The 72,089-nt window shown below is 40.7% G+C and overlaps 1 protein-coding gene across 2 annotated transcripts; it reads left to right on the top strand.

Annotated features, from left to right (window-relative positions):
- The first annotated feature begins 26,804 nt into the window (after positions 1 to 26,804).
- On the top strand, positions 26,805 to 65,206 carry LOC127624280 (synapse differentiation-inducing gene protein 1-like). Of its 2 annotated transcripts, none has more exons than XM_052099025.1 (4): positions 26,805 to 26,879; positions 32,966 to 33,556; positions 51,663 to 51,800; positions 63,490 to 65,206. In XM_052099025.1, exons 2-4 carry the CDS (start codon positions 33,086 to 33,088, stop codon positions 63,646 to 63,648), a joined length of 768 nt encoding a protein of 255 aa, XP_051954985.1. In that variant the 5' UTR covers positions 26,805 to 26,879; positions 32,966 to 33,085; the 3' UTR covers positions 63,649 to 65,206. The 2 variants fall into 2 exon arrangements, with proteins under 2 accessions (XP_051954985.1, XP_051954984.1); XM_052099024.1 differs by lacking the exon at positions 26,805 to 26,879 and adding an exon at positions 26,933 to 27,566.
- The last annotated feature ends 6,883 nt before the right edge of the window (positions 65,207 to 72,089 follow it).

The following is a 72,089-nucleotide window of genomic DNA, read 5'->3' as shown; positions in this document are numbered from 1 at the left end:
AGAAAAGCACGGACAGGGGAAACACACCAGGCTAACAACATTTAAACGATTGACAAAGACAGAACAAAAGAACCAGGGTATAAATACACAAGGACAGGATGATTACAAATGATAAACAGGTGTGAACAATGACACAAAATGGCAGTGATGACGGCAGGTGGATTGTGGGAAATGTAGTTCTAAACAATAGACTGGTGAGACACAGAACACAGGGCAGACAACAGGGGAACGTGACATAGCCCCCCCTCAAAGGAGCGGCTTCCAGACGCTCCTCAGAAAAAAGGCAAAAAAACATCCAAGGAGAGAGGGGGAAGCTTGAGGTGGGCAGACAGACCAAGGGGGCAACGAAGGGCAGACAGGCAGTCCAGGGGGCAACGAGGGGCAGATAGGCAGTCCGGAGGGCAACGAGAGGCAGACAGGGAGTCCAAGGGGGCACAATGGGCAGGTAGGAAGTCCAAGGGGCACGAAGGGCAGGCAGGAAGTCCAAGGGGGCACAGAGGGCAGGCAGGAAGTCCAAGGGGGCACGAAGGGCAGGCAGGGAGTCCAAGGGGGCACGAAGGGCAGGCAGGGAGTCCAAGGGGGCACGAAGGGCAAGGACAGGTTCAGGTGGTCTGGGAGCTGGCCACAGGGCAGGGCCCGGTTCAGGAGGCCTGGGAGCTGGCCACAGGGCAGGGCCCGGTTCAGGAGGCCTGGGAGCTGGCCACAGGGCAAGGACAGGTTCAGGTGGTCTGGGAGCTGGCCACAGGGCAAGGACAGGTTCAGGTGGTCTGGGAGCTGGCCACAGGGCAAGGATAGGTTCAGGAGGTCTGGGAGCTGGCCACAGGACAAGAATAGGTTTGGGGGACCTGGGAGGAGGCCACTGGACAGGGACTGGAGGGGCGGAGCCGTAGAAGGCTCGGGAGACTTGAGAGGTGGAGTCCTGGAAGGCTCGAGAGGCCGAGCTCTAGGAAGCCTGGGAGGCGGAGCTCTAGGAAGCTCGGGAGGCGGAGCTCTGGAAAGCTCGGGAGGCGGAGCTCTGGAAAGCTCGGGAGGCTCGGAAGGCGGAGCTCTGGAAAGCTCGGAAGGCGGAGCTCTGGGAAGCTCGGAAGGCGGAGCTCTGGGAAGCTTGAGAGGCAGAGCCCCGGGAGGCTCGAGAGGCTTGAGAGGCGGAGCCCCGGGAGGCTCGAGAGGCCGAGCTCTAGGAAGCCTGGGAGGCGGAGCTCTAGGAAGCTCTGGAGGCGGAGCTCTGGAAAGCTCGGGAGGCGGAGCTCTGGAAAGCTCGGGAGGCGGAGCTCTGGAAAGCTCGGGAGGCTCGGAAGGCGGAGCTCTGGGAAGCTCGGAAGGCGGAGCTCTGGGAAGCTCGGAAAGGCGGAGCTCTGGGAAGCTCGGAAAGGCGGAGCTCTGGGAAGCTCGGAAAGGCGGAGCTCTGGAAAGCTCGGGAGGCGGAGCTCTGGAAAGCTCGGGAGGCGGAGCTTTGGAAAGCTCGGGAGGCGGAGCTCTGGAAAGCTCAGGTACTGGCACTGGCTCTTGGACGGACATGGCTACTGGCACTGGCTTTTGGACGGTCACGGCTACTGGCACTGGCTCTTGGACGGTCACGGCTACTGGCACTGGCTCTTGGACGGTCATGGCTACTGGCACTGGGACGGACAAGACCACAGGCGCTGGCTCAGGGGCGGTCGAGGCTACAGGCGCTGGCTCAGGGGCGGTCGAGGCTACAGGCGCTGGCTCAGGGGCGGTCGAGGCGACAGGCGCTGGCTCAGGGGCGGTCGAGGCGACAGGCTCGCTCACGTGACATGCGTGGGCACTGGCTCGCTCACAGTGATATGCGTGGGCTCTGGCTCGCTCACAGTGATATGCGTAGACTCTGGCTCACTCACCGTGACAGGCGTGAGCCGGGAGGCGAAAGCCTGTCTTCTCCTCCCCCTCCGGCTCCGGGCAGACGAAGTGGGCCGTACTGGCTCGCTGGCCGTGGCAGGCATGAAGGGACGAACCACGGGCAAATGGAGTACCAACACTGTGGGAGGAGTGGCAGGGCTCTCCTCGATGACATCCACAGTGTATGGTGAAGCGCAGACCAGCAGAGTCTCCTCAACGAAGTCCTGGAGCTTCCAACCATACGTCGTCGGTGGCAACCGTTCCCGGAGCGTACAACTCAGGTTGGCCCGGAAAAACGCCACCAGGTCGGAGTCAGGGAAGTCAGTGGCACCCGCAATCAAGAGGAAATCGCGGGTGTAGTCCTCCACCGAACGGTTTCCCTGCTTGAGGCTTAGCAGCTTGCAGCTTGCACGTAAAGCCGCTGGATCCATGTGGCGGTCAATCGTTCTGTTACAAAATGGAGGCAGCGAAGGCAGACGAGGAGAGCGGATCCAAATGCAGGCTTACTTTATTGATAAGCTAAACAAACAAACACAAAGGAAAAAACCCTCAATAGGGAAACAAACATAAAACTAGAAAAGCACGGGCAGGGGAAACACACCAGGCTAACAACATTTAAACGATTGACAAAGACAGAACAAAGAACCAGGGTATAAATACACAGGGACAGGATGATTACAAATGATAAACAGGTGTGAACAATGACACAAAATGGCAGTGATGACGGCAGGTGGATTGTGGGAAATGTAGTTCTAAACAATAGACTGGTGAGACACAGAACACAGGGCAGACAACAGGGGAACGTGACAACATTATACAAGTAAAAGTTTCCTTTTGCTTCTTTCCGTGTATTTTGTATCCAAAGACGAGTCCCAGGCACACCATTTTCATTTCATGTCTCTTTTAATAACCTTTCTGTTATTTCCAGTCAGATGATAATGAAAAAGATAAAAAGAAACATTATTTCTAATCATGCATTTCACGGATGAGGGGAAAAACCAACGTGCAACTTCTCTCTTGTTAGTGCGCACACTCAACCGTATCGCTTGTCTTGAAGAGACAATTTAGTGTGATGTAGACTCAAGGTAAATCACACAAGTGCATTTAAAAACATTCAACAAAATGTAGTAAGTGTAATAAATGTGTAAATACATGAATAGTTAAAGGTACAATAATGGTAAACTAAAGGTAAACTACACTCTCTATTCCCACGTCTGTCTGTCAGTGGATTACCAGCTTTCTGACGGACAGGCAGCAGCTTGTGAGACAGAGGAAATTCACTTCCAGCATCTGTACAATAAGCGCTGGTGCCCCCCAGGGATGTGTGCTTTCTCCACTACTCTTCTCCCTCTACACCAATGACTGCATGGCCAAGAACCCCTCTGTCAAGCTCCTGAAGTTTGCAGACGACACCACTGTCATCTGCCTCATCTGATATGACGATGAGTCTGCTTACAGAAGGGAAGTTGAACAGCTGGCTCACTGGTGCAGTCAAAACAACCTGGCGCTGAACACGCTGAAAATGGTGGAGATGAGTGTGGACATTAGGAGGAACACCACAACAATGACCCCCCTCACCATTCTAAACAGCACTGTGGCAGCAGTGGAGTCACTCAGGTTCCTGGGCACTACCATCTCATAGGACCTGAAGTGGGAGACCCACATTGACTCCATTGTGAAAAAGGCCAAACAGAGGTTGTACTTCCTTTGCCAGTTGAGGAATTTCGACCTGCCACAGGTGCTGCTAATACAGTTCTGCTCATCAGTCATTGAGTCTGTCCTCTGCACTTCATTAACTGTCTGGTTTGGTTCAGCTACAAAATCATCTATCAGAAGACTACAAAGGACAGTACTTTTTTTTGTTGCCCCCTGCCCTCCCTTCAAGAAATATACACTTCCAGAGTGAGGAAAAGGGCTGGAAAAATCACTCTGGAGCCCACTCACCCAGCCAATTACCTTTTTGAACTGTTGCCTTCTGGCCAACGCTACAGAGCTCTGAGCACCAGAACCGTCAGGCACTCCATCTCATGAACAGTTAAAACTGCCCCATTGAGCAATAATTATGTGCAATACACAGTTTATTCTTTTTATATTTATCCAACACATCCAACCTCTTCTGCCATTACATTCCCTTGCATCTGTATATAACAGATTTGTAGTAGATTTGCATTACATATGTGTATGTGTGTATGTGTACCTGTGTATGTGTGTATAAATGTATATATATATATATATATATATATATATATATATATATATATATATATATATATATATATATGTGTGTGTGTGTGTGTGTGTGTGTGTGTGTGTGTGTATGTATGTATGTATTATCGTATTGAGTATTCTTGTCACGATTCCCTTGTTGTCTGCCCTGTGCTTCACTAGTCTTTGTAAAAAAACTCCACTTCCCACAATTCCCGGCCCTCATCACTGCCAGCACTCTGTCATTGTTCGCAACCTGAATGTCGTTTGTGATCATCCTGTGTCTGTGTATTTAAACCCTGCTGTTTCTCCATTCCCCTGTCGATCGTTGTTTGTGCATGTCATGGTAGTCTGTGTATTTAAATCCTGCCCGTACTCTCCGTTGATGGTTTTTCATGTTTATGTTGTGTTTTCCCCTCGTGGTTGTTTTGTTTGTTCCTGGTGTTGTTTTATTTTAATTATCCTGTTCACCTTTTTGCTCATTTCATTAAAGAACTGCACGTAGATCCTCACTCCTCATCTGCCTCCATGGATCTAGCGGTTCTCCGAGCAAACTGCCGATTGCTGGATTTGAGGGAAGGAAGCCGTCCGGTGGAGGATCATGTCCGAGATTTCCTGGAACTAGCGAGTGCCACAGACTTCCCAGACTCCTCCCTGGTGGTTTTCTTCCGGGATAACCTGACCAGTTCGCTCAAGGAGTGGTTGCCACCGGGGACGCTCCGCGATTTCGTGGAGGAGACGCTGCTGGCATGCGGCTCGCCGTTCACTGTGGGTGTTGTTGAGGAGGATCCTGCCTGTCCTCCCACAGTGGTGACCCTCCAGTCGTCCATGGCTGTTCCTGTTTCGCCTGCCCCACCTGCCAGCAAGCCAACTCCCACGCCTGCCGTGATCAACGAGCCAGCGCTGCCAACTTCGTCCGCCCGGAGGAGGAGGAGAAGAAAGGCTTCCGCTCCCCAGCTCACGCCTGCCACGGTCAGCGAGCCAGCGCCTACGCCTGCCACGGTCAGCGAGCCTACGCCTGCAGCCCCTACTGTCAGCGAGCCAGCACCTGTAGCCTCGTACGTCAGTGAGCCAGTGCCTGTAGCCTCGTACGTCAGTGAGCCAGCATCTGTAGCCTCGAACGTCAGTGAGCCAGTGCCTGTAGCCTCGTACATCAGTGAGCCAGCGTCTGTAGCCTCGAACGTCAGTGAGCCAGCGCCTGCAGCCTCGACAGTCCCAGAGCCAGCGCCTGTAGCCTCGACCGTCCGAGAGCCAGCGCCTGTAGCCTCGACCGTCTCAGAGCCAGCGCCAGTAGCCTCGACCGTCCCAGAGCCAGCGCATCCCGAGCCTCCCAGGGCTCTGCCTCTTGGGCCTTCCGAGCCTCCCGGAAGGCCCAAGAGGCACTAGACAGTGGGATCATTTCAAAACAGTAAACGATTACCCCAAGTTGACATGCAAGTTCTGCAGGCAAATGTTCACCTCAAATCATTCATCGACCTCAAACTGGCTTATCATTTGAAACATGTAATTATTCTAACGTTAGCCACTTAGCCAGACCATTCGCTCTAACGTTAGATAACCTAGATAAATATGTGCTATTAGGCTTGTCCAAGTGTTCATTGTGAGTTGGGAAGCTAAATTAGTACCTCGCTTACTGCATGTTTAACTTAATGTGCATTTATCTCTATAAATTAACAAAACGTTCAGAAAGTCTCTTTCACATTCAGAAGTGATGATGCCCCTTCTCAATTTTCTTAATACCTTTTTTAGATTTCAGTTGCATTACACTTACAAGTTGTCAAAAATCTGGCTAGTAAAAACTATTTACTAGCCAATGGCAATTCATTCTCCAAAGTGTTCGTAGAGGGTTGAGTATATTCGCTTAAAATTCCCTTATTTGGGCATTAAAATGTGATTGGAATTTGAATGCCCAATAATCACGGTAGCCTCAAATAATCGCTGTTAGATCAAATAACCACGATCAGATGATTATTTAATAAGGCCTAGACTAGAGTAAGCTTCTCCCATCCCTCAAACAATTAGGGTTTGCATTTGGGTAGGAGAAACTGGAGAAACAAAGATTGGAGTCGGGAATCGGAGTCGACAAAAAAACTCAAAATCGAACACCCCTAGTGTTAATGACTAGACAGTAGGCCTACAGAGCCCCCTAGAGAAAAAAAAAATATTTTACAAGCTGAAACTGATAAAAAGCAAAAACCAGCCACCAGAGTAACCTGTGACTCTTTGAAATTCACCGGCCAAACAGAAAAATAACCTGCATTTGGCACTTAAAAGGTGGTAATTTTGGACCCTGCAAATGTGTCTTGAATACTAATAGTGGGGACAAAAAGTGGTTATATTAAATTAAGTGGTATTACGGCAATATATTTAACAAAGTGGCTTGAGTTGTTCATGCAGTCACATTTAGAAAAATGTTGCCTTGCAAATGATGAATCTTACCATGTTTAATCCAAATGTACTGCGCTTCACTGGCCCTGGTGATAAATTCCCTAATAAAAAAACTTTTCACCCATTAGCATAGAATACAAGCTGACTTAGTTTATGAACTGAGCATCCTAATTCTTTCATTTGCATTATTTGCTGAGGGTATAATAACAAATAAACAAGTGCTCCATTGATTTAATAATCTTAGCAGGTGATTGTTGTTTTTCCAGAATCTTTCTGTTTGTATTTCTTCTAAAGTATAATAAACTTGCGGCATCTGAGAACAGTATTAATTATTAAGGATTAAGTCAGACAAATGAGAATGAATACACTCATTTATTTCTTGCCTTATGGAAATAAATGCAATATACATCCTTCAACACTCTGTAGCTGTGTGATGTGGTCATAGCCTTAATCTCCCTGTGTTTGCTTTTTCTTATAGCAGATTAAAGGAATGGATCAATACAAAGATGTTAACAGACTGAGAGGAGAAGAGAAAAACAGCATTAACAGCATAGCAGGAAATATGCAGGATCACTACGACCACCATGACAACAGGGACGTTTGAGAGAAAGAAAAAAACAATTTAAACATCTTACTGAGTCTATTTGCACCTGGCATTAAACGTGTTTTTGATGATACGATCACATGCGGTCAGCGCTAAGTGCAGGTCTAAACAGGGTCTTCCCTTACTTTCTGAGACCTGCACATTTCAAACAGTCCTCTAATATTTGCTATTCCTCTCTACTCTGATTATGGTATGCAAGGGCATAGGTTTGGCTTGAATAAAGGGGGGGTTGCAGTGTGAAGCATTTATATGTTTCCATTGATTATATTGATCATAATATAAATTGGGGGGCTTGTTTTGATTACTGGGGTGTTACCTTCCCCCATCTCCCCTGGAATCTCCCTTGATGATCTGAAAATTTAAGACTCAAGTATATGCATCAAGGGAAGCTATTTATACGGTCTCCAAATGTCACATATTGAAAAGCTTGCTGATCGTCAAAATGAAAAGATGAGAGAGAGAAGGATTTCTCCTTTTATTACTTTCTGACCAATAGCTTTTGGATAAATGTTTATTTCATGATAAGTATACTCATAGGCGGAAATCGCGGGGGGGGGGGCGGGGGGGCAGGACCCCTATCTGAGGGTTGTCCCCCCTAAAATATCATTAAAATATGTGTATTGTAAATAATATAATTATATATTCTTAAAATAATTGTTTAAGAAATAAAATAATACAAATGCAAACGGGGCAACAACAAAAAACCCCTTGGTGTTCCCTTCAAAAATTGCTCTTGAGAATTGTTATGTTTATTACCCCCGTAATTGCACTTATTTTACGCTTTCTTTAAATGCACACAAAGAAACTGATCACTATAAATGAAGTGGTAAAGTAATCTAGCTTTTACAAATGCAGTTAGGGGAAGTATACAATTTCAAAAAAAGTTTTATTTTAGTTTTATAAAGAAATAAATTAATATGGTGGCACAATTATATTTTTGTCTACAAAACTAATTTCAAACATTTAAGCATACACCTTTTTAAGATCAGGAGAAACAGTTCAGTCAAGTGTTTCAAAACTTCTGGCCAGTAGTGTATTTGTACATTATTTTGAGTACGTTTTTAATTGCACAATGTACATTCCTTAAAACATGTAACGTTTCTGGGAGGTAATGACACAGGAGCAGACGATGATGTGATGATGAACCCAGGTGCAGTTTATTTACATAAGTGAAATCTGACAACCATAAATCCAAACAGGAAATCAAAAAAAACAAATGACTTTACTTTGATATGAACAAACCATGACACAATGGCAAACATGAGGGCTTAAATACATGGACATGGGGAAACATAAGCCAATGATCAAACAGAACTCTAAACAAGATAAATTACATGAAAGAACCAATAATAAGACTAAGAACCAATGAAAACAAGACACATAAACATGGAGGGAAAACAGGACATCACATGACTAGAAACGGGAACAAAACTTTTCAAAATAAAAGACCAGAAAACAAAACATGACTAAGAACACATCTAGACATGACAAAACGCAAGAGTGATACAAAATTGACATGGGTGTAAACCGTCACTGCACCAGAACATGTTTTGAAGTGGGGGGGTCCTCAAACAGGCTGGTTGTTACATCACACCATCAATTAGTCAGTATGCAGAGTGTGTTTTACACCCAGTTTATACCAGACCAGCTTCCAAAATGGTCAAAACCATGCTGGTTAATTATTTATCTACATAACTATTAATAAAAAATTGTCCCCTTACACAGTTTGAATGTTGACGCAATCAAACTAAAAAGATTTAAATCTGTTTCCGTGGAGAGAGACTATCTATGTGCTTGTCATTATTTTCAGTTCATACAAACCTCTGCTCAAACATTTTTTTTTGTTTTTCAACAAAATTAAATGCTGTCTGTTAAGCCATTGATGATGATACTACTGGAACACTGAATTAGTTCAACTGCATGTTCTTGTGTATGGTTCCTCCTCTTTATGTATCTATTAAAGTCTCAATCAGACAGTACAGTCAAAAGTACAGTATGCCGTGTGTTTTATAAATTTTTTAAAGCAGTATATTGCATTCAATATTGTGTAACTTGAAGAGGTAAGGGTTAAAGTAATTTCCTCATCCCCAATAATAGGGTACAAAGAAATATTTGTTCATTAACCTACTTTGTCTAATGCTGCTTATCTGCTCAGTCTTGTCTTACTTTGAATTAAGACAAATTTCTCTCTTGAAAGAAGAATAAACACAAAACCAACAGAGCATGTAAAACTGTTAATTTGCTTGTTAACATTGTGCTATCAGCATAAGTTCATTCTACAACTATCACGCAAGACTTATCATGTAAATTATAACTATCTACATAAACATCTGGACTTATAATATATTAGTGTATAATGGAGCATCACATTATTGTTCCACACACGTCTACAAACAACAGAATTGCAGTGACAACTAGCTAGCCTGCATGCCCTCATCTGCTTTTATTAATTTCTGGCACGTTAGCCACTGTTGACCAGGGGCCTATGTAGATCAGTGAATAGATGGACCAATCAGACATCTGCATTTTTTCACTTTTATTTCTGCAAAGGGCAAAAGGTTACGTTTACCTATTTTAATAATATGTTATGTGTTAGGATTATAGTCCTTTCCATGAATAAACTGTAACGTCTGTCGAGGTTTCTGCTTGGGGACTTGCTATTGGCTGTTGTATTTGCATAATAAATGAGGTAGGTCTGTGTATGTTTTGGATTCTGTTTGGGGGTTTTATTAACTAACATTTAAAAGTAATTGGGGTTAGTTATGTTTTTTTAGTTCAGCTTAATGTTAAATATGTCATTTTATGTTATAAAAAGGGGTTATTCTTTAGTTACCCTTGATGATATTAGTGTTGCTTTGAGATAGGTGTGATTCTGTGTATTTGAAGTAAAAGTATGAGCACAATTCTTCAATAATTTCATTAATGATTAACAGATGTTAAAAAACTTCATATATTTGGTCCACTACTTTTCTTTCTAGTCATATCAACATTGCAATACTTTTACTGCAAGCACCAGAAGTACATTCACTGATCAGACACAACATTAAAACCACTTGCTTAATATTGTGTAGATCTTAGTATTGTGCTGCGAAAAAAGCTCCAACCCATCGGAATAGTATTCTGAGATGCTAATTGTATTGCCACAATTGAACAGTGCGGTCATCTGAGTTACTGTAGACTTTGTCAGTTCGAACAAGTCTGGCCATTCTCTGCTGACCTCTCTCAACAACAAGGTACTTCCGTCCACAGAACTGCCGATCTCTTGATATTTTTTTTTATAAAAATTTTTTATACACCATTCAGAGCAAATTCTAGAGACTGTTGTTCGTGAAAATCCCAGGAGATCAGCAGTTACAGAAATACTCAAAACTACCCATCTGGCACCGACAATCATGCCAAGGTCCAAATCACTGAGATCCCACTTTTTCCCCATTCTGATGGTTGATGTGAATTAACTGAAGCTCTTGACCATATCTGCATGATTTTATTCACTGCTGCCACACGATTGGCTGATTAGATAATCACATGGATGATTATTAGTGCCAGATGGGCTGGTTTGAGTATTTCTGTAACTGCTGCTCTCCTGGGATTTTCACACACAACAATCTCTTGAATTTAACAAACCTACCTACCTTTTTTTCATTAGTGGGCAGTAGCTCAATCTCAGCACTGATCTGAGACTCCTTCAGACCAGCCATTCGCTTGATTGTCCAAACAATGTCTTATGTGCTCGTACTCCCCGTCGGTAGGGATGAAGCTAATACTGCGCTCAGGTAATTTTGGTAAATTCGAATGGTGCCAAAAACAAAAAAAATCCAGTGAGTGGCAGTTCTGTTGACGGAAATGCCTTGTTGAAGAGAGAGTTCAACAGAGAATGGCCAGACTGGTTCGAAGGTAAGGTGACAAAGTCTAAGGTAACTCAGATAACTGCACTGTACAATTGTATTGAGAATAATATCATCTCAGAATTGCATTGGCGGTTGGCACTGTTTTGGCATCGCAAGAGGGACCTATACAATATTAAAAAAGTTTGTTTTAATGTTGTGGCTGATCGGTGTCCAAAATTCAGTTGTGGTGTGGGCCAGCAGTATATTATCAGTGTAACATTAGTGTATGTCCAGCACTCTTACAGTGTAATGGAGTTGTAATTGTAATGTCATATATCTATATATCTATATATCTATATAGTAAATTCTGTGTATTTCAAAAATTAAATATAAGGGTAGATGTTTAAAGTGTACATAAGTATACTTGAAATAGTTCCATTTTAGCACAACCAAGTATACTTAACACATCTTTTGTTGCACCACAGCGCAGCTTTCGGCAAACTAAAGTGCATTAAGTACAAAATTAGTTGTTCCAATTTAGCAGACTTTAAGTATACCAATTTATATACTGAAGCACCCACAAATAAAGTGTGCTTAAGTACATAATTTTTTCACTAGGGGAGGCATCCAGGATAAGCGTACACAAAACTTTTTCTTGCACACACCTAGCATTTCGCTTCACAAGACATTTTTTTATCCACTTGAGTTGTATGGATTATTTTTGTGATGGCTGTGTGCTTTTTGGAGCTTCAAGATTTTGGCACCCATTCACTTGCATTGTATGGACCTACATAGCTTAAATATTCTTCTAAAAATCTTAATTTGTGTTCTGCAGAAGAAAGAAAGTCATGCACATCTGGAATGGCATGAGGATGAGTAAATACATTTTCATTTTGGGTGAACTAATACTTAAAAATTCCTAGAAGAGAGATGGAAAAAGATCAAAGGAGTCAAAGATCTTGTGAGGCTAGGTCCATTAAGAACAACATTGCCAATGGTGTTGTTTCTGGAGAAGATTTAGGTTGTATCGTTTTCTAGTAAAACAGCAGTTCCTTCCGTTCACATTGCCTTAACATTCTGGCAGAATTGTTTGTTCAGGGAAATCTCACGATGCTTGAGAGCAGGTGTGTCTGAAAATACACTACAGCATCCCATCAGGGATAGCTTCTGAAATTAGCTGGGTTCAGGGCTGGACTGGGAAGAGAATTCAGCCTGGTATTTTACATAGCAACTGGCCCAAAATTTGTTGAGCAGGGGGGTGGTGGTTGTTGGGTTCGCTGGCCTTTTCTGCATTTCGCGGTGCCATTTTGTTGTCCATTCTGCATTACACAGCAGCTCTTTCTATCTTATTGCGGCCCATTTGGCACATTTCATGGCCGACCCACCGGCCCACTAGGTTCTCCCGAATATTCAGTCCGCCCATGATCACGCCCAAAGTGCAACGGCCTACTGGGAAAATGCCCGGTATGCCAGATTACCAGTCCAGCTCTGGCTGGGTTATAATAAGGCTCTGGGAAACAGATTACGAGTGTGTTTTATATATATATATGTTTTGAACCAGTGCTAAGAAAGCTATGTACAAACTTTACTCTTTGACAGCAGTACTGAGCCAACAATCAAACTCATCAATGCTGAATGAATTCATGGGGCAGAAATCTATAACTCCAAGCTACTGAGAGTTATTTGAATCCCAGAGAGAAGAATGTGTAATATGAAGGAAATGACTATCGATTTTGCTCTGCTAGTGTGCATACCACCCCCTTCTGAAACAGAATAATTTAGTGTGATGTTTCATAAGTATAATATAGGACATTGTCCCCTGTTGTATTTTCTTTTTTAAAAACATAGTGAGACCTCAGGCTTTTCTATCAATGTCAGGCCCATTAAATTCTTCTTGAATCGATTGAAAAAACCTCAATTATATGATCCCATAATTCCAGAGTAATGTAAATCATTGGCCTGTGGGCTAGCAGTCATCCATAAAGTTTGAGTTGCCTGCTTCAAATTACATTATATATTCTGAAAAAGAAAAAAGATGGACTCCAAGCTCTTTTGACAGGAGAGACATGCTCATTGCAAGGCACATTGCGGGAGCAACCGTCTGAAGGTAAATAAATAACCCTATATGTTGCATTCATCTCTCTTAAGTCCACAATATACAGTATATGTTCCTTGCTATGCATGGACCAACATCAAGACTTTGAATTTTATAAAGAATTCCTTCACAGCCAGAGGCATAGTGCATGAGGTAAATTAAGATATTTTAGTCCTACGTCTGAATTTCGATAGCACAGCTATGCTCAAATCAGCTAGTAAGAGTTTGCTGCCCTTGTGTGTGTTATTTAGAGAAACCTTGATGATACCTAATTTATAATGCTTCCTTCTCAAACAAGTTTCCAACTAGAAAATTATGTTTTAATGCATATTAGTAAGTAGTGGGCGATATGGCCAAAATCTTAAATCATTATATGAGTCATTTTATATCACAATAATGATATATATATCATGATATAATTCATTTGTTTCTGAAAAAGAAATAAAAATAGGCCAATATATTAAATAATCAAGAATAATCCAGTCAGTGATTTAAATACTTTATAAATGAAAACTACTTAAGGCTCTTAATCATTTAAGTCATCTCTGTAGAGATTATTTACAGAAATACACTCACCTAAAGGATTATTAGGAACACCTGTTCAATTTCTCATTAATGCAATTATCTAATCAACCAATCACATGGCAGTTGCTTCAATGCATTTAGGGGTGTGGTCCTGGTCAAGACAATCTCCTGAACTCCAAACTGGATGTCAGAATGGGAAAGAAAGGTGATTTAAGCAATTTTGAGCGTGGGAATGGTTGTTGGTGCCAGACAGGCCGGTCTGAGTATTTCACAATCTGCTCAGTTACTGGGATTTTCAGGCACAACCATTTATAGGGTTTACAAATAATGGTGTGAAAAGGGAAAAACATCCAGTATGCGGCAGTCCTGTGGGCGAAAATGCCTTGTTGATGCTAGAGGTCAGAGGAGAATGGGCCGACTGATTCAAGCTGATAGAAGAGCAACTTTGCCTGAAATAACCGCTCGTTACAACCGAGGTATGCAGCAAAGCATTTGTGAAGCCACAACACGCACAACCTTGAGGCGGATGGGCTACAACAGCAGAAGACCCTACTGGGTACCACTCATCTCCACTACAAATAGGAAAAAGAGGCTACAATTTGCAAGAGCTCACCAAAATTGGACAGTTGAAGACTGGAAAAATTTTGCCTGGTCTGATGAGTCTCGATTTCTGTTGAGACATTCAGATGGTAGAGTCAGAATTTGGCATAAACAGAATGAGAACATGGATCCATCATGCCTTGTTACCACTGTGCAGGCTGGTGATGGTGGTGTAATGGTGTGGGAGATGTTTTCTTGGCACACTTTAGGCCCCTTAGTGCCAATTGGGCCTCGTTTAAATGCCACGGCCTACCTGAGCATTGTTTCTGACCATGTCCATCCCTTTATGGCCACCATGTACCCATCCTCTGATGGCTACTTCCAGCAGGATAATGCACCATGTCACAAAGCTCGAATCATTTCAAATTGGTTTCTTGAACATGACAATGAGTTCACTGTACTAAAATGGCCCCCACAGTCACCAGATCTCAACCCAATAGAGCATCTTTGGGATGTGGTGGAACGGGAGCTTCGTGCCCTGGATGTGCATCCCACAAATCTCCATCAACTGCAAGATGCTATCCTATCAATATGGGCCAACATTTCTAAAGAATGCTTTCAGCACCTTGTTGAATCAATGCCACGTAGAATAAAGGCAGTTCTGAAGGCGAAAGGGGGTCAAACACAGTATTAGTGTGGTGTTCCTAATAATCCTTTAGGTGAGTGTATATAAACGGTACACTGTAGATAAATATTTTCCTCATCAGTGGTGGCTAGAATGTTGGGTTGTCTAGTCATTTGAGATGTTTGACTTCCTCCATAGCACTTTAAGGTAAAGAACTCAGTAGAATTTAAATGAGTGACGTTAATTTTGTGGTTTGTGCGTAATATCAAGAGTCGGTTTTAAGTGAAACTCTTGATGTCCAGGTGTATGAAAGAAGATTGTATTGATTTGATGGACTTGGATAATTAAAAAATAAATTAAAATCCTTTCATGTTCCGCATAAGAAAGAAAGTCATATCAGTTTGGAATGACATGAGGATGAGTAAATGATGACAGATTTAGCATTTTTGGATCAACAATCCTTTAAATTCAATACAATCAGAATACAGGTATTACTGAACACTTCACAAAACAGGAGAAGAGAGAACAAAATGCCTTGTATCTTACAAGAACAAACATATCTTAACAGGAAAACCTGCTCACATTGTGCTTTAATCATGATAGATGTCATTTTCTTGCTATTTCATAGATATCATGAAATAGCAAGTCAAATGGAACTGTTTTGCAAAATAATTTCAAAGTTCACAGTGCCTCAAAAAAAGTGTATAATCAAAAAATTCAGTCAAATGAAACTCAACAGCTAGCATACTTTTTTTGTATTATTATTTAAAGGAATAGTTCACCTAAAAATGGAAACTCTTTTTCTCGCCCTCATGTCTTCCCAGAAATTTTCAGAAGAATAGCTCAGCTCTGTTGACCCACACAATGCAAATGAATGGTGACCCAAATTTTTAAGCTCCAAAAAACACAAAGGCAGCTTAAAAGTAAGCCATAACATTCCAATGGTTTAATACGTGTTCCCCATCTGTCACTCATGAAGCGACACTATGGGACTTTCTTGAAGGCCTCGGTTTCCTCTGAACTTGAGAAAAGGCCAATGAGAATTTGGCAGACAGAATTTGCTTGTCCCTCCCCTGGACATACGTGTATAAAGGTTCAGATTTCTTCTTCGGAGCAGAGCGGTTGTGCAATCAGCGAGCTGAGATCACTACTGTTCCACTCACTTCTGTAGAGCGTTTGCTGTTGGATCTACAGCGCATATCAGTGGCTTTGTCCTACTCTGCACGGCAGTGCAGCTTTGCCCCTGGGAGCTTCGACAGCACGTCTAAAAGATAATATATTTTTAAAAGAGTTTACTTTCTCTAAAAGAGCAATACACAGCTGGCGTTGAACGTCCTTTTTAGGAAACGTCTTTGAAATGATGTCGCTGTGTAGTTCCTGGATGCGGTCGATTTCTCTCCACTCCTGCCACCTTTGTGTTGGCACGCCCAGTCTGAGGCTGATGCCCAGATGGCCGACATGCTTGCCTGGGCCATCATCAGCGTGGGGTTCCGTCCTACCCGCAGCCCTCACGGCTAGACGATTGGTTCCACGGGTTCGGGTGCCGCTCACAGCCACGCCCCCCCGGTCCCTTTCTTCCCGGAGGTGCATGATGAGCTGACGAGTACGGGTACTCGAAGGTCCCCCAGGTGGACAGAGTGGTTGCGAATGCCGCCACCAAGGCCTGTAGGATGAGGTCGTCACTGACCGACAAAGCCTACAGCACCACCGGACAGGCCGCCTCGACCCTGCATGCCATGGCCCTGCAGCAGGTTCACCAGGCCAAGGCACTCAAAAATCTGCATTTGGGTTGTCCAGACCCCGATGTGTTTTAGGAACTGCGCTCAGCAGCAGGTAGGATCGACCACCGCGCCATTTCCACATGTGGCCTGAAAACCCATGTGACGTATTTTCGCCACTCTTTACCTCCCCAAAGCCTGGGCAGGTGGTGGTCTCCACCGGGTCTTTGACGCCTGAAAGAATAGGAGTTGGAAAAGAACACCTTCCCCGATGCATGTAATAGCGTTAAGAGGGCCCCAGCCGCTTTTACTCTATGTGAGAAACATAGAGAGAGAAAAGGCGCGGCTGGCGCGGCCTGCTCCCATGCTTGGCACGTCACTTTGCCCCCACCCCCACCCCCTGGGATGCCGGGAATCGAAAAAGTTTATGATGATTTTTTATGGGGCATTGGGGAAGGGTACATGCAGTCTGATGCAGCCTGTTGCTTTGGCACACAACTGCCTGCCCACACCTGCATAAGCAGCGCACATTCACAGTTCAGCACATGGCGTGATTGAACACAACGTCGAAGTGAGCGACAGACGGGGAACGTTCTGTCTTATTTACTTCACCCTAAACTGTTTTTTTTATTTTGACACTATGCAATCGTGTTTATTTCACCTTCACCAAGAGCTTTTATTATGAAATGGAGAGGGTAATGTTTGTTTGACAGTTTTTGCATCTTGTGAACCGCTGTGGTTTCATTCTGTTTTGCTATCTGTTTAAGTTTTGTAGTTAGCAGAACAGAATATGAAGCATGCCTGAACTAACCTCACTTTGTAAATCAGAGGAACATTGGAGAAGTCTTCAGGATGACCTTCACTTTAGTTGTGGCCCAAGCCTGGTGTCCTGACAGCCACCTTAGGTTTGTAAACTCCCAGGTCTGTGCTTCTGGCCTTGCTTTCTTGTTTCTCTGTAAAAAAAATATTATAATAATAGCAATAATTCAGACAGACCATCATTAAGCATTATCAGAACATGCTTCAGAGCTCAGTTCAGCTTTAACTGTGAGAATATGATTACAGTCAGACAAATACATAAATAGACAAAGCCTCAACTTTTGTCTGGCTTGCATTTTAGAAAAAATATGCTGTGAAGTATGGAGAGAGGCAACGTAATTTGCATGATACATAACACTGGTTCCCCTTCTGTCACTCACGTGACGTTGTGTCGAATGTAGTGACACAAGGGGTCTTTCTTTAGAGCCTCGCGTCCCTCTGAACTTGAGAAAAGGCCAATGAGAAATTGGCAGACAGAATTTGCATGTCCCGCCCCCTGACATACGGGTATAAAGGGAAGCAGGAGTGCATCTATCAGTCAGATTTTTTCTTCTGAGCCGAGCGGCTGTGCAGCAGCAAGCTGAGTCTCACTACTGCTCCACTTACCTCTGTTGGCGAAGCACTGCTGTTGGATCTATGGCACATCACCAGCGGCTTTCTCCTTCTCTGCAGGCTGTGCAGTCCACACCCCTGGGCGCTTCGATAGCGCTTCTCTCTAAAAGAGTGTTTTCCTCCTAAAAGAGTTTGTTTTCTCTAAAAGAGTATACACAAAAGAGCAATACACAGCAGGCGTTGAACGTCCTTTTCAGGACACGTCTTTTTAAAGATGTCTTTCCGCCTCTGTGTAGTTCCTGGATGCGGCTGCTTTCTCTCCGCTCCTGACGGTCATAAGTGCTGCCTCGCGTGACTGGGCTGCGATCACACGGAGGCAGCATTTATGAATGGTTTATGTTCTCATTGCGAGAAAATAGACTTGGCAATGTTGCGATCGCAGCTTTCTCCCTTCCAAGGGATAGCCACTTCAGCCGGCCCTCGCACTGCGCCTTCTTCCTACAGGATTAAGGCCGGTGTGGCCAGCGATGAAGGCAATTTGGGTAGAATAACGGGTTCGGTTTTGCCGGGTAGAACCACCCCCCCCCCACGACGGTCACGGCCAGTCCGTTGTCTCATTCGGACCCCGCGAGCTGGATGATGATTGCGCTGCTGCATCTGAGAGTGTCACAGTGGCGTCTGGTGCTAATGACTCGTTTGGGCTGCCACCTTGGGTCTGCTCGCCCAGTCTGAGGCTGATACGCGGAATCCTTATTACAATATAGTTTGTGATGCATTTTTGAGTCGTGACCCACCAGTTGAGAACCACTGCACAACAGAAATATCCATGACTGCTGTAATTACAAAAATACTCACAGAGAAATAGAGAGGTGAACAAGATTGCAGGCCTGAGCATGTACAAGTTGTAAAACCCAATGACATGTACATTACTGTGTTCAGTGCTGTCAAAGCTGAAATATTGATTGAGACCTTTGTTTGTATTTTCACTGAGCTTCTCTCCATTCATAAGGGGCAGAATTATTGCTTCCGTCAATTTTAGAAAGGCAGACAAATTCTTTATTAGTAATCTTGCTGTGATTCAGAGCCTGAGGGCTCAAATAAAAAAAAAAAAAAAGAAGAATGACGCAGAAATGGTAATGGCTGCAATTTCGATATCTTGTTAAAGCTCACCTTTACATAAGTTGATAATACCAAAGAGACTTAATTTGTGTTTAGACTTGATAAACTTCAGTGGGTGTAAACTGGCATTTAAGTCCAACTCCTTTCATGAGTGCTTAGCTGCAATTTCGATATCTTGGAAAAGCTCACCTTTACATAGGTTGATAAAACCAAAGAGACTTAATTTGTGTTTAGACTTGATAAACTTCAGTGGGTGTAAACTGGCATTTAAGTCCAACTCCTTTCATGAGTGCTTAGAGTTAATACTACCACCAAAGCATTCAATTTAAAACCCCATAATTATAATGAAACAGTTTGTTCTACACATATGCTCTTTGAATTACACTTTTTTAACATCAAAAACTTTAAGCACACAGACATGGAAGGCTGGGTGATTTAGCTCTGCCCAACTTTTTTATTATTCTATAATATTACCAATATTCAGAAGTTCCACAACTACTTTGTTCTCCAAACAATTATTGGTGTGAAAGTGGCCTGTACATCCTGCTCTTCCCCCTTACATAACTTGTTTAGTTTTTTTGTCTTACCAAAGATAGGGCTAAGATTGAGTTTATTTGAATTAAAGAAGCAATAGTCCACTTTCATAGTTAAAATTATATTTAGTCAAGAAATATTGGCATTCTTTCATTATCTTGCTTCCAAGTTAATACTGCTCAAGTCTACCCTTTTTTGATTAAAGCAAAAACTGCAATGGAAAGATTCCAACGACCATTTCTTTATTTGGGAAAGTCAATTGATCCCTTTTTGGCTGGGTGGCCAACTTTTTAAAAACAATAATTGAATATTAGCAAGGGAAAAAATGCTGAAAGCAATATCTTGGGCCTTGTCTTGTTACATATATGGACATTCATGTCAAATGAAGTGAATTGAAATCTTTAAAATCAACATCGTTGTCTGTTTTTTGTGACTAAAATCTCTGTCAGGTCTTGTTCTGAAAAATTGTGAGATCAGTCAAACAAACATTCATCATGGTGCAGTGGAGTATGGTAATTTCACATCTGCAGTGCAACGTCTCTTTTTTTTTAATAGGTTTTTTTTTACTGCAGTGATTGGCAAATAAAATATTTTAGAATAAAATTTGCATTTGAATTCTACTCTTTATGGCCTTAAAAACATAACTTTAAGCCAGGACAGTTACTAATGTTGTGTTCCATTCATTGTCGGATGTGGGAAATTCTGACTTGATATCTCTGATCTTATAGAAAATAAAGGAATTCTGTTGATGTTTGGAAGATGACAAATTTGTAAACAAAACTGCTATGCTCCCATTATCTTAACCAGTGTTCGATTGTCACTAGAGACATCTCCTAGCAACCAAATTGATAAACGATGCTGCAATATAGCATTTGTTGTACATGTGTACAATTATAAAAAAACGAGTACAATTTACTTGTTTTGAACACCTGTCTCTGCAAACATTTGCTAAATGGGTTTATATATATATATATATATATATTCAAACAACCTACTAGTAAACGTGCAATGGAACGACTTGAATTCCAACTGGAAAAATCGTGTGGAAATTTTAAACTCCAATTTCACTGAGATGCAGGTGCATGACATCACACAAACATGTTGGCACTCAGGGAGATATACAAAGTATATCCGTGGAAGGCTCAGGAGACGGGGCCGTGGAAGTCGGAGCCGTGGAGGGCTTAGGGGGCGGAGCCGTGGAAGCCTTTCTTCCTCTCCTCCTCCTCCGGATGGTGAACTTCGCAATGCAGGCTCTGGGACAGACGAGGCTGGCAACGCAGGCTCTGGGACGGACGAGGCTGGCAACGCAGGCTCTGGGACGGACGAGGCTGGCAACGCAGGCTCTGGGACGGACGAGGCTGGCAACGCAGGCTCTGGGACAGACGAGGCTGGCAACGCCGGCTCTGGGACGGACGAGGCTGGCAACGCCGGCTCTGGGACGGACGAGACTTCCAGCTCGTTGGCCGTGGCAGGCGTGGGCGTTGGCTCATTATGAGTACTCTCAGAAGCAATCATCTCTAAAATTAAAGCATAACATAACATTAGGAACAAACAAGGAAACGAGGAACACCTAGGGAAACAATCAGGGAATGAGAAATAATCAGGGAGAACCAATCAAGAAATAGAACTACAAAGGACTACAAAACTAACAGGAACTAAACAAGAATTTCAACATAAAAGTACAAAAACAAAAGACAACAGGGAATATGACAATAAGCATTCACTTTTATTAAGTAATATCAATAAATGAGTCAAAGTTCCTACATTACATGATATTGTAGCTTGTTTAACAAATGCCTGCAGAAACAGGTAAACATGGTATATTATACTCTCTTTTCATTATCATACACCTGTAGCATCTCTGGTTACAGTCAAACACATGGTAAGCTAACAGGAGCACTGCAGTTTTGTTTCCTTACACGTCATATTCTGAGCATCTGGCAATGGCATGCCTTTATGGTTGATCGGAGTTATCAAGTATGAATATCCCACATGCGAGTTGAGTGGAATGCAGCTTTAGTACATCCCCCTACCTGCTTGCCAAGGACGTCAAACCTCAGCATCCTAAGCGAAATTGTAGTTGAAAATTTCCACACTCGTTTCCAATTTGGATATCCAACTTCAAGAGACATTCCATGGCATTTTTCAAGTTGGAAATTAAGACTTTCAGAGATTAATGGAATGCAGCATAACCATCTATTGCTTTGGTAAGCTGCCAAACAGGCATGCCAAGATGAGAATCAGCACACAAAAGCAGTGAAAATAGTATAAAAAAAATATATTTTGAGTCAAATTTGGTAAGAATTGGACAAAATTTGTAGGAATGCGAGTGAAGAATAATTTAATTATGGTATTCAGAATAGGGAAATGGCAAATGGCAGGACTCTGGTCACCTTGTACACTGCAAGCCCAAGCGGATCTATGGGAAAATAATTTTAAAGCTGATGTAAATTTCTGTGTTAAAATACTTTCTCCCTTCCCAGCTTAATATGCAGAAACAACACTTAGTAAGACATTCAAAAGTTAACTTTCTCAAAAAGCACTGTAAGCAATGTCTTTCAGTGATGCTTTGAAAATGTTTCTGTTTTGAGAGCGGGACTATCTTTTAGTTTTTCCAGAAGCAGATAGAGAGCTGTTTTGAAAACAAAGTTTATTTTGCTATTCTGTTTGGCTGCACTAGTGGTGCAGAAATGACATACTTCATCTTTTAAGGGTTTGTTCACCAAAAATGAAAATTCTCTTATTCACCCTCATGCCAGCCCAGTTGTGTTTGACCTTTTTCTGCTGAACACAGTCTAAGATTTTTTTAATAATTTCTCAGCACTTTAGGTCCATACAGTGAAAGAGAATGGGTGCCAAGTTTTGAAGCTCCAAAATGTACATAAAGGCAAAATAAAAGTACTCCAGACAACTCTGGTGGTTCAATCCATATATTCTGAAGCCATTTGATAGGTATGGGTGAGAAACTGATCAATATTTAAGTACATTTTTATGATAAATTCTCCTCCCTGCTCAGTCAATTTCCATTTTACTTTACTTTTTTTCATTCTTCTTCTGTTTTTGGTGATTCACATCCTTTGTGCATATCGCCCCCTAATGGGCAGGGAGGAGACCTTATGACAAAAAATTACTTAAACAAAGATCTGTTTCTCATCCACGCCTGTCATATCATATCATATCTGAACACGTGGATTTAACCTCTGGAGTCATATGGATTACATTTATGCTCCCTTTATGTGTAGTTTCAAAATGTTGCCACCCATTCACTTGCATTGTGAGGGCCTACAGAGCTGAAATATTCTTCTAAATATCTTAAGTTGTGTTCTGCTGAATAAAGAAAGTCACATACACATCTGGGATGGCATGAGGGTGAGTAAATCATGAGAGAATTATCACATTTTGGGTGAATATCCCTTTAAGTTTGTGTTTAGTAATTACCAGATTATAAGCATATATGCAATCTCCATCTAGTGGGTGGAGATTGAAATCAAATGACTTGCAGAACTCTTTATGTGGTGAGAAAATAATCTTATTTGTAGACAAAATAATTCATAAGTAAAAGAAAAGTCAAATTTGAGCAGTTGGTAGTGCGAGAGGGTTTTGAGTGAGAGCCCAAAGTTGTTCAGGATTATTCAGAGCCATCCAAATGTGTGTGCCAAATGTTATAACGTAAATGTTTTATATGTATTTTACTATACAGTTCTAGGGTTGCCATGGTCTTGCAGCCAGAGAAGGAAGAAAATCTGTCAAAACAAAAACAAAAGGGGTACTCATATCTAATAGCAAGCCTAATGTCATATACACTGGGCAATTGGATGTACCTAGTGAATCAGTATCCTGCAAATGATTGGATGGTCTCTTATAAGAGTAGGCTAATTTGCACATACATGCATAAGATTAAAAAAAATAAGCCCATCATCATTGAGATTCAGGTGATGTGATGTCAACTTAAGATGTGAAATTGATCGCATCATAAATTTTGCCAAAGTGTTAGTGCTACCTTGAACTATGGTTTTCAGTCTGGATTAGCCACTGAATTATAGTACAATACAATACCTCAACTGGGGCAATTTAATTTTGGGCATGAAGATGAGAATGAACCTGTAACAAATCTGTTTCTTTTGCATGTGTCGGCACTCAGATGTATTCAGCAGCAACTTGCCTTTGCACCTGCACAATTCATTGACTCATCCAAAAAACAGCCTCTAATCAGCCTCTCCGAAACATCAGTGTAAATGAACTCCTGCTATGCTTGTGATTTGCCACCACTGTGGTTTTACCTGTTGGGTGATCCATGTCGACTTCCACCCCAAACCACATCTTCTGCTGGGAGCCTCCACTAAGAAGGGGGTGGAGAGATGTTATGTGTATATGTCATACATATGCAAGGGCGTGGATTCATGCTTGTTTTGCAATAATCAAAGCAGGCAAGTACAACCCCTCCCCCAAAAATCTATGGAAATATGTAAATGCTTCACGCTGCAACCCTAGTTGTCGATAACACTATGCTCCCAGGAATCTGACACAGACTCCCTAAGAGGTTAAGTTTAGGCCCTTTTTAGATGTAAAATTATTCTCGCTAGATGTTAAATTTGTTCTGCTAATCTAGTTCTACATAAATTAAGCCTTGCAAGTCCATGTAAGTTGAGAGAGTAAGTAGACATGAAGACTTTTTCACCCAAATTATTGCCAGGATCAAAACCTTAACAGCGATATGAGGACAGCAGCTTGCAAGGACTTTAAATAATTGTACATCAAAGATAATGTTTCTGGCTAAATAAAGCCTTAAGATCATTATTGGATTGGCTTTTTGGTCTTAACTGTCATATGGAAACCATTCAAACAACAATGACTGACTCTTCTGGTCATCAAATGGCAAATGTGCAAGTTTTTTACATCACAAGTCTACCAGTGCATGAACCAGAAAACGTTTGGCCACAGCTGGGAGCATGGGAATTTGAGATAAACAGGAAAACACTTTCTGGTGTGACAGCCTCAAACTACTCTATGAGGTCTTTTTATCCTTTAGTGTATGTATGCACTTGCCAGCTTCAAATAAGTGTTCTGGAATTGAATTCTAAGGTGGTTGTTGAATTTCATGTTTCTTTTGATGAAATTCTTTGTGGTTTATCTTTAAAATGTTTAATTGGTGGAATAAAAAAATCTCTGGGGGGAATGTGGGAGAATGTTGTGAATCCTCTATGTAGTTAACTGTAAAATACAGATTGTAATACAAATGTGTGTTTGTTACAAAGTTGTGTTGTGACAGGGCGGAGGGATGGGATTCTGCACACCCAGTCCCTTATCAGGCTAATTAAGCCTCCGAGAGGGATAAAGGCCGATTGTGGATGGTGGTGGAGAGAGAGGACGTTTACAGTCAGCTGACCTTCGTGTGTGTTTGTGTCTTTTGTTTAAGTTTTTCATTAAAATATTATTTATATTGACAAGCCGGTTCTTGCCTCCTCCTTTCCATTAATCCCTTTACACTGGTGCTGAAGACCCGGAAAGGAGGAGGGATATGCCGTAGTAGAGTTCTTGCCACTACCATCCACCCCAACGGAGCAGCCGCCGACCGTGAGGGGAGAAGGGGCTCCTAACCGAACGCCTGTAGCAGTCAGGGCCGCTTCCAGGAGCGGAGGAGTCCCCTACCAGCCACTGAAACGCGGCGGGGTCTGAGACCGCCGACCGCGACAGGGGAGGGGCTCGCTGCCGGCCGCCTGGAGCAGCCCTGTCACATGTGTGTCTAGTCATATTAAAAATCTTAAAATATTTAGAGCTAACCATTTCATCCTGTCACTGGCTATAATATAAATTTCAATTAGAGACTTGTTTAACCCCTTGCTCCAGAGTTTGTCAAGTGTTTTAAAAGTTTGCCCAGCTGTAATAGATAATAACTTGTACATCGCTGACTATCTTTGTATCCTCTTCCAGGAGTGTGCTCTGTAGTGTTTATTATTAAAAGGTGCACGTAATGAGGTACACCTGACCATAGTCTCACATTTATTTATTTTATTCTGTCTGATGCCGGTTTCCAGATGGACCCTAAAGAAGTTTACCTCAAGGATATTAATTTACTGCTCTAATGTTCTGTGGCAAAAGGATTGAAGTCATTTCAGCTGAAATAAATTGAATCTCAAGCTCATCGTAAGCTCAAGTTAAGCCCGCAATATAACCGCCTTCCTCGTTTCTAAGCAGAATGCATGGCCACAGGGACGAAGTCTTAAATCTCAAATAAGTGACACAACGTAAACAGAGGCAGAAGGGAAAAGTGAAAAGAGGCTACCTCGTTCAGTGCAAGCTGGTGTACTGTGGGATATATTCTGATTGATGGGGTTTAAAGCAAGTTAGAGCAGCTGTTTCCCCTGAGCCTGTGTGTGGAGGGAAGAGCAAAGCTTGGATACATGCCACCACAAAAGGCGGCAGTCTATTAAATGCAATACTATTCACCAAGGGCTGGTAAACTGGGTTCTCACCACTGAATCAGAACAGTTTGATTTTTATGCACTCTGTCAAAGACACATCCCCTTTGCACTTTAAATTACAATCCTTATATTTACACACATTACAGATCCCCATCTTCTTATTATTCACTGACTTGATCCACAGAGCTATGACATCCACTAGCTGCTCTGCTGGCTGTCTCTATGTCAGTTGTTAGCCACTTTTCTTTTTCTCCCCCTTTCTTCTTGAATTTAAATTGTGATCCGTCAAAGCACATGAAAGGGGATTTTAAGGCACATCAATTCTGCACTTCATACACATTGGAGCATTTCCCTTCTGCGCTATACCCATCTGACTCTTACTTTTTAAAGAAACACATCTTGTAGTTTTCCATTACATTACGTACATTGTAGGCTATAGACAGCTGGAAGCCTGTAGAAGCTCTTTATTTGAAATTCTATAGCTTATAAAATGAAGTTGAACAGTTTTTCTAAATTGACCCTTTTCAGTGATTGTCATCCTTAAGGGGCACTGGCCTATATATCTTCAACCTAATATTACATTTAGTATCTCTCTTTTCTTAGCCTGTCCCTTTATGTCACTCTACACTCTTTTTCATGGACACTTCAACAACTGAAAATGATAGAATTAATACTTTGCCGTAATATTGATCGTGATCTCAGGAGCATCCGTCAGATGTGAAATCGATGGAGCTTCAGATTTTAGAACCGTTAAGGGTCGTTCACACCAAACACGTTATTGTGTCCTTCTGCGCTCTTTTTTCTATGTAAACATGCGCAAGACGTCTGACCGTTGCGCAGCTTTACCTGTTTTTTTTAGTTGTTGTTGTTGTTTGTTTTTCCCCTCTGCGTTTCGCGTAGGAGTGCCACGCCGTGTCATCTGCGTTCTGTTATAGATATGCTTTGTGCCGAGTCTAGCTTTTTCAGGGCAAGGACGCGTTCGATTTGAACGGCTCCAGAGATCGTCTTCCCACGCAAACCATTCGTACGCTTTAAGGAGTGAGTAAAAGGTAACACGACATCAGCGCTTACTGTTCAAGACACATGTCCTGTTGGGAGGGAGACTTACTTCGCCACTGAGATTGTATCTCTATTTCATTTAGAGCGAAACAACACATTTCTGCGTGACTAGTAGGCTACTCTGTGGAACGGGAATTTCCACAAAGTGCTTCGTTCAGCTTAATCTGAGGCGGGTTGATAATTTAACCAGTAAAAAAAAGAAGACACAATTGAGAAGCAATTCCTTGCCAAAAAATGGTTTGTGCGGAGATGCGAAAAAAAAGTTATCCAACATCCTCATGAACGCGGTCCTGTACAGTTTATGATTCTAAGGAAAGTGAAGGAGAAACTGCTCGACAACTCCAAGGATTCGGACTATGTATTTTGAAGCTTTTGTGTGTTACTGACAGAAATTTCACCTGCTCGTGTTATCAGGTGTTTGCTATATTTAGTCAAGTCAGAAATCTGTTGCTCAAGAACTGCTTGAAAAAGCAAGGACTCACGTTTTTTTAGGTTGCTAATTGTTTCGATGAACGTGACCATTCGAGAAATAAGAGGCATTGTTTACCGACGGCTCACGGGCTCTCGCAAAGCGAGAACGGAATCAAATCGTTTAATATTTATGTGGCAAGCCAGTCGGTTGACAAATTATATCGAATGAGGACATTGTTGAAACCAGATACCTGCCGAGTCACAAGGTAAGACATACGAGCATATCCGAGTATGTGATTGATGATATTTTCTCAGAAGCGTGTGCTCATCTGAATTCAAACTGCTTGAATGCACATATTTTGGGGGCAAATGATCGATGTGAGCTACGGCGAAATTACTGTATCTGAGTATGTTACTGGACAGCATCTGGATTTATTTTCACAATGAGTTAGGATGTAGTCTATAAATCTACATTTATTTTACAAAACCCATTCTTTGGCACGAGCGTGATACTGTAAATACCCCAAAACAGTGCAGTATGTATGCACCTTAAAAGTTTTTCATTGAACTGCTATTGATAGATATACAATAAGCATTTATTGATTTTATGTTGCAATAATTAATTATTCTTACTTTATAATGTACTAACTATATGTACTATACTTTACTTTATAATGTACTATATGTACTATACTTTACATTATATTACTTACATGTTTTACGCACAACAGTTCAAGTTCTGAGAATGCATCAAGGGAGTTTAATTTACAGTACTGTGCGTAGTCCACTACACTGTCCAGTACAGTTCACACGGAACATCCAGATGTAAAATGCAAGCAAAGAAAGAAACTACACGTAGACAAGATCATACAGTATGTGGACTTGATTTACTTAGTATTTTACTTAGCTTATTAGTGGAGCATGCCTGTTTGTGATTCTGATTATTGATCTATTGCCTTCCCTCTCTGTTAACGGGTGTTGGACGAATGCTAGTGTGCTATAATGGACACCCTATAATTATTCATTGTTGAGAAAGGGCAATAGCACTATGTAAATGCAATTGTTTTCTCATCTTCTCACTCTGATTTTACCCTTCACCCACAGAGCACATGAGTGGAGCCATTAAAGCCAGGTTGTGTGAGCTGAACAACAGCCATAAACAATAAGGAATATGCAAATCAAATGAATATAGATGTGTACCCCAGAGCACAGGTCTCTCAAACAACTTCTGCATATTTTAAGAACCACATTACTTCATTCTTCTCTGATATATAGCGCACCTCTTTTGTACAAGCTTTGTGCGCGAGTTGATTAAAGTGCAGGTACATGTGGAACAAAAGCTTCCATTAGCCTTTTCAGACAATACATTAACACTCTTAAAGTGTTTTCAGCATCTAACCTATTAGAATTCTGAAGGGCAGCGCCTCATAAGGCTTAATTGACTAAGACACTTGCAGGGGAATTTGATTGCACCTTCGCACAAGGAGCAAGGTACTATAATCAATGAGGAATGAAAGCATGTTGTGGCTCTTTCATTTTAAAGTGTCTCACTGTTCTTGAGATGGAGGAGCACTGCTATTAATAAATTGTTCTGGACGAGAATTCTGATTGACCATTTACTCATTTAAAGCTCCTCTTTGAAAATGTTGCTGCAATAGACAGGCTGCATGATAAGGCAGGATGGTTAAACAATTATAGATCTCTATAACACAATCAGACACATGTCTGCATCCATAAAGTGGCTGTATAATATACTGTGCATTACTTTCTCAGCGCTGTTATATTTACAATGCCTAAAGGTGCATGATTCATTACTTCATGACTTTTCTGATCATGTTTAATCATATTAGAGGTGAAATGGAAAGAACTTATAAAACTGTGATTTCTTATATATTCTTTTTATTTTATTTATTATTACCAGTTTGTTTTTCTGTAGGTCATATGACATATGTTGATTGCCATCATATTGATGCAGTGAATCTGTGTGGACTGACTGGATAATAGGGTTATTTAACCACAGTCTTTTCTGCTTGTAAAGAAAAACAGCATTTTGCACTCTTGGTCATATGAGTTCTGTATATCTCAACCTATACAGATTCTAGTCAAACTCATTCTCATCTGACCTTGACCAGGGTAGTAGCACTCCTAACAGGTGTTTCTAGATATGTAAATGCACAAATGCACTCACACCACAGGCAAAAATTAATAACTAAATAGTCACTGCCATGATCACCATTTATAAAATAGGTTCTGCGTTTGAATTTCACTGGGAAGGCTTTAATATTTAATCTTTTCAACTTCCTGTGATAAGGTTCAAGACAAAACACATTCACAGAGTTCATGAAACAAGATTAAAGCAGAAAAACAAATGTACAGGTATAAAAGCTTTAGTTAATTGTAAATGTGTAAAAGGGGCTTTAAATGAATCAGGACTCTCTGATGTGTATAATTTTGGCTAAAACTGTGTGTAATATTTTTGCTCATAAGCTGAATTGCTTTCGCCTAAATTATGAAATGAATAATTGGCAATCCTACTTTTAAAAAGTATCAACAGAGGCAATTCTGACAAATTACAGCTGCCTACATACTGTAGCTCTCTCAATTTAAACTAGACATATCTGTGCCTTCATACTGTCATATGCAATTATGTAAATATGCACATAACGATAATGCTAGCAGCCTTTCTACAGTACAGTTAAAAAACAGAATTTGTGATTCAATTTTATCCATGCTCTCCAAAGTGTAATGCAGTTCATTGCCGTGTAAGCTAAATGTTCTAATTTAATATGACAAGATCATGGTACACACATATGTTGGTTGCATTACACAGAGTTAATTTATTTCAGTGTAAAATGTGAGAACACATGTAATTTCTATTAATTTAAGCAGGGATGGGGAACCTTTTTTCCATTAAAGGGTTAGTTTACCCAAAAATGAATATGATCCCATCATTTACTCACCCTCAAGCCATTCTAGTTGTATATGACTTTCTTCTTTCAGCCAAACACGATCAGAATTATATTAAAAAATATCCTGGCTCTTCCAAGCTTTATAATCGGAGTGAATGGTACCGTAGATTTTGAAGCCCAAAAAAAGCACATCCATCCATCAAAAATGTAATCCATATGTATCCAGGGTTTTAATAAAGGCCTTCTGAAGTTTATAAACTATAATCACTGGCTTCCGGTAACGTGTGTTCACGAGAGAGTTGAGTTCTAGTGTATGACATAGGCGTAGTGTATGCACTGGTGAGAAGTGACGAAAGCACAGAGGATAGAGGAAGCAAGTGAACGCCCGGACGGCCGTTACCAGAAGCCAGTTATTATAGTTTATAAAGTTGTAATATGGATATTTTTCTTACAAAAACACATCACTTTGCTTCAGAAGGCCTTTATTAACCCCCTGGAGCCATATGGATTACTTTTTTGATGGATGGATGGATGCGCTTTTTTGGGCTTCAAAATCTAAGGTATCATTCATTCTGATTATAAAGCTTGGAAGAGCCAGGATATTTTTAATATAACTCAGATTGTGTTTGGCTGAAAGAAGAAAGTCATATACAACTAGGATGGCTTGAGGGTGAGTAAATTATGGGATAATTTTCATTTTTGGGTGAACTAACCCTTTAAGGGCCATTTGAGTATTTACAAAATTATTTGCGGGCTATACAATTGCTTGCGATTTCTGATTGTGGGTTGAATTTAACGCATACTTTCCATTACGTGCTCACACACCAAAAACACTAAAAGGTCTGTCTATTACACAATATTTTGTGTTGTTATCATTTAAAATGTTTTTTTTTTTTACATTATTTGAAAGGAATTTTATTTTTCAGGTTAATTGAATCAAGAACATTTTTTGCTTTTCAAATAAATTCTCAAATGGCCTTGTGGGACGGATAAAATGGTCTCGCAGGCCTTATTAAAGTAAACACATCTTTTTTAATTCAGCAGTGTAAATTGTAGTGCATGATTGGAAAAACGGTACAACCCACTCTAAAATCATAGCTGTCAAGCCTGTATACAGTATATACATCACTGTATACATCTGACCTTTTGGCTTTTGACACACAACAACATATGATTGCACGTTTTACACGCATACACCCAGACTATGGGCGAGTCTAGCATGGCCTCATTTTAATTATGAAACACAGAAACACAAAATTTTATCAGATGGTTAACATGGAAAAAAAAAGCAAATTATATTTAAATATAATTAGAAAGCAAAGACTCCTTAAATGAAGCCTAATTAGTGCATTTAATAAAAAAATGTCTGTCTCAGTTATGTCTTTTTGCCTTATACAACTTAATATCTTTAGTTAGGACCATCCTTGCACAACAAGGTACAAATTTAGAGTCCATGCACACACTCTTTAATTCCTATCACTAGTCTCTTACACCACAAAAATACCTTTGTTTTATTTATTGGAGGGTCGAGAAATGATGACTAACTTGGGAGAGGAAGTCAATGGGCGTGAGGGATTGATCTGCAAAGGACACTTTGTTGAAGATGCTGGTCTAAACTGTAAAGGCATCAGTGCAGAGAGAAAAATATTCTAACAGGACAACTTAAAATTATGAGAATTTTGTAATCAATTTTCAAAATGTCCAAATTCTACTGATCTAACTGTGCAATCTATTCTTTAGTTAGCCCTTATAGCGTAGTATTATTGCATTGTAAAAATGTGCTCCGTAGATGCTTACTGTCGAAATGTGTATAGAGAAATGGGGGAGCTCAAACATTCTGTGAATCAACAAGTCATCATTCCTTGAGGTACGAACCTAAATTTGACAATACATGGAGTTTGATGTGGATACACAATCACAAGTCATCATTCCTTGAGGTACAAACCTAAATTTGACAATACATGGAGTTTGATGTGGATACACAATCACATCAAATTCTCTGAAATAATCTGCTTGCCATCTGATTGTGTTGCTATTTTAATCACAGATTAATGATGAGGAGGTAAGAGGAGTGGTTGTGGACAATGTATGTGCTCATTTACAGTCTTGTGAATAAACCTGCAAGACAGCTATTATTTAACCTTGTGGCAATCACATATTACAAGATCATCTTAATTTCACCTCTCAATTCAATTCTGGGTGGCCAGTTTTGAATAGGTCATTGGATATGTTCAGGATTTCCTTTTCATAAAGATGCCTACTTTACCTTCATGCAGTATACTGTAAATTCCCAGGCATGCCTATTTGGCAAGGTTATCGGTGAGTTTAATGGGATGCCAGATTGAAGTTAATTGAAATCTACTGGATAACCACAATTTATCAGCTGGGAGGAGAGGAATGGGATATGGTGATTTTCTTTGTGTGTGAATCAGTGGAATCTTTCTCCTTCTTATGCCCTCTCACCCCTTTCGGGGTATGGGGGTAATCGGTGGAATACCAGAGAGAAAACGTCTCTCTCAAACTGACATGTAAAATCACTCACAACTCGGCAGCAAAGCTCTTCAATCTGCATTATTTATGGTATAGTTCCCAATAAACGTTTACAGTTTTAGGAGTATGGCTGCCTTCCCATTGCCCAGTTCCTGTCTATTCTGACAGTTGAGTCTTATTAAACTTTTCTCTGCATGTGTTCTGTAGTCCATGTCTTCACTATGTGCTCCCTCACTTCTCTCTCTCTCCTCTCACTCCTCCTACAGCTTACGGCCTATTGAGCACATCAGCACTTGTCACATCAGTCCAGGCAAGGTCATCGCTTCTTCCTGTCTTTCTCCATCCGACTGTTAAACACTGAGTCCCGGCGCTCTTCACATTCTTCAATGGAGAGCCTAAGTGAGCTTCAGAACCCTCTACTGGATAAGAATAGCAAGCATCTGGTCAAGGCTGACTATGGCTATGGGGGAGACTTCCACAGCAACCAATATCAGGAGAACATTATAAATTACTTTGTGACTGGTGGAGGAGGTGGGGGAGTCGGTGGAGGTGGGGTTGGGGTCACAGGAGGAAATGGCAAGGCGAAAGCCCAGCTACTGGACGCCACCTCACTACACCTAGCAGTGGAGGCATTTTACAAGCCTAACTTCATCCTTTACAAGGATGATGGGAGCAGCAAGGGAAAGGATTACAAAAATGAGTGCTGCGAGACAACATTCATGGAGAAGAAAGAGAAGGTAGTAGTGGTGGAGACGGCCACAACAGAGGACCTGAAAGCAAAACTCCTGGACGAAAACAATGTGAAAATTCAGACGGTCTCTTATGAGGTAGAAGAAGAGGAATACGTCGAATATGAGGTAGGATGGCAAGTTTCTTTGAAGCCACTGAGCCAAACACATGCTGTTTTGTACTGATGGATTCATATATCGAGTCCTTGACAGGTGAATTATTTCAGGGAGAACCAGCTTCTAGTTATAGCCTACACCACAATATGAGACCCTGTCCTTTAAGCCTGCACATTTCTCCCAAGGTATAATTTTCGATTTGGGTTTAAAAATAGCTGTAAGACATGACTTTATGTTCCACCGACTTCTGTTGGCTCTGTTGATTGTGTGAATACTACCACTTACATTTCTCTTATATTCTGTTGAAACGGTATCAAAAATTGCTCTTTAACTGCAACACTGGTTCAACTAATGGCATAAGTGTGAGTCAGGACCATCTGTTTGTCCAACAAATAGAAGGCAGCTTACTTTGGCACTATGATAAGATTCAGTGTACCAGACTATATCTCTTCATAAACTTGAATATTCATTGTATTAATTGTGTATTTGTATTCATTACCTAAACTAATGATCTCAATATAGAGCCATGGAATGAGCAATGTGCAGTGCTGCTGAATAATTCTAATAATGCTGAATTGTGGTTCATCTTCCTTTAAACTAAGTGAGAGAAATGTATATTTATGCAAGTCATGTCCAGGATTCTGGGCCTTTCAGCATTTCACAGTGAACGTTACTCCATACAGAGCACCACTGGAGCTCACAGCAGTTGTCTCATGATATTAAAGCTGTTCTCCACATGTGGGGCTCTGGACCTCTGCAGACCATACTGTGTGGTCTGCCTTCATGATATGTAGTTTGTTGTTACAATACGTTCTATTACTTTCAAATGTACTACTGCACTTCTCTATATAAAAATTAGGTTAAGTGAGTTTTGAAATGAGTAAATTTGAAATCAGAATGACTTATCTGATCTTCTGGTTTACACTGTTTAAATCTGATTGTGTTAAAAAATTGTATTTTATTTTTTTTAACATTATTGTCATTGTCACATGTACAATGAAAAGATTTTAAAGTGCTAACCAGCCAGTGCATCATTCCTAATATAATTTTTAAAAAACAGTAAATAAATAGTATCTAAAAGAAGAATAAAACAGCCTGAACAGGCATTCATATACACATACACAGTCATACATATTGTACCAATCCTGCAATCAGTTCAGTTCACTTTAGCAGCGTTAATTACAGTTATTGCAGATGGGTAAAAACTGTTTTTGAGTCTATTAGTTTTTGCCCTGATGGATCTGTACCGTCTGCCTGACGGTAACAGTTTGAACAGGTGGTGGCCTGGGTGAGAGGTGTCATTTAAAATGTTCTGTATTTTTTTTAAAGCAGCGGGAACTGTATAGTTCTACCAGTGTGAGGAGAGGGCTGCCAGTGATTTTCTGTGCGGTGTTGATGACCCTCTGGAGCGCTTTCCTGTGAGAGACTGTGCAGCTGGTGTACAACACGCACATGCAGTATGTCAGCAAGCTCTCTATGGAGGCTTGATAGAAGGACACCAGCAACCTCTGTGTGATGTTGTTCCTCCTGAGTACTCTCAGGAAATAAAGTCTCTGCTGGGCCTTTTTTATTAGCTCAGAGGTATTCTTGCTCCAGGTTAAACCCTCCTCAATGTGGACTCCCAGGAAGCTGAAGTCTGCCACCCGCTCCACACAATCCCCGTTGATAATAAGTGGTTGAATGATTGTTTTCTTTTTCCTGTAATCTATAATGAGCTCCTTGGTCTTTGCTGTGTTCAGAAGCAGATTGTTATCGCTGCACCACACTGTCAGCCGCTCCACCTCATCCCTGTAGGCAGACTCGTTCCCCCCAGAAATGAGCCCCACCACTGTGGTGTCATCAGCAAATTTCACCATGGTGTTGCCGTGGTGGGTTGGGGTACAGTCATATGTATATAGGGAATAGAGCAAGGGGCTCAGCACACAGCCCTGGGGGGAGCCGGTGCTGAGGCTTAAGGCCATAGATGTGTGATTACCTCTGTCTACGCCCAGAGAGGAAGCTGTTGATCCATGTGCAGGTGGTGTGTGGCAGCCCCAGGTCCCTCAATTTGGCCACTAGTTTGTGTGGGAGGATGGTATTAAATGCTGAGCTATACTCCACAAAGAGCATCCGCACATAGCTCCCCTGCTGCTCCAGATGGGACAGTGCAGTATGGAGGGCTGTGGTTACGGCGTCCTCTGTGGATCTGTTCGCTCTGTAGGCAAACTGGTTGGGGTCAAGGCCTCAGGGCAAGAGTGCTGTGATGTGCCTCCGGACCAGTTTTTCGAAGCACTTCATCACCACAGGTGTGAGTGCAACTGGCCGATAGTCGTTTGGACTGGAAATATGGGGTTTCTTGGGTAGGGGGACTATGGTGGAGGACTTCAAACAGGGTGGGACAGTGGATTGGGCCAGGGACTGGTTGAAATTCCTGGTAAAGACTCCAGCCAGCTGGTCAGCACAGTCCCTCAGCACTCGTCCCGGAACGCCATCAGGCCCTGTAGCCTTCCTTGGGTTGATGGCCCGCAGTGTGCGCCTCACCTCGTGCTCCTCCACTGTGCAACTTAAGCTGCTGTGAGGTGTGGTGTGGCTGTCTCTGGTGGTGTCACCTCAAAACGGGCAAAAAAGAGGTTCAACTCCTCTGCCAACGAGATGTCACCTTCAGCAGCTCCGAGTTTGGCCCTGTAGTTGGTCAGGTGCTGGACTCCCTGCCACACCTGCCTGCTGTTGTTACTGCCCAGGTGTTCCTCAATCCTCCACCTGTAGTTCGATTTTGCCTCTCTGATGCCTCTCTTTAGGTTAGATCGTGCCGTGCTGTACAGAGCCCTGTCTCTGGATTTGAAGGCGATGTTTCTCTCCTTTACCCACTGCTGGACTTCCCGGGTCATCCATGGCTTCTGGTTGGGGTAGACCCGGGTCCGTTTGTCCACTGTGACAGTATCCATGCAATTCCTAATGTAGCATAATACACTGTCCGTGAACACCTCCAGGTCCTGATGTTCAAAGATGTCCCAGTTGGTTGTATCAAAGCAGTCCTGCAGCTGCTGAGAGGCACCCTCAGGCCATGTTACAACAGTCTTATTGATAATGGGGTCTGCTTTCCTACGTGGGGCATATGTAGGGATCAAAAGTAGGGACAAATGGTCTGACTGACCCAGATGTGGTAATGGTCTAGCCCTGTAGCTTAATTTAATGTTGGAATAGACCTTGTCCAGTGTATTTGCTCCTCTAGTGTCACACTTAACATGCTGATAAAATTTAGGGAGTACTGCCTTTAAGTCCGTATGATTAAAATCCCCTGCTATGATCTGCACAGCGTCAGGATATATGCTCTGTTGACCGCTAATTTTCTCATGCAGAAGTCCTATAGCTGATTTAGCGTTAGCATTCGGTGGGATGTAAACAGCAATTATCATGACCACAGTAAACTCTCTTGGGAGGTAAAAGGGCCTGCATTTAACAGTCACATACTCCAAGTCTGGGGAGCAGTGGCTGTCTACAATTACTGTGTTTGTACACCAGCTGTTTTTCACGTATACACATAGTCCCCCACCTCTGCTCTTACCGGAGTCTGCTGTTCTGTCATGACGCTGAGTTGAGTAGCCTGCTATCTCAATAGCAGAATCCGGGATAGATGAGCGAAGCCAGGTCTCCGTAATCAGCAGAATGCAACTGTTTTTCATAGTGTTGTTCACTGCAATCTGTAGGCGTAATTCATCCATTTTATTTGCAAGGGATCTGGCATTCGTGAGAAACAGGCAGGGGAGCGGTGTTTTGAATGGCTGCCTCCGTATCCTAGCTAGCGCGCCGGCCCTACAGCCTCGTTTTTGCCTCCTCTCTCTGCGCCGCCTTCGCCTCCTCCCCGCCGGGATGATAATCCATGGAGAGCCGGCGCTCCTCGCTACTTCAGCCGGAACTTTGTGTATATGCAGAAACTCGGTTGTAACGCTGCATCTGTAGCCTAGACCAATTTTCAGGAGCTCATGCCGGCTGTAGATGTTATTTGCCCGACATAATGTACATAAAACAAAAAACAACACATACGTAACCAGCCATACAAGGCACCCACTGGGAAAGCACTTAGCCGCTGCGCCTGCGCGCGCCGCCATAATCACTGAAACACCATACTTGATGAGTATGGTCTAAGAGATACATTTGTGTAGGGCAGTAGTAACATCACTTTGATATTGAAGGTTGTGTATCTCATTTGTATTCTATTGTACAGATTTAAGACCCCTCCTCCTTGGCAATGATAAAGTGAACTCTCGAGTTTGCCTCTAGAGACACCTCTGTTGTTCCCATTTTTATTCTCAGTGTTGTGAAATATATCTTGTGTGTTAAAGTAACTGAGAACTGAGCCTTAGCTTTCCCCAATCTTAGAGAAAGAACATGACTGTCAGAGCTTCTTGTTTGAGGGGACTGACAGCAGATCTTGTTTGGCCGATCCTTTTTTAGTGGGAAAGAATGCACTAATGGTCCTAGTGTTTTCTTTTGAAAGTCAAAGAATGTTATAAAAGAAGCATTTTTATCTCCCTAAACCCCAATTTAATGCCTTTAAAGCCAGTTTAACTTTCAAGCTAACTTTTCTTTCAGAAAGAATGCACTGAGGGTGAATTATCCAGACAGGATAAAAAGGAATTTGTTGCACTCTGAAAATGTCATCAGTAAATAATAACTTCAGAATCCTCAATGAGCCTCCTTTGAATTTATTGAACAAAATAATGGTGATAATAAATATGTTGATTATCATGCTCATCATCCCTGTCCATGTATGTTGCACACTAATAAATGTCGTTGTTGTTCTTGGAATATGTTTAACTTAAATGGTAGTGTATAGAAATCTTTTTTAAAATGTGTTTGTGTTTGTGTATTCATATTTAAGCAATAAGGTGCATGCTATATTGTGAATATAGTCATGGCATAAGAGCTTTGTTAGAATGACACAGCCTTGAGTGCCTTAATGTTTTTAAACAATGGTTACTACATAATAAAACATATAATTCCTGAACAGAACGTTGATTTGCAACTGCTGTGTGTGCTGCACTAGCTGTTACGATATTGTGTATTTTAGTAGAGGTATCTTCACTGGCCTCATGATTCAAATTGATTTTGATTCAAAGGGTAACGATTAGATTATAAAACGATTCTTGATGCATCACAATGCATCTTGTCCTTCAATATCATTCTTTTTGCAGTTTCTTCAAAATGTTGTTTTTACTCTCTATATTTTCCCTTTCAGCTTTTTATTTAACAGCCGTTTTAAAATTCTGAATACTTCAACTGATTATATTTGTATTTTTTTTATTTTCTATTATTTTATTTTATTGTTTAAGCATTGTAAATCATTTAATAGTATTTAATTATTATTTAAAATTAATCTATGCCATGCTGTACATTTTCATTTGTAAGCACAAATGGAAGTTGCTGGTCCAGGATGAGAGATATATCTGCTTCTATGAGAGTGCAGCTGTCAGCTTCTCCTGTCCTCACCTGCACAAGTGATAGTAAAGCGGTTTAAATAGCGCTTTGTTTATCAAGAGTCCCGTATGCACTGTTATGTCTGTTTGCTCTGCGAGTGGGGACATCACCAACATCTTCCGAACTGCAGCCTCGTCATTATTTTGTTCTGTGTTTTCCCCCGTTGTGTGCAAATCATTGCAATTATGGGTGTGAGCTCGTCTTTCTTGTTGTTTGTTGGCATGTTTTCACGAATAAACTCTCCTGTTGCCATCTGTCTGCTGGTTTGTGAAAGAATTTCAGGATCGTAGTTTCATTCGGGCACATGGTCATGTGTTTGATACAGCTGGTCTGCAAACAGTTGTGTTTGTGCACTTGACTTTAGTGTATGCACTTAACTCGCGTCTTTGTTTCCACATCTGACTTTGTTGCGCACCACTGCTCTGCCGTGATTTAAACTGAACTCAGAATCGATTCTGATTCTTTTGAGAATCGATTCAGAATCGTTTGAGTATGAAACACGATGCATCGCTGAATTAGTTTTTTTCCAACAGCTGTATATTTTAGCATGGCTGGAACACTGTATTGATCAATCAGCATTCAGGACCGGAATCTGTTTTCAATCCACTTATTTTTAGGTGGTAATTTTATCTTATATTGTAGAGTTGGATAGTCTAGTTCAGACTTGAGACCAATTTTAATGGACGGACTTGTCACAGACTCGGATGCATTTTTACTCTGACTTGACTCGGACTCGAGCCTTTAGGGCTCAGATTGAGTCCATGGCATTTGTGTTGTAATGACATACAAACAAGCAAACAAATAACGTAATAGGGTGACCATACATCCTCTTTTCCCCAGACATGTCCTCTTTATTAGACCTAAAAAAAAGTGTCCGGCCAGGATTTCAAAATTGCCTCTAAATGGATTTGGTTTTGTCTTCACATTGATGTGCTCTACAGTTAGTATTATCATATATTCTGTGTATTTGATACTGCACATTGGTTGTCATTTGTATATGTCCTTGTGTACGTGTGATTATTCTTTCTGAGAGCAGCAGTGCACACTCTTTCAAAGTAAGTTTTTTTAGCTATATGTGTGCACGCAAAAGAGATCGCCACATGTGGTCTGCCATTCTCATACAGAAATATAAAATTGAAAATTAAGTAGAAAAAACTAATAATCATAAAAATCGAAATAATAATAACTCTGGTTGTAATGACTAATGCAGCTTTCAATTTCTTTGGTGTATGTTTGAGTGGAGGGAAAAAATAAACAAATAATTGAAAAAATCAACAGAACACAATAAGATGTGTGTTGAAGGACAGTTTTGTCTTCATACGCCTAAAGCATATGCTTTCATTCTGAAACCACTTTGAAATTTGATCAGCAGGATATTAATAAAAAAATGTGAATATGAAATGCAACAGAGGTGTTTTTGCTGCAGTTATATTGACAAATAGTTTTTCTTAGTTGTGAAGGTTAACATAAGCTGAAAATATTGAGTTTATGGTTATAATTTTAATTCAGATTCATGAACAGATTCATTCAGACTCGACTCAGACTCGGCCTGTTATGGACTTGGTCTTGAGTTAGACTCGACCCATTTTGGGGGGTCTTGGACTAGACTCGGACTCGATTGTTTAAAGACTCAGACTTGACAATGGTGGACTTGAACCCAACACTACTATATAGAGCAAACAAATACTTTTCATATAATTACCTTGATCGATAAAACCATGCGCTGTCAAACTGAAATGCTTTGACGAGCAATATAACTCATTATAAGCTGAGGAATTACTTTACCTATTGTTTTAACCATTAAGAGTTCTGTGTACCTGTGGATTTATTTCCATTTAGTAATGCTTTGTATTCAAATTAAGCACGGTATATGGTTTCATATGCCCTGAGCTGGTTTGCCAATGATCTAACAGCTGGAGTGCTCTTGACGATTGCTAATATATAATGTTGAATTGTACAGCACAAAAATGCCATCATTTTGTTTTGACACCCATTTGATAACATCCACCATCACACAAACCATTTGTGTTTCTATGCTGTCAAATGAATGGTTGGGAGGTGGTAAAGAAGATGATGATGAATGTGTTTCAGCTGTATGGTGCAGGCATTATTTGTAGGAATGGTTTTCAGAGATTGTGCATAAAATCTCTTGAATTGTTTGCCCAAACTTTGTTTTAGAGGAATTATGTAAAAGTGAAATGTCTGATTTTTGCACAGTCAAATGGAATAATAAAAATAATTACTATTTTTAAACAGGTTTTCTGAACAATTTCCTGTCTTCTATTGGTTAGTGTGGCAGCAGGGGCGTGGTCAAGCGCCCGTCGGGGAGAGGAAGCGGTAAGAATGACGAGGGAGGGGGCAAGGTTATCGCCTCTCCTCTCAGGGAATTCCCAGAGGGGGACTTCCCTTTGGAGCAGTCACGGGACGAAACCCTCAAGCACGCCTTTGACCAAGTGGAGTAATCGATGGTCAACAACTCCGGCCGGGCATCGCCATTTCTTACCCTTATTTTTCCATTATAAATGACCGGTTAAATATAGAGTGACGCTGGACACTCAAACAAAAGAGAACGTGTCACAATTGTTGATTCCACGGAGCCACCGGGAAATGGTTTTCCAGGCGGCTCATTATAATCCCATGGCAGGTCACCTAGGGGAAAGAAAGACACTGCTCCGACTAATAGCCCGTTTCTATTGGCCGGGCATTGGCGGCGACGTCTGCAGGTGGTGTGCGGCGTGCCGCGAATGTCAGCTGGTAAATCCGCCGGCCACCCCAAAAGCGCCATTGCGCCCCCTCCCAATGATCGAGGTCCCCTTCGAGAGAATTGGGATGGCCCTCGTCGGGCCATTAGAACGGACAGCACGCGGACATCGCTTTGTATTAGTCCTGGTGGATTATGCAACGCGATATCCGGAAGCAGTGACTCTGAGCAACATGTCAGCACGTAGTGTTTCGGCACCAATGTGGCGACTCTCACTTTGAGAGAGGGAAAACACACGACAACAGGGTTGTGATAACTCCCCAGGCAACGGGGTTTTTAATCTTTGTGACACACTTGACATACAACACTTTTCAATCTCTCTTGGGAACACTGGGTTCCCTTGTCACTCTCTCTCTCCCCTCTGGAGGTTCTGTGGCTGCTTTTATGCCGCTCTCCCCATGCTCACTGGATGAAAAATGAAAAGCTCTGGCACCAGGCAATTAATTAGTCTTTAAATTATTAAGAACCACAGAACTCTGTAAACACTAACCCATTCTTAATCTCATTACAGCTGCATTGTGGGCAAGAGTGTACGCTCAGTTCCCAGGTGATCAAAGGCTATTTACACAAACTGGAGATAAATGAGCTCACTGTGTATTCTGTAGAAAATTAATTTAGCAAAACTGTTGATGGATGTGTTAGCAAGAGTAAACATTGCAAAAGGAATAAATTGTTAGGAGGATTCATATATCAATTACAAGAGTTTTTCCAAGGCCAAGAAGACTGTTTTGTGTTTTGTTGAATCAAATAGATGCCGAGTACCCATAAATTACTGCTATTGCCTTGAGGCATTTAGAATAATATATATTATTTTGCCCTCTAGCTACAGGGCAGATGATACACGTTTTTAAATATTCAGATAAACCAACAATTCCTGGAAAGAGAAGTACTAAATTTGGAAATATGGCTTTGAAAAAAATCTTGAATAGAATCCTTTCACTTTCGCTGTTTTTATGCCAGCTTGTCATGATTATTTGCTCTGTGATTTAGAATCCAACCATGGTCCTTGAACACAGGTCATATCACGCGTGGTCCCGCAGTCTATATATCAGCAAGGTTTATTAACAGCTAAGTAAGTCTGTATTTTTTATTTGTCGGGCATGCACTAGACGTTAATCAAACTCCTTGATAAATTATATCCCCATGACCTGCTGCTGAAATGCTGGCAGCACCTGGCATGACACAACTTAAGTACTCTCTGCCATGAGCCAAGCGTCTTTAAACTGTCCCATTAAAAATGTACGTGGCCGTTTTCTACGTTGCTATCACACCTGCCAGGACAATGACCTCCCAACAACATCACTGATGCAGTTAATTGCCCCTTTGTAAGAATATATTTGCCTCAGAGAGCTTTTCACCTGACAGCTTTTTTATTGACCTCCCCATCACCACACACACACACACGCATGCAAACCCACACACACCTTTCTGTCAGTCTCATGTGGCTGCTGTTTAGACCGCCTCATTCGCTTTCCATCCTGAGCATCCATTTTCATTTGTACGGCTCTGCCTACAGACTGCTAGAAGTCAGCAGATGTGGAGGAAGACTGCAGCAACCAAATAACTCTATGTTTACCATGTTTGTGAAAAAGTAGGGCAGGGCAATTTGGCCAAAATATTTATCTCTCATTATTTTTTAGCCTCCTCAATATTTATGTAGTTGCTCTGAAATGACTCAAAAGATTTATTATGTGTCAACAGGGGGAATCATAAGTTTAACAAAACAATCTTTGTAATCAATAAGATTGGACATTTTTAATGTGAGAACTAAAACTGTAAAAATCTAATTAATAAATAAATGAACAAAAGGAATCCCATACAGAAAACTGATATATGGCCATATATGAACATATAAAATAATTGTTAATATTTTTGAGCATATGTACATCAAATTCCACTAAGATCTGGGGAAATATATGTTATTTACATATAACCGATTATTATATAACATATTGCTGACTGGATGTTTTTAGATTTAGATTAGTTTATATATATATATATATATATATATATATATATATATATATATATATATATATATATAATACACTCACCTAAAGGATTATTAGGAACACCTGTTCAATTTCTCATTAATGCAATTATCTAATCAACCAATCACATGGCAGTTGCTTCAATGCATTTAGGGGTGTGGTCCTGGTCAAGACAATCTCCTGAACTCCAAAGTGATTTAAGCCATTTTGAGCGTGGCATGGTTGTTGGTGCCAGATGGGCCAGTCTGAGTATTTCACAATCTGCTCAGTTACTGGGATTTTCACTGAAATAACCACTCGTTACAACTGAGGTATGCAGCAAAGCATTTGTGAAGCCACAACATGCACAACCTTGAGGCGGATGGGCTACAACAGCAGAAGACCCCACCGGGTACCACTCATCTCCACTACAAATAGGAAAAAGAGGCTACACCAAAGAGCTCACCAAAATTGGACAGTTGAAGACTGGAAAAATGTTGCCTGGTCTGATGAGTCTCGATTTCTTTCTGTTGAGATATTCAGATGGTAGAGTCAGAATTTGGCGTAAACAGAATGAGAACATGGATCCATCATGCCTTGTTACCACTGTGCAGGCTGGTGGTGGTGGTGTAATGGTGTGGGGGATGTTTTCTTGGCACACTTTAGGCCCCTTAGTGCCAATTGGGCATCGTTTAAATGCCACGGCCTACCTGAGCATTGTTTCTGACCATGTCCATCCCTTTATGGCCACCATGTACCCATCCTCTGATGGCTACTTCCAGCAGGATAATGCACCATGTCACAAAGCTTGAATCATTTCAAATTGGTTTCTTGAACATGACAATGAGTTCACTGTACTAAAATGGCCCCCACAGTCACCAGATCTCAACCCAATAGAGCATCTTTGGGATGTGGTGGAACGGGAGCTTCGTGCCCTGGATGTGCATCCCACAAATCTCCATCAACTGCAAGATGCTATCCTATCAATATGGGCCAACATTTCTAAAGAATGCTTTCAGCACCTTGTTGAATCAATGCCACGTAGAATTAAGGCAGTTCTGAAGGCGAAAGGGGGTCAAACACAGCATTAGTATGGCTTCATTTGTGAAGCCACAACATGCACAACCTTGAGGCGGATGGGCTACAACAGCAGAAGACCCCACCGGGTACCACTCATCTCCACTACAAATAGGAAAAAGAGGCTACACCAAAGAGCTCACCAAAATTGGACAGTTGAAGACTGGAAAAATGTTGCCTGGTCTGATGAGTCTCGATTTCTTTCTGTTGAGATATTCAGATGGTAGAGTCAGAATTTGGCGTAAACAGAATGAGAACATGGATCCATCATGCCTTGTTACCACTGTGCATGCTGGTGGTGGTGGTGTAATGGTGTGGGGGATGTTTTCTTGGCACACTTTAGGCCCCTTAGTGCCAATTGGGCATCGTTTAAATGCCACGGCCTACCTGAGCATTGTTTCTGACCATGTCCATCCCTTTATGGCCACCATGTACCCATCCTCTGATGGCTACTTCCAGCAGGATAATGCACCATGTCACAAAGCTTGAATCATTTCAAATTGGTTTCTTGAACATGACAATGAGTTCACTGTACTAAAATGGCCCCCACAGTCACCAGATCTCAACCCAATAGAGCATCTTTGGGATGTGGTGGAACGGGAGCTTCGTGCCCTGGATGTGCATCCCACAAATCTCCATCAACTGCAAGATGCTATCCTATCAATATGGGCCAACATTTCTAAAGAATGCTTTCAGCACCTTGTTGAATCAATGCCACGTAGAATTAAGGCAGTTCTGAAGGCTGAAAGGGGTCAAACACAGTATTAGTATGGTGTTCCTAATAATCCTTTAGGTGAGTGTATATATATATATATATATATATATATATATATATATATATATATATATATATATATATATATATATATATATATATATATACTAAAAAGCATTATTTACCATCATACATTTTTACTAAAAAAGATTTGTTTTGAATGAAAAGGGTGTGTTAAAGAACTTATATATAACTTGGATCACCTGCCCTAATACTGTATACAGTAATAAACAGCAACTTTCACCAACAAACTTAAACTTTTTAATAAATCATAAATGGAACACAGAGACTTTCTTGAGCATTTTTGTGTAATGACCAAATTAATCAGAGTTTTGAATTGGTTCATTTTAAAGGATAGTTTTAACTGATATGAATCAATTAAACCAACTCTAAACTTATTAACTATTACCCTTTTGCCACTGAAGCTTAAAAAAGATAAATTGATTTAACATCTCTACAGTAAATGCTTTCAAGGAAGAATCTTAAAACTACTGTAATGAAATGGCAAAAATGTTCGCAAAATCCTTGGAAATGTGTCGTGAATTTTCAATATTTCACCCAGCCTTTGCATATGGATATGCACTTCGCATCAAACTGCACTAGATACATTTTGCTGGATGAAAGGGCATTCCAAGACCAAACCTGGATTAATTTAAATTTGCAATGAAACAATTTTACTGATTATCTCCCATTGCATTGCCATGAAAACAGTCAGTCAGAGTAATTGTATTTGATTAAGCAGCTAATTACAATTGTATATGGATTCAATTTTCTCAGCAAAGGGCTACTCAGCCAGAGCCTTCATACATGACACATACATAATACGTTTGTAAGTGTAAACATCGATCACCTTGAAAATGAGGTAAAGTTCTATTAGCTAAGAGATGGATCAGAAAAGCAGAGAAAAATAAAGGGCAGGCTCGTCTTTCTCATGAAGGGGAGACATTTTGGTAACATAATTTACATGCTTCCTTTCCTATGCCTCCTGCCACCCTTAAAGTATAAAACGACAAAATCTGCTGTCAACACCCAATACCCCCTCTGGGGCTTAACCATTTGGCACTGTTGGCAGATCACACACACATACACAGCTTATATCAGTAATAATATAATGTTGAATTTTTAGCTGAATGTGGAGATGATTTTTTTTGGCTTGTATGTTTTTATTAAAAAAAAATAATTAGTGGATAGCAAAAATGCATTACTGTATATACTAAAACCATGAAGGATTTTGTTTGTACATTCCGTATGTATGAGATGTTTTTACTAATTGGTCCTCTGGTGGTAAAGAATAACATAAAATACTTTTTTTTCTTCTCTTTCTCAAGAGATAAGCAGCTATAATTGTAAATCACTGTTATCAAAATATTGCTAGGCTGTGCTACCTTTCCGTTGGTGAAATATAGAATGTCACACAGTATTTCAGTCTAAAGCACCTAAACCTCTAGTCAATCACACAGCAGACTTGCTATTACATTCTCACTGAAATAGTTATATATTCTTATGTAACATCAGGTATTTTAATATAAGTAAAGATAAGGGTTTAGAAGTTTGACAACTTGTTACAGGGACTGAAATTTTCCAGCATTTCTTTAGCATTTATTACAGGTACCGATAAGTAAATGTCAGTTTCCTAAACTGACACCCAAAAATATTAGACAATACTGAATAATATTTTGGCTTCAGCCTAGAGATGTAATGGAGCACACAACATGCACAGATGTGTGCAAAAGCCACTTCACCCCTCCTTAAAGAGAAATCCAATCTAGCATCCCATGGTATTTTATAGAGAAGTAGGACTATTGTTTTTACAGATAAAACCCTGACGACAAAACTTTCCTTCACCAGCTATGATTGCAATTTATTGCTGTGAATCAGTCCAGAAATATTCTCATAACAGCTCTTCTCTCTGTACACTCTCCACCAGACTGCGTTATTTTTAGTTTCTCAAGTGTACATGCTCTACTCACATTTGACATCCAAAAAGTGGCCAAATGTTTCTTGATACATCTCAGTTTTTAATAATATGTCTTATTTTATCATTTGAACCCTTACAATCCTTTATATGTATTTTTTTATTTTCTAAATATGTGATTGGAATGCATTTCTTTAAAACAAATGCCACTTGGTTTGACATTTTGTTATTTAATGCAAATACATTCATACATTAAGTGTCCAAATACTTATTGGGACACTGGATGTTACTATTATTTTGAATTCCAATTAAGAAGATACACATAATATTATCTATATATTGTTCATAAGGGCTGGGTAAAAAAAAAAATCTAGATTTTCCAATGCATCGGCATCTCCATTTGAGCGATGACAATATAAATTCTGAAATCCCAAGACTGGTCTATATATATGGACTGGTCTATATATATGGACAACCCTATATAATGCCCTATAATAAAGTAAATCAATTGCATATGTGTCCAAATTTTGCACTATGCAACTAAAAATGTCTGTGATTAACCTTTTGCTGGTAAATGTTCAGTTTTCACCAGTGTTTGAGTAGTATATTGGTGAAAATGTTTAGCACAGAGTGTCTTTCACAATGTGTTGAGAGAAAAGTTTAGTTTGACTCGTTCCATGTAACGAGATCCACGTAATCCATTTTCATTGAATAATGACTCTTTTAATATCCTTTCTGTCCCTTACAATCAGTTGTTGATCAGAAACACCAACAAAATAAAAATTTAATTGTAACCAAATATAGCACGAATGCAGTTTCAAAAAATGCCTTTCAACTCCACTCTCGTTATTATATGCCCAACGAAATAAAAAAATGATGTATGCCAATGATAAACATACATATATCCAATATAATTAGGGGTGGGTAAAAAATCTAGATTTTCCAATGCATCACGATCTTCATTTGAAAATCTCAATATCGATTCTTAAATCCCAAGATCGATCTTTTACTCTATGTGCAAAAGGGCTGAAACGATCAGTCAACGATAACGACAATGCTGACAATAAAATATTCAAGTAGTCTTTTGATCTTATTTGATGCAACTTGAGACCATTTGAAATGCTAATGATGGAACGCAAGAGCAGCACTTCAGCTCACGCCTGATTGAGGAGAGGTTAAAAACACAGCTCACAGTCCAGACGCACTCCAAACTTTCCAAACAGCTAATAGTGATATAGATTGCAAAATATGAGGGAAATAAAATACAAAATAAGATAGATTATAACATGATGGCATAGTGAATCGTAATATATGTCACGGTGTGTATCTTATCATGAAGAAAATCAGCGGTTCGTTTTCGAATCGAAATAATACATCAAAATCAAATTAACAAAAAGGTGAGAGGGTGTAGTCTAAGCCCATTATGCAATGCAAAAAACAACAACAAAAAAAACATTTGATTTGTCTTTTTGGTTTGATCTAAAACTCCTTACGTACATTTACTTTAGGAGCTATACTGCTAAATATATATTTTGAATAGAATATTTAATATTTAAATATTTAAAAATATCTAAAAATCCTTCAAACAAGATACATCTACATGAGAAGCAACATATAAGATATTTAGACTTATATTCAAGATATATTCTCTGAAAACAAGTATATTTTTTGCAGTGAATTTCTTTACTGATTTAAACAATAAAAATCCAAGTATTTTTCCCCCTTGTAATTCAGTGAATGTAATTTAGAGGTATTATTAAAAGATGATTTTGTCCTCTTGTTAGTAAGCACGTTTAATTCAATCATTTAAGTCGAGGCACAAGCTGAATAATCGGTTAAGAGCTAATGATTAATCGTTTCAATAATCGACCGAATAGTCAAATAATCATTCTATTTGTAACGAGGCAGACGAGGAGTGGGATCTAAATGCAGCTTTAATGAAAAACCTAAAGATGAACAGGGTAACTCGGGGTATAACAAAAACACAGGGAACAAATAAAACATCCACGATGGGGAAACCAAAATATAAACAAGAGACAACATCCACGAAGGGCACGGGCAGAAACACATTCCAGAACAAACATTAAACAACTGACAACGAATGATAAAATAATATTGTTTAAATACACAAAGGACAATGATTAAATGACACACAGGTGAGAACAATGAAGTACTGCTGGCAGTGATGAGGGCAGGGAATTATGGGAAGTGTAGTCCGGGACAGATGACAAAGGAGAAACACTGGGCAGACAGCAGTGAATCTTGACACTATTACTCGTTAGATTAGTCGATTATCCAAATAATCGTTAGTTGCAGCCCTAATCAGCAACCCTCCACTACAGTGAGAGGAAATCACTGGCATTTGAAACCAAATTTTACACTTTGCAACTAAAATGTATATATATGCCTCCTGGCTGGTAAAGATTTCATTTACCAGTTGTGTAGTATAGTGGTGGAGTACCAAGATCCATTCAATGCATGTTGAGAGTAAAAGTTGTTTTGTGTAATGTGTGCCCAAAGACTAGATCCACGCAACCTTTTTGACGAATTCTGAATCAAATCGAATTGAGAGCTTGTGAATCAGAATCAAATCAGGAAATGTATCAGTACGTAGCCCTAAATACTGTATAATGTATGCAATTTCAAGACTACTTATTTATTCATGGTATGCATGGATTTCTAAATTTTTAAAAAGATAAAATGTGACCAAAATGATGAAAAACTAATGATAAAATTATTAAATAAATATTAGAGTAATGTACCTAGTTAGAAAGTCCACTGTACAATTAACATCTTCTATATGACAGCATAATGAGATTTAAAAATGAAATAATGAATCAGAATCATATTGGGTCTGTTCCAAAACCTAGTGAACGTTACCAGAGGCAGCATTTTAAGGCATCATAGGCATGCTCCCAACTCCTCCCAAAGGCTGTTCTAAAAGCTACTGAAAAAAAACAATTATGTTGTTTATTAAATAAATGTTAAAAAAAAATTAAACTGGCAGCTGTTGTTGTCAGAATAGTTATGTAAATAATACAGTAAAATGTAAACAACTTTACAGAACAACCTGTACATTGTACAGTTTAAAACTTGTGGTGCAGTACCATCGTTTAAATATTAAATGATAAACGTAATATATTAACCTTCTGAAACTGTAAAAATCTGCTTTTCACTTTATTATATATTGTTTATCAGCGTTGTAATTACAGAATGGCACATGATGACGTTCATCAATTGTGGCTCTTCCAGGAGGAATGACCAATAAACATGTAGATACAGTGCTCAGTGTCACTCACACAAACAGTAAACACCATCAGGGTAACACATGTGAAATTAAAGCTATGCAATAAACATTAACTAATCTACATAAAATATAACACAGAACACCACAAAGTACGTAACTAACTGATATAAAAAATAAGAATAAACATACCTATTTCCATCAAATATGATGAAATGTAACGGGTCATGCAGGGAATTCTTAATTATGTTGCCTCTTCAGATATATAATTTGGGCCAAATTCTAAGGTAACATCGGAGGTATCCTTCCACAGGTAGGCAATCCCAGAATGCACTGTGATGAGCTCGCGGAAAAATAAATCCAAGATGGCAGAAGTGAGAGAAATTTAGATTATAAATACATTTATAATCCATTCAGTACTGAAAAGCATAGATAAATAACAGTTTAATATGAATCAAAACGGACTATTTTACCCAAAATGTGTGTGTGATGTGTGTATTTATGCTCATTAGAGGATCGGATTATTTCTCTCGTATCACCTGTATTGAAATCAGTTGCAATTTGAGTGTCCTGTGTACTGCGCGTGAGGAGCACTATTTTAATGATGTGCAGAGCTGCCACCTGTGTAGAGTGTTCCAAATCGCTCTCCTATGAGGCATCATTTCAGTAAGGATGCTGTAATAGAAGACAGCTGCCTATGTAGGCAGTAGACACCGAGGCAGCTCAAACTTTGGAACAGACCCATTGTATTGGAATAAAATCTAATTGAGAGCTTGTGAATCGGAATCAAATCGAAAAGGGAAATCTGTATCAATACATGGTTGTACTATAATCCAAAAAAACAGTACATCCATCACCTAGGAACAGGTGACTGGTAAAAATTAAAAGTGGTTTTAATTAATGTTCTCTCTCCCTATAGACAGATTGCTCCAGCGACAGTGAAAGTGAGGACAACTTCATTGTTATCCCTCCTCGTGATCACCTGGGCCTTGCTATCTTCTCCATGCTCTGCTGCTTCTGGCCTCTGGGCATTGCTGCTTTCTACTTTTCTCAGGGGGTAAGTGCAGCGCTCACTGACCCAAACCATAGTCTAATGATGATTAAGTCTGCAAAACATTTCATTCCCTATGACATGTGAGACACATCTATAAATAGCCAGCCATGATTAATTCGTCAACACGTTTTCATCTCTGCCCTGCAAGAAGCCTTCGGTCTCCTGAGAGAGGAGAGTTTATGATCTTTATCAGCCTAGAACAGGTGCCTCATTATATTACCCATAATTCAAGCAAACAGCTTTGCTTGTGTAACTGCACAATTATCATGCAATACTCAAAAATAAATTGTGTAAACATGTTTAAATTAATGTACTGATCAGATGGGCATGACGAGCGTGATGCCGCTGGTGCTGCATGTTTTGAGCTTCAGTTACACATGCAGTAGGATTGTCACAATACCGATACCAAAATTAGTTGGTACCAGTACCAGTGAAATTATGCAATCCTTGATACCTATTTCAGTCCCACAGCAAAAATGAATATACTATTGAACACAAAGCTTTATTTAAAATGTTAAATACTAATAAAAATAGGGCAGTTCCCTCTGGCTAAAGATGAATATAATACCAATAATAGTTATTTATTGGAAAACTATGTAGATATTGTTTTGTATGAACTGTAAGATTAATGATTCTTTTGAAGTCCATACTGAATTAACTGTGAAATTGCACATTGATGCAATGTCCTTTGTTATTTGCCTGATCAAGTCTTTAGTTGACATTAATTTACTGTCTATGCATTACATTTTAAGAGAGTGTAGTCCATCCTATGACCAAAATGGTGCTGGCGGAAGTGAGTGAATTGATTATGAATTGTGAAATGCTGAATTGAATTGATTTATAGAGTTATAGATTTAGTATGGTTTTGATTATTAATGTATGGATTGATGACATTTATTTTGATATCACCCCTGATTATGAAAAGGAGGTGGGTAGGGGAAAGACAGGTATGTGAAGGAGGAGAGCGTTCATCTTTTCGACTACATTTCATTAAGTGCTTGTTGTAATTTGTTTATTGTTTTGGAAGATAAATTACTTGATTTTATCATCAACGATCTTTATTTGGAGATCATTATTGGATTTATGTGTGTTATGTGCACCGGGAGAGTGGCTTTGGACCAAGAAAGCCCCTACAGTAATGATACATTTATTCATTTATTTGTGTATTCATACCTTGTCCAACATTTCAGTAATGAAGAAATCAGTCATCTAAATAAGTTTACAATCTGAGATGGCATTTCTCAGTGTGGTCAGAAAAGGTTATATGATGTGTAAGAGTGAAGATTCACTCTTTCTCTCATGGACTCCTATGCTTTTGGGACAGTTTCAGTCATGATCCAATTATGATATTGTGATGTATCACAATTTCTGTTGAATCATGACATATGCATCGCAATATGTATCCTATCTTGAGGTGGTTGGCAATACCCAGCAATACCACTAACACACGCAACCACATCCTCAGAGCATGTGCGCAAATTCTTTGAACCCTTCGACTTGGTACCAATGTCAAAATTATTTTGACCTCTTAACTTGCAGCACAGAATGCTTTTCAACTGTTTGTTTTTCCACCTCAGAATGTGTCTTTTTTATTTTTACTATTGTTTCGTCTGTGGCAGACACAGACAGAGTGAATTATCTTGTCAGGAGCCAAGTTAATTCTCCCAGAGTAATTATGATGATGGTGGTTTTGTTCAGGGAAGGTGGATGCCTTCACCGTTGTCTAGAATGCAACTGCAGTGTGTGTGAGTTGGATGTAAATGAGATAGTCTGATGAAAATGCGAATGTTTTGCCCTGTCTCTGGCTGGCTATATTCCTCCGAGAACATCCTGAACAGATTCTCTCACCTTCCCCGCAGCATTGGATTGAATGTTCATGAGGAGTGTCGCCCACTCTTTACCTCCAATACCCTCTCAAATCCATCTCTGTCACACTCCTACTGTAATTGGAAAGCGAGATAAAATAACTTTGTCATGTAACTAATGAAGCACTCTGACACTGCTTACATCATTCACAAAAAATGAAAACTTTGTCATCATTTGCTCAACATCATGAATTTCCAAACACCTATGACTTCCTTGGAACACCAAATTAGATTTTTTGCAGAATGTCTGAACTGCATTTTTCATTGCAATGAAAGTGGATGGGTACCAGGGGCTACAAAAAAACACTGTATACTGTAAGCTTCATAAATGTAGCCATACGACTCATGCCCTATATTACAAGATTCCTGAATCCTTATGAAATCTATGTGTGAGGAACAGACTGAAATTTTTCCTGAAATGATTGCCTTAAAATCTTGCTTAACAGCATTGGTCACCATTCACTGTCATTGTATAGAAAAAAGTAGCTTGGACATTCTGCTATACACATTTTATTTTGTGTTCCATGGAATACAAAAGTCATACAGGTATCAAAAGAACGAGGGTGAATATTTGATGACAGATTTTCCATTTTTATGTGAACCATTCATTTAACATCTGTCTCAGTTGATCTGATAATTAAGGTGTTCAACTATAAATACAGGCATAAACGGGATCCAAAATATAGTGTCTATGCTGATCTATCAAAATTTGTTTTGGACAACATAAAAAAACTGCCAACTAACCTGTCAATTATCCATTCCATTAAAACAAAGTTTGAAATGTGAAAAATCCTTTTAAGCAACATTCCAATCAAAAAGAAATGGAAAAACCCATTCATAGTCATGCACAAGTCTTCAAAGAGCATCTTATTGTCACAACGTCCAACTTGTTTGTGCTACATTAAAAATCAGCAATTGAGCGGAACTGTCTGGTTCCAGAAGTAAACATCCCATTCAAATTTGTAACACAGTTAAGGTTAGGAAAGGAGGAGTGGGGAACCAGCCGAACAGTCAAAATAATATTTAATAAGAACTTAAACAACAACATAAACACATATGGTAGCTGCATGTGGCTCTCTCTCTCTTCCGAACTGCCGGGTTCCTCTGCATTTATCCCTATCCTCAGCTGATTAGCCCATGTCCTCATCTCACTTGTGCAAAGACGAACTGATTTTTAATGATATCTTAAAAATGTAGATGGATGCTTCTGTTATAGCCATCCGTCTGCGTTATTTCAACTTAATTGTTTTAAAATTGTGTTTGATAATGGGATTCATGGTAAACGACTACATAACCCATGGTAAATCAGAGAAGGCTTCACCAATCAGAGAACTGCTGCCAACAAAGCCCGCAAAAATTGCCACGAGAGAGCCCCAGTTCAAGACACATAGTGAGTGAATTGATAGTTTTTCCTATTTAAAAATTGGTTTTGCCTCAAAACAAAGTTTGTAGTTCGAATCATGCTGAGTGGCTCCAGTCAGTCTTCCTAAGCAACCAATTGGCACGGTTGCTAGGGTTGGTAGAGTCACGTTGGGTTAACCTCCTCTGGTCGCTATAATGTGTGGTTCTCACTCTCGGTGGGGCAAATGTTGAGTTGTGCATGGATGCCGCAGACAATATCATGAAGCCTCCACACGTACTAGGTCTCCACGGTAACACGCTCAACAAGCCATGTGATAATATGCGTGGATTGATGGTCTCAGAGGTGGAGGCAACTGAGATTCATCCTCTGCCACCCAGATTGAGGCAAGTCACTACGCCACCATGAGGACCTAGGGAGCATTGGGAATTAGGTATTCTAAATTGCGGAGAAAAAGGGGAGAGAAAAAAAGGTTTGTGATGTTGTGATTTCACCTCAGATCTGGTTGGTTTGGATCATGACTTAGAACTTTTTTATGGAGAATTTAATGAAATTATGAATTGGTAAAATACTTCTGGAACTCAGAAGCTGAATAAGTGGGTGGGGCACTTGCCCTCTATACACTGCTGAAGAGTTATGTTTGTAGACTTGCATTAGAGACCCTCCTTTTGAAATTCACCGAAGACGTATTTGAGAAACAGCAATCTATCCAGATAATAAACAGACTTTGACTTAAATAGGCCTTTGATGGACATTGATACAATATCAATATTACATCTACAAAGCCCATTCCACATACAATATGTGTTTACCTTTCTATTCCCATGAAGTCCTAGTATGTCAGGATTTGTAAATATTTGTGTCTGTGAATTTTTGATTGCGCCACTTGAATTTTAAAGATAATAAGCAAATGAAACATGTTAACACACCATCTCAGCTGGTGTACCAGCACCGGTTTGTTCAAACATCCCATTATTGACTGTCACCAAGCATAGGAGTTAAAATCAATACTGTTTTCTCTGGACTAGAGGGTCAGATGCAGTCACAAAGAGAGCAAGACACTTCCCACAGTGGGAGCCATGTGTGATTGGCAACTCTTTCCACTTGTACATTCTGAAGTATATACTAAAAGGGAGAGTAGACTCAAGAGTCACATTCACAACACAAACAAATCAACTTTTTACTGTATGTTGGCTTGTTTACACTTAAAGGACATCATGCTGTGGGGAAATAGAATGTTGTGCATTATAGAGTCAGTTATTACAGATGCGGTTTACAATTCACCCTATTAGATTTATGCAGCCCTTGAGCCATGTTCTCTGTAAATGAGCATCATACTATGACTTAATTATTCATTTGAACTGGGGAAATTGATTGGTTTAACAATTACGTGGGGCTTCATGGCATTGGTATTAAAGAAATTAAGGCAGTGTGATGTTCCCTTTTTGAGTCTAATAGCTCTCAGCACAGCTTACTTTCATTATGTGGTTTTATGGAAACTGCAAACAAAGATAAGGCATTTCATTGCCTTTTCAAGTCACATGTGTTTTCTTTAACAGAGTGTCTATTTGCACCCCAGTGTAAATAGCAACTGCCACACAGGGCAGTTATTTGCACCCCAATAGTCTAATGGAACCACAGAAATATACAACAAACTTACCAATAGACGTCACTGCAGTGGTGTGGGGTGTAAAGACTGTGTGTTAATGTGTAGTGTTGTCCTCGAATCCGCCTTTTGTCCCACTCATTTTCCCATTCGATTTCCTATTTCAACTCTTAACATTTCCTTTAATACTATTTAAAATAATAGATACAAATTTATATAAATGTTGATTTCATCACAGTGAATGTCGAGGAGTGCATAGAAGGGTTTGATCTGGAGTCTGTCGATCGCACTCGTTCCCAAGTGAAAGCTAATGTTAAGCTTAGGGGTAAAAGTTAATGTAGTGTGTCTCTGGGACACTAAATAATCACAAGAATCAAATTGCATTGATGCCCATACTGAATGTTAGAATTTGAATATGGGTGCAAATTGTATTTTACACTATTTACATCAGGGTGCTAATAGTATCTATACTGCCTGGGCAAAAAGAAAATCGCAGTTTGGATTTAAATAAGCAGATACTTAAAAGCCTATGATTGGATCATTATTGCAGTGATTAATATGTTTAATCTGGCATCAATTCTTTTAACCCTAACTGATGCAGTGTGTAGCTTCTTCAGTTATTGTGTTTCAGAACGTTTGGTTACGTATGTAACCTCCGTTCCCCGAGGGAGGGAACAACACGTTGTGTTGGAGAAGCGACACTAGGGGTCTCTCTTGAGCGCCGATATTCACCTCTGATCTTATTGAAAAGGGCCAATGGGAGTTGGCAGTCGGTATTTGCATACCCCGCCCCCGGACATACAGGTATTTAAGCGGGGCAAATACGGGAGTTCATTCAGGATTTTTCTGAGGAGCCGGAAATGGTCCGGCCACAACAGTGGCTCGGTTCAGCGACATGGCGGAGGAAAGACACAACGTGTCCTTCCCTCCCTCGGGGAGCGGAGGTTACATACGTAACCAAGCGTTCCCCTTCTGTCGCTCTCTCCACGTTGTGTCGGAGAAGCGACACTAGGGGACCCATTCCAATCTTGCCATGCGCTGAACCTTATGCGTGGACGCCCGATACAGAGGTGGGCAGGGATTTCATCCAGTGCCACGCATCGTCTGTACCTGGCTGCACGTACCCTTCCCCAATGCCCCATAAGAACATCGGAGTCCTTCTAGTTACCCTGGGAGGGGAACAAGGCGATGTTTGTCAACATGGGAATGGGCCAGCCTGGCTGGGCCTCTTTTCTCTCTATGTTTCTCGCATAGAGCAATCACGGCCGGGGCCCTTACACGCATATAGGGAAGGGGCCGGTCGGTCTACGTGTTACCGAGTTCTACGGGCTCGGACCTGAGAAAACACGAGACGCAACCGACTCAACGCGGAGGTTGTAAAACCTCGCGAAGGTGTTGGGTGTCGCCCAACCCGCGGCTCTACAGATGTCTGCTAGGGAGGTGCCCTTGGCCAGTGCCCACGAGGACGCAACTCCCCTTGTTGAGTGAGCTCGGACCCGTAAGGGTAGGGGCACGGCCTGGGTGTGATAAGCCAGTGTGATGGCGTCGACAACCCAGTGGGCGAGCCTCTGTTTGGAGACGGCATTCCCTTTCTGCCGTCCCCAAAGCAGACAAAGAGCTGCTCAGAGCGTCTGGTGCTCTGTGTGCGGTCCAGGTAAATGCGCAGGGTGCGCACTGGACACAGCAACGAAAGGGCTGGGTCTGCCTCCTCCCGGGGAAGCGCTTGCAGGTTCACTACCTGATCTCGGAATGGTGTGGTAGGAACCTTGGGCACATAGCCCGGTCGCGGTCTTAGGATCACAGACGTATCTGCCGGACCAAACTCCAGGCAAGTGTCGCTGACAGAGAGCGCTTGCAGGTCCCCGACCCTCTTAATGGAGGCGACGCGATCAGCAGGGCCGTCTTAAGAGAGAGGGCCCTGAGTCCAACTGATTTGAGCGGCTCGAAGGGAGGTCTCTGGAGTCCTGCCAAGACTACCGAGAGATCCCAGGAGGGAATTAGGCCTGGCCGGGAGGGATTCAACCTCGAGCGCTCTCAGGAACCTGAGGATCAGGTCGTGCTTACCCAAAGACTTGCCGTCTACAGGATCGTGGTGGGCGGCGATAGCGGCAACATACACCTTGAGGGTGGACGGGGACAGCCTCCTGTCCAGCCTCTCCTGTAGGAACAGAAGCACTGACCTAATCGCGCATCTCTGCGGGTCTTCGGAATGAAAAAACAAAGGATTCTCCTCCCGGCCCTCCACCGGGGGACGGAGCGGTCTTACCACCTCCGGAGCTAACGTCTTCGGCTCTGGGTCGGCTGTCTCAGGAACGCTTGGGAGCCTTCCGGGTCCTGGAGGGGTTCGGTGAGACAGGGGCGTCGCCGCCTGCGGAGTGCTTCGACGCTGGGGCTGAGAGCTGGGCCCGGGTTGAGGCGGAGCAGGAGCTGGTTTCCTCGCAGGGGGCGCCCTCGGCGGGCAGACGGGGCAGGGCCCGTAGTGGCAGGTCTGCGGCGGGGCATGATGTGCTGAAATGGCCTCCGTCTGCTTCTTCACCGCTGAGAACTGTTGGGCGAAGTCCTCGGCGGTGTCACCGAAAAGGCCAATCTGGGAGACAGGTGCGTCCAGGAAGCGGTTTTGTCAGCCTCACGCATCTCGACCAGGTTGAGCCAAAGATGGCGTTCCTGGACCACTAGGGTGGCCATCGTCTGTCCGAGTGCCTGCGCTGTGGCCTTCGTCGCTCTCAGGGCGAGGTCGGTCGCTGAGCGCAGTTCCTGCAGCACATCAGGATCAGGTCCACCCCGTGCATGTTTCTGAGAGCTTTGGCCTGGTGGACTTGCAGGAGGGCCATCGCATGCAGGGCGGAGGCAGCGCGTCCAGCCGTAGTGTAGGCCTTCGCGTTAAGCGAGGATGTTGTCCTACAGGGCTTGGATGGGAGTACGGGGCGACCCCGCCAGGAGGTAGGGCTACTGGGGCATAGATGGTGCGCAACTGCCCTATCAACCTGGGGAATCGCGTCGTACCCGTGGCGCTCTCCGCCGTCGAGGGTGGAGAGAGTGGAGCGGGTGGCACCTAGACGAGCGGAGAGCGGGGCTCTCCACGTAGACGTCAGCTCATCATGCACCTCCGGGAAGAAAGGGACCGGGGGGATGCGAGGCCGCGAACGGCGTGCTGCCCTCAGGAACCAATCATCCAACCGAGAAGGCTGTGGGGAGGATGGAGGGTTCCAGTCCAACCCCACGCTCAAGGCGGCCAGGCCGTGAGGCAGGCCGCTATCGCCGCGAGCGTGGACGGAGACCAGCGAGCGTGTTGGGGAACGGGAGGTTCGCGGGGGGCTACCCGGCGAAACTGCACCCGCTGCCGCCCCCAAATCGCCCCCAGCGCCAACCGCACCATCCTTAATCCCGTGGGAAGGAGCAATGCGGGGTGCAGCTGGGGTGGCTTGCTTTCTGTTGAAAGCGAGCCGCGACCGCAACGTGGTCATGGTCATGTTCTCGCAGTGAGAACATGAACCATCCACAAACGCCGCCTCGGTGTGATCGCGGCCCAAACACACGAGACAGCGCCTGTGGCCGTCTGAAGCAGAGAGCACTCTACCGCATCCAGGAACGACACAGGGGCGGAAAGGCATCTTGAAAAAGACGCGTCCTTAAAAGGAAGTTTAACGCCGCTGTGTTTGCTCTTTTAGAGAAAATTACTCTTTTAGTAAAAACTCTTTTAATACACAGTGTGTGTGTGTGTATGTGTCTGCGCTGTCGAAGTGCTCAGGGGCAACAATGCACGCCGTGCATTGAGAAGGAGAAAGCCGCTGTTGTGCGCCGTCAAGATCCAACAGCATGCAGATCGTCAGAGGAAAACAAGAACGTTTAAGTGGCGTGTAACTCGCAGCAAACTGCAGACAGACCATCGGCTCCAAAGAAATTTTCTGAATGAACTCCCGTATTTGCCCCGCTTAAATACCTGTATGTCCGGGGGCGGGGTATGCAAATACCGACTGCCAACTCCCATTGGCCCTTTTCAATGAGATCAGAGGTGAATATCGGCGCTCAAGAGAGACCCCTAGTGTCGCTTCTCCGACACAACGTGGAGAGAGCGACAGAAGGGGAAGGGGCAAATTATTGGCCTGCATCAAACAATGAAAACAAAAGGAGATTGCTTAAATCACTGGAATTGGGTTAAGAACTGTCCAACACATTATTAAAACCTGGAAGGACAGTGGTGAACCTTCAGCTTCATGGAAGTACTGTGGTCGGAAAAAAATCTTTAGTGATCGTGAACTGAGATCACTAAAATGCTTGATGAAGTCACATTGTAAAAAACTGACAGTAGAACTCACTGTTATGTTTAATAGTAGAAGTAAGAGCATTTACACACCCACAATGCAATGAGAATTTACTAAACAGCTAAAGAAAGCCACTTGTTAGTGAGGCTAAAAGAATACTATTTCTTCTTCAATTTGCTAGGGAGCATAAAGATTTGACTGTAGAACAATGGAAAAAGGCCATGTGGTCTGATTAGTCCAGATTCACCCAATTCCAAAGTGATGGGCGCATCAGGGAAAGAAGGGAAGCGTGTGAAGAGATGCACCTGTCATGCGTAGTACCTACTGAACAAGCCTCTGGAGGCCGTGTTATGATCTGGGGTTGCTTCAATTGGTCAGGTCGTGGCTCAGCAATGTTAAGCAGTAATAAAATGAAGTCAGCTGGCAACCTGAATGTACTGAATTATCAGGTTATCCCATCAATGGATTTTTTCTTCCCTGATGGCATGGGCATATTCGAGGATGACAATGCCAAGATTCATCGGCTCAAATTGTGAAAGAGTGGTTCAGTGGATATGAGGAATCATTTTCACACATGAAATTGCCACCACAAGGTCCTAACCTTAACCCCGTTGTAAGTCTTAGGGATGTGCTGGAGAAGACTTTACGGAGTGGTTCAACTCTCTCGTCATCAATATAAGATCTCTGCCAAAAATGTATGCAACACTGGATGGAAATAAATGTTGTGACATTGTATGCATTTTCGAAAACAATGCCACAATGAATGCACACCGTAGTCAAAGCTAAAGGTGGTCAAACTAAATATTAGAGTATGCAACTTTTAACCCTTAACCCTTATGACTGTCTTTCTTTTGTGGGACACAAATGGAGATGTTTGGCAGAGTCTTGGGGACCGACAGCCATCATTCACTTTCATTGTATAGAAAAAAAGATACAATGAAAGTTAATTTCTAGGTAAACTTTTCCTTTAAATCTACAAAGCAACCACACCACTATGTATCGAGATTTACAACAGCTGCATCACAAACTCCTAAATGTATTTTCTTTTGATCATGTCTAACTGTCAGATTTGGCTCATCCCTCCTGCCATTGTCCCTCATAACAAGAAAGAAAAAGAGACAATACGAGAAGTTAGATGTTGACAAATAGAAAGTCTGTGCAACGCCGGCTACTGTTTTCGCTCATGTCTCTGCTGCAACATTGATCGTGACTGAAACCTCAGAAGTGTTGCTTTTTTGCAAGGTTTAGAAGGTAAAACCAGGAAGGACTGAGAGCATCACTCACCAGAAAAAAACACACTGATCAGTAAAGACAATAAACCTAAATAAATTTTCCCAAAAGAAAGCCCTAGATCTTTAAAGACATAATTAAATATACTGTAGAAACAGTACAACCACTGAGAATATTGAGACTGATTATTAAAGTTGTCCCTGACTTTTGCAGGCAAGTGTTTATACTATAGTAGTTAAATAGATCAATTCTGTTTATGTTTTTATTAATGCATGGTTACTCTTTGCATTAAGGTTCTATACATTAACATTAGTTAATGCATAGGTAGGCTATTGTGAACTAACAACTGCATTTATTAATTTTGATGAATGTTCATTTATTTACCATGGTTCATAATGCACTACCCACTGTTAATTTATACAACTTTTAATATTAAAGGAATATTCTGGTTTCAATACGAGTTAAGCTCAGTCAAACAAAAATTAATTTTGACTTGTCCCTCCTTTTCTTTAGAAAAAAAAGAAGCAAAAATCTGGGTTACAGTGAGGCACTTACAATGGAGGTGAAAGGGGCCAATCTATTAAATGTTTAAATACTCAATTTTTCAACAGTATAGCCACAAGACGTCAACAATATGAGTGTTAACATGATTTTAGTGTGATAAAATCGCTTAGTAACTTTTTCAGTGTAAAGTTATGTCCTGTTTTACAAGTTTGTTGTCATGATGGCAATACAGCATAAAACCTATAAAACCTAAAATTACAGTAAAAGAAATCCATTTTTGCTTCTTTTTATTTATTTTTAAAGAAAAGGAGGGACAAGAATTATTATTATTATTTGTTTTGTGGTAATCAACATTATGCTACAAATGTCATCGATTGAGCTTATTGAACCCATAGCATTCCTTAAAATGTATTAGAAATTAACATTAACCAAGATTAATACATGCTGTAAAAGTATTGTTCATTGTTAGTTCATGTTAACTAATCCATTAATTAATGTGAACTTCTACAACCTCATTGTGAAGTGCTACTGATGCGTTCCATTCATTAGAACATTTAGCAAATAAAATAAAATGGCTAAAAATGTATACATATATTTGTTTTCTGTGTAACATTTTCTTTCAATGTCACGTGATTAAAATAGATTTTTGTTTAAAATATCCTTCATGTCATGTGACCAACTATAACATGTTTTCTCAGAGCTGTGCAGGGGAACATTTCAGATTTTCCACTTGAGTGTCCATTTAACTCTCAGCATCATCAGGGAAGCAATATATAGTTCAAGCAATTTCCCCTTGAATGCAAAGCAGGTCAATGTATGCTTTCATCATGTTGCTTTCTCACATCCCTCTCTTACTTTGTTCCAGACCAGCAAAGCCGTGACTAAGGGAGACTTCCCACTGGCTAGCATTGCCTCCAGACGAGCCCTGTTCCTGGCCGCACTCTCCATCACCATTGGAACAGGGGTGTACGTGGGCGTGGTGGTGGCCCTCATTGCATATCTGTCCAAACCAGGCCACATATAGCAGGGCCAGAAAGGAAACCACAGGACTTCATGATAATACTGCCCACGAACGTCTTTTTCTAAATGTCTCTCTCATTGTCATCCCTCCCCATGGACTGCCTGTCTGCCCAAATTAGAGAAAGAGATGAAGCAGAAAACGATGAACCCAGAAAAACTGTGGACTTAATCACTTTATCATTATATATGTCACCTTGTGTCACACCACAGCAGTTGCCCCATTGGATAAAACTTTAACTTAAGTCTTGCTTAAGTCTGAGAGCAGTTCAGGTGAAGAATACAAACTAGAGATACAAATAAGAAATCCAATTAACAAAAACCTAAGGGAAGATATTCCAAAGGACACCCACAAGGATCAAAAGAGACTAAGCGCCCTTGGATTAGTTTTTTCCTTTCCAGCTGTGATTCATTCCGAACCTGAAAGAGAACTCAAGCCGTTCTCTGTTCCTCTGTCATTATTTACTTAATTCGTTAAACCCAGTAAGAGTGTATGGCTCAATTAAACCAGCGCTGCTGAAAACACACTGCGGTCTCTGCTGTTCACGAAAGAGCTCTGTTAAAACATATTATACAACAGGTGACTGCTATGTTTCCTTATCTATTTGGAAAAAATGATAGAGCCTTGTATGTTATAACAAGCAGAGGTAGAGTCCACTCTCAAGCCTAAGTGCTTATGGTTATACAGAACTACAGAAATAAGAAATAGCTATCAAAAACAATGCAGTCCACCTCTGTGAATTCAAATTAATCTGTGAAATTCGGCTCCACTTACACACAACCTATGCTGATCTCTGTGCAGTTTCCTCTTGTTAGGGCTCTATGCTTTGTGTTGTAAATTCATGTATTTTGTCTTTTTGTAAGTTTATGTCATGGTAGAATAAAAGCCAAAACGTAAACTCTGGTGCTGAGAATTCTGAACAGTATATATATAACATGAAGAACAAGAAGCATCTGTATCAGTAAGTATATTTGTTTGACTTTAACAGCATTTAATGGTGTTTTCACACCAAAAGCTCTGAACTGAATGTGAAAAGTAATGTGTCATCTTAGTCCCCAAATGCATAACTTTGTGTTCCTAAGATAAAAAATGAATTAAAACAATCAGACTTGAGATGAGTTAAACTGGCAAAAGAAATGTACCTTCTTCGTATTGTAAAATGGATGTTAGAAAATAATGCAGGTTAGGGCTCAGATTGAATTGATTAATAATGTATTGCTTGTCTGTGGGCTTACAGGCTATGGCACATGAGAATAAACTCACAGATAATGTAGTGTTAGGGGTCGACTGTTCCATTGCAACACCAATTGAGCTTGAATTTGGTGTAGTCATCCGCATAATAACTTCAAAACACAAAAGCAATTGGTGTTCATGTGGCTGGGTGGTATAACAATTGGTGCCTGGATTGAATCATTATGATACAAGCCTTTGAAAGTTGGTAGAAATAAAATTATAACCCCCTAATTGCTGCAGTCCTCCCAGGAGGAGTTCTCACTTAGATGACAGGATCTTTAATAGCCTGGTTCTACACAAGTAACATAGAAGGTGGTACAAAAAAGTGTTTCAGGATAGACATGACATACCATCAATTAAGTGTCACAATATACACAACCTGTATTCACCCCGTTAAGTGTAACATGGACACTATTGCAAACCGTTAGTGGATATAATTCATTGAATTTATTTAAAATGTTTATCTCAAATAAAATTCAAGCAAACAGAGAAAAATAGTCTAGTAATTTCTATAGGAGAAAAGGTTTGGTGTGGTGCTTTTATCAAGGTTAGCAGATTTTCTCAGTTTATTGCCAGTGGCAGGGCTGGATTGGTAATCTGGCATACTGGGCATGTTCCCAGTGGGCAAATGCACATTGGGGCCGATCAGGGGTGGACTGGCCATCGGGAGAACCGAGCCGGACGCGAAACAGGCAGAATGGACCATGATAATATGAAATGAGCCACCGAGTTATGCAGAACGGGCCACAAAGCAGTGCCGCGATATGAGTTTCTATTTAAAATCCAGGGCCAATTTCTCTCCCCAGTCCACCCCTGGCCAGTGGTGTAGAAGCTGGAAAGAATATGTTGGTAAGAATGAAATCATTGAATCACTGAGCTTTTACAAGCATGAGCATAGTCAAAAAATGAGTAAGTGTACTATTGAGGGTTCTACCGCTGATTAATAATTAATATGTGCCATATGAACTAGTTACCCACAATAATCTGTATGTGGCACCAAAAGGAGAGTGGTAAAAAGTATTTCTGCTAAATGAAGAATGAAAAAATCTTAAAGGATGGTCATACCATACCACAATTTTGGTTTTTATGCAAGCAGACCAACCTGACCCTATAGTCACAGATTCAGAGGTAATCTCATTAAATGCAATGAAATTGTAAATTAAATATCCTCTAAATATGTAGCTGAATGCACAACATGGTTTTCAAAAATGTCAAGGTTCCAACAAATAGACCGATGTGGAGAGGGATGCATGAATCCAAGGCATGGAAAATGAAACACCACCAAGCCCTTCTTTCTTGGAGCCTGCAATTCACAGCACACTCCAGATCTGCTGGTTTTGTTGTGGTTTTTAGCTAATGTATTTCCATTGCAACCACTGGAACATTGAAAGGCAACATGGGACACTTGCAGTTTCTCTGCACAGGTCATGCATTAGTCAAGTGGTTCCCAACCCTGTTCCTGGAGGCCCCCCAACACTGCACATTTTGTATATCTATCTTTTCTGGAACAACCAATTCAGGTCTTGTAGTCTCCACTAACAAGCGGATGAGTTGAATCAGGTGTGTTTGTTTAGGGAGATTTCCAAAATGTGTAGTGTTGGGGAGCCTCCAGGAACAGGGTTGGAATCCACTACATTAGTTATACCTGACATTTATGGTTCACAATTAGCTTAAAATAATGGCTTTTTCTGTGGAAGTTTCTAGTCTGTAGACCAGAGCAAAGCAGGAAAACAAACATTTTTACAAACAAGTCTTTGCTACTTTGAAGCCATTGAAGCTAGAGCAAGCTAATTTAACTATTATTATTTCATTCTATTACAGTTTTTCATCATTGTCGAGCTATTTAGTAGTACAGCAAAAACAAAATAATAATAATAATACATTGGTTTCTAATGAAAAACTCTAATTTGCTTTTATTAAAATGGCCTTCACTAAATGATGCTATACCTGTCAATGTCTCAACTGACCTCTCTTATCAGTAACATGGTACCAATAGTATTGTGAAACAGTTTGCTCACTCCCAACTGATTTTACGTTTTTCTCATGTGTTTGCATCATTTAATTCTAAATGAACAGTGCCAGTGTCTGGCTTACCTTGATTATGTATCAGCCTGGCCCTTTTCTCCCCCATTTTACGTTTCCATAGCTACTATTCATTTACAGAGATCTATTTTATGCTAGTGCTTGCACTCGCCACGACCTACACTGTAACAATAGTGAGAGTAAATGTGCATTTTACATTTGAGAGTTTTAATTGCAATCAGTTCTGCTTTGTCTTTTGTTATTTTCACTTAATTTAGGGCTGTAATGTTATTTTGGTATCAGTCATTAACAAATTGAGGAAATTCAGAATTGTCAGCTTCAATTACAACAATATGAGAAAGTAAAAGTGTTTAAACAAGAATGTTAGTGTTTTATTTGTATTGTGATACTTTGAGTTTTCCTCATTCATGATCAGAATGTGCTTGTAAGACACTGACAATAATGTAAATACTGCAAATGAAAGTCAAGATGCAGCAATATGAAATAAAAGACATTTGAGAAAAAAAGACCATATATCAATAAATGCAACAGCTTGTCATATGTGTAATTCACCATTGTCCTCACAACCATGTGCAAATCTCTCTTATTCTTGAGTAGAACACTAGTTAAATAATGCTAGCAAATAGACAGATGAGTCATATGTGCATAACAGTTGAGTGTGTATGGAGGTGTGATTATGTAGCTTCTTGGAAAAACACTTTTCCCTTATTTTCCATATAACACCCATAAAATCCTTTAGCGGACAAATATGAGTAATGTTAATATGCTATAGACCATTTTAAGTATGTAAACAGTAACGAAGGAAGTAGAATGCTGAGTTAACAAATTTTCTCAAAGAAAATCAAACGTTTACCTGAAGTCACTTATCCAGATATGTTGCTGATACTGAGCATCTATGCGAGAGAGGCAATAAAAATGTATAGTAATTTAGATGCTCACAATTATTGCCTCTGCAGAAAGATCAAGAAAATTGGTTTGCTCCAATTATTACCAATGAAGTCATTCAATGAAGCTGTCCGTGTGACCTGCAGACAAGGTAAGGATTTATTTTTTGTCTGTTCATACTGTAGATTGTCGTTGAAATTGATTTGGATTACAACGACTCTGAATGATTAAATGTCATCGTAAATGACTTGCGCAGCTTCATCATTATAATGGGAGCAATCTATAGTCACTTTTAGAGCTCTGCCTCTCAAACGTACAAAATGTCATTCACCTACCTGAGATAAGATGTGTGCTACAGATGTTAGTAGTCTACTGCATGTATCCAGCCATTCACTGCTAAGGTTCATGCATCCATTTGGGGCTGGTTTTTCGGAGATCTAAACAACATTTACATTTCTGTTAGTAGGCATCCATCAGCCACCAAACAACATGGTCTATTAATAATGAAATGTTATAACAATTGTGTTAATGTTAGCAAAGTTAAACGTGCTAAAGTCAGAGCATTGATGTTGCTATGCTGTAAGATATATTTATTAGGGCTGTCAAAATTAACACATTAACACTTGATTAAATATGTTTTCTGGTTCCTCTGCAGGGAGTACATCTGACGTCACAGGCAGCGGAGAATGCAAACTACAAATTATGTACGCAGTCTGGCAGGTGTTCACAAAATCAGAGACCCTCCCCTTAACAAAAAACAATCATAAGTGGTAAAAGGAGATGTACTTGAGATGCATATTAATAACAGGTGTTATTAATCCTATTAATTCAAAATCCTTTTCATGCCAGGTCACTCAACAGCCGTATTCGTAACACCTCCAGGCAGTTATCCGGGCTATTTCCAGGCAACTGACCTAACACACCAGATTCAACACATTAAAAAGCTTTATGAATTGGGTGTGTGAAGTAAGGGAGACATCCAAAATGCACAGTGTTGTGCCAAGGCTATGATGTTTTTCAATGATGTTTTCAAACTTTGGGAAATTATTATTATTATTTTTTGCCTTAGTAGCATCAGCCCCATTTTCTGCAGAGATTAGCACACAGTCTAACATCTGTCTATTTATGTTTATATAATATTGGCAATTTTAGCTTAGCAGGAGGCTGTCTGATATGAATAGTTAATTGTGCCAAGAGAATATTAGGTGGAGGTATGAGGCAGATGGGTTTCAAATAGATCCTCCTCTTGAATGGCTTTATCTTAGACACCTTCAGGGTTCCTCCCAGCAATCTTGCAGAGCTGCTAAAGTTGATGAGTATATCTGAAGCATGAGAAGTGTGGGTTCAGGAGAGTGTCTCTACCACTCCCACTGAGGTCAATCTACTGCACAGTTTACTTCGCCATGATTTGAAACTATGCAAATCGCTGTGCATATTTCCCTAAAGCACTGGTTTCTGTGAAAAACCTATTCTGATTATGTGCATATATTGGGATTGTTTCATTTCTTTGTATCAACATTTGTTTTTCAACTTGCCCTTTTATGTTTCTACTGCTGGATTTCTGCAAGTTTGGCTTTATGTCTGAGGCAGTACGTGCACAATATGTTAGGTGTAATTGCACACATGGTTTTTGAATGTATTATCTGAAATTATAATTGGATGCGGAGTATGGAAATGGTTGAATGCCATTTCCATGACTGAAACATTGAACGGTCAGGTACAACAAAACCCTGAGTTCATCCAAGTCCTCTGGGAATGTGAAAAGAATTTGTATACTCCTTTGTGTTTTAATGCAGTGGCCCAAAGTCACATAGCTGGGTCAATCCACACTGAGTAAGATGTCTGCCAAAGCTCTGCATGGCTAGCTCTTCTTGGTGACTGTACCTCCACAGACTGCCACTGAAACCCTAGAGATGGGCCAAAGTGTTGTTAGTTCCCATAGTACACTTGCTATGGAACAGCCCTCACCTCTCAAGGGAACAGGACTACTAAGCTTGCATTATGAAAAGCCTTATAATGTGTCTAGTGAAAAGTGCAGCAGCTTAAAGAATGGAAGAATTTTAAGGTGGACTCAATGATTTCCTTTTTTGCTAGTTGCATAACTTTAAGAAGAAGAAAATATAATTAGTAGAACATTTTGAAATTTGTTTAAAAGATGTACAGTTACATGAGATGAATAATCTGGTCAGATAAGTCTTAAGAGGAAAAAGCTGCTTTTGTTTACATATGGTGCTGGGTGCACATTCATGAAAGCCCCAAGTTGAGATCATAAGACCAGTTTACATTTGCATTACATAACCAACTACACTTACAAGCTTGTTCATGTGCAATAAAACTCTGCAGTCGCTCAACTTGTCGAGCATTGCAATTGTGAAGCAATGTACTAGGATATGAGCATGCAAATCAAGATGTGAGGTGAAAGTGTCACAAAAGCACTACAAATAACATGGTTGCTTCAGCAGAGTTTGTAACTATCGGTTAGGTTTAAGGTTCAGGATAGTGAGGTATGTTTTGTTTATTTAAAACACCATAGAGCATTAACCTTAAAAACCTCATCTGCTTGGGAGCACCACACAGTGGACATTTCACCTCGGAACTGCCCCGATACGCGTAAGGAGTAACAAAATATAATTGTGCAAAAATGACACCACAGTCACATACTTTTCACTAGATCAAGCTGAGAATATTACTACATTTTTAACTTAATATTCCCCTGTAATTGGACTCTTTCACTTGTAGAATAAATTGAACATGGCTGACTGTGAATAGACTGGGAAGTTCTGTTTTAGTGTGATGCTGCATGTACACAGTGTAGGGTATTTGGTATGCTAAATTTAGAAGGGAACTGTTAAAGTGCCCTCATTCTCACACCATTAAATGTAAGGGAAATTAGGGTCTCAAAACATGTGAGCTATGAACTAAATTAAACTGTGCTTATTCTACATTATTAGGTAATGCAATGTATAATGGAATTTGTCGCATTCAACAACCATTATAAATTATATAAATTACACATTTCTAGATAATTTGTCTGAATAAAATTCTCCACCATTAAAATTGTAATACAAGGTCTCGTTGTATCCGCTCACAATTTCTACTGTAGGAAATTAGCTTTAATAAGTGAATTATGATTAATTCACTTATTGGAGTAATATTATTCTCATGGCTTACTGAAAATAATATCACACTTATTTAGGTACAGCTTTGAAGCTAAATCTTTTAGAAACAAGGATGAGATTATTTATCAAAATATACCACAGTCAAATAATCTTTGAATACAGTCAAACTTTATTGCTATTCTAAACATAAATCTAATCTAACACATATATACATGAGACAGGTTGGTGAGAAGAGTGACAGAATGTGAAATAAATTATCAATACAGTGAAAATGAACTTTATGGAGTCTGTTGACAATGCCTTAAGAACCATTTATGCTTATTTGAGTCTACATCGATTTGATATCAGATTACCCAAAGTATTTAACTTATACACAAGCACTTTGAGCACAATACTGGAGATGTACTTACATGGCATGGTGTTCCCTTGCATTCTTTGTGTTGCTTGGTTCTTGGCTCCTGGTCGAAAGTTCGTTTTCGTCTGTGATTTTGACCTCTGTAAGATTGGATAGTTATTGTCTCTATGAACAATGATTAGGCTGGCTTTGAAGTGAGGCCTTCGTAGAGAGTGAGAGACATCCTCAGGACTTCGAGTCCCGAGCTTCCATGGACCTCACATGGAATGGATCTGGTTCCAAAGAGATCCAGAGAAGACCACGAGGGAAGAGTCAGAGCAGAGAAAGCAGTTGTCAGAAGAAGAGACAAGAGAAGAGGAGAAGAAGAAGAGAGTTGTGTTTTTCCTGTTTGGAAACATTTGAACTGAAATTGTCCTTTCCGACAGCTTATTTTATGGTCCTTTGTTTCGCTCAAAAATAGTGCATATTTAATCATGAAATTTTATATCTTGAAAATGGTACAAGAGAGATGATATTCGTTGCCATCAGTTTCCTCTATGTAACCAAGCAAGCCGTTGCATACTAATATATACTAATATACTGAATATTATACCTGTAGGTAACAAAACATGAAAATCCCTGGTTTCAAATCATACTGGTTAATTCCTTGGTTATACAACATGAATAAAATATTACACAAATTTTAAAGAGGTACATCAGGCTATAATCCTAGTACAAGTTACCTCAGTTCAAAGCAATTTTCAGAACTACCTAGCAAGACTAGGTATTGTATAAGTTGTGTATTTAAATGCATTCTGTACATTTTAGAAGGT

Source organism: Xyrauchen texanus, chromosome 30 (genome assembly GCF_025860055.1).
Source record: "Xyrauchen texanus isolate HMW12.3.18 chromosome 30, RBS_HiC_50CHRs, whole genome shotgun sequence".
Classification (NCBI taxonomy): Eukaryota; Metazoa; Chordata; class Actinopteri; order Cypriniformes; family Catostomidae; genus Xyrauchen; species Xyrauchen texanus.
This window is presented reverse-complemented; position numbering and strand designations above follow the sequence as displayed.

Bases quoted from the DNA above. Each gene is read 5' to 3' on its own strand.
- LOC127624280 (XM_052099025.1), top strand. From the start codon at position 33,086: ATGGAGAGCCTAAGTGAGCTTCAGAACCCTCTACTGGATAAGAATAGC. The intron at 33,557-51,662 runs GTAGGATGGCAA...CTCTCCCTATAG, and splicing joins AGGAATACGTCGAATATGAG to ACAGATTGCTCCAGCGACAG. The intron at 51,801-63,489 runs GTAAGTGCAGCG...ACTTTGTTCCAG, and splicing joins CTTTCTACTTTTCTCAGGGG to ACCAGCAAAGCCGTGACTAA.